Source organism: Giraffa tippelskirchi, chromosome 5 (assembly GCF_054371585.1).
Source record: "Giraffa tippelskirchi isolate mGirTip1 chromosome 5, T2T-mGirTip1v1.2.pri, whole genome shotgun sequence".
NCBI classification, from domain to species: Eukaryota; Metazoa; Chordata; class Mammalia; order Artiodactyla; family Giraffidae; genus Giraffa; species Giraffa tippelskirchi.
In genome coordinates, this window is record NC_137279.1 from 192,949,269 (window position 1) to 193,010,216 (window position 60,948).

The 60,948-nt window shown below is 57.8% G+C and overlaps 1 long non-coding RNA gene across 2 annotated transcripts; it reads right to left on the reverse strand.

The window, feature by feature from the left end:
• Positions 1-33,086: 33,086 nt before the first annotated feature.
• Positions 33,087-39,985, reverse strand: LOC145506026 (uncharacterized). 2 transcript variants are annotated; one of them, XR_014053461.1, is made up of 3 exons: positions 39,487-39,985; positions 33,969-36,655; positions 33,087-33,175 (listed from the first exon to the last, which is right to left on the reverse strand). It is a non-coding gene; the product is annotated as an uncharacterized LOC145506026 (long non-coding RNA). The 2 variants fall into 2 exon arrangements; XR_014053460.1 differs by having other exon boundaries at positions 33,087-33,192.
• Between the last annotated feature and the right edge of the window lie 20,963 nt (positions 39,986-60,948).

Below are 60,948 nucleotides of genomic sequence, written 5' to 3' on the forward strand. Positions count from 1 at the left end.
CTGGTCACAGTGGGGGATGGTGGACAAGGCGCCAAAGTGGTCGTCACGGGCTCCCGGGACAGACTCCAGGGGCTGTTTTACAGACCACTGATGGACACTGTCCCCAGGGACCACCTCTGGAGGGAGTGGGGGAAGTAGAATGGGCCAAGGGGGAGCTGAAGGGTGATGTTCGGGTTATGTCAGCCTTGGCCAATCGCCAGGGAGCTCGGACCTGTGTCCACCATCCAGCAGATTCCCAAACTGAGGCCAGGGTCTGGACCACTGCATGCACTGGTCATTGGATGGGAGCTTCCCCAGGGAGGGCCCAAAGCTGGGGGAGGCGGCTCCTTTGGGCAAAGGAGATTCCGGGGAGGGACCTAGCTCCCTGACCTCACTGGGCCACCAGCGTCCATGCTGCCGGGCCCTGGGTCTGGGGGCAGCGGGCAGGGAGCCACACCACCTGCTACAGCCCCCTCCTCATCGCAGAGACCTGCGCGGTCATACACTGTCTGCCCCGTGTGGGGGGCGCTTATCCACGGCCCTGGTTGGTCTCTTCCCGGGACTCTGCCAGCAGGAAGGGAGCGGGACCAGAACAGCTGCAGGCGCCAAGCCCCGCCCCCCCCGGGCCCCACACCTACTTCCCACCTCCCTTGGTCGTGCCCCTATGGGCAGGTGCCTCCCCTGGAGAGTTCCCCCAGGCCCTCGCCCTGAAAGGTCCGTACCCCACTAACCCTGCCTCCCCTAAAGCACCCCGAGGCCCCGCCTCCCGCAGACGACCAGTGCCCTGCCGGCAGGGTCGCTCTCTCCCTGGCCTGCCGGTCTCTTGGCTTGAGAAAGCTGAAGGGACCAGACAACAGCGGGGAGTCCTGCCGTGTCCCCAGGGGAAGGGAAACCCCTCTGAGAACTGGCCCGTGTAGACCACAAAGCGCACAGTTGAGGGGACAAGGGGCCCCAGTGCACAGAAGCCAGTGGTTGGGGAGGAAGGGGGGGGGGCCCAGGGTCTGTGTCCTATGCCCTGGGGACACAGCATCCCACGGGGCCACTGATCAGCGGGGGTTCTGTGTGCTGGGTGGAGCGGCCGGCCTCGTGGGGTGCAGGGAGGCTCCTGGCAACACCCAGGGGCTGGGCCAGTAAAGTGGAGGCCAGTTCTGCGGACCTGAGACAGGCAGAGATGCCAGGATGACGTGGGGCGGGGGGTGGGGTCTGATGCTGTAACCATGCTGGGAGGTGAGCCTGCCTGGCTCTGCTGGGGAGGGCGCCCCGGAATGCCCTCTGCGAGAAGGCTCCTCCAGGCTCGTGATGGAGTCACACGATGCCCGCTAGGTGCTGTCTTCATAAGACAGGCTGCTCTTAGAACCTCTCTCAACCAGCAAATCCATGCCCCCATCAGCCTGACCTCCCACACCTCCTTCCCCCCAACCTCCCCACCCCGGAAGACTCCGCATCACCTGCCCTTTGGCAGCGTCTGCGCTGGTCACGGGGCCCTGAGAGCGGCCGAGTGCTCGGTCCTCCCTGCTCAGGGCGGCGAGGACGAATTCTCCCCGGGTCCAGCCTCCCACCTCGGGCCCAGGGCTGCAGGACCAGCAGGTGACATGGTCAGACAGAGCTCCGGCCATGTGCGAGGGGTGGACCCACGAGGAGTAACCCAAACCCTGGTGCTGGGAACAGAGGGGCAAGTGGGGTGCTGTGGGGCTCACATCCATGGGGTGTGCAGGTCCCTACATACCCCCACTGTCTTCCACACTCTTTGCACACCCAGGCTGGACCCAGACTGGTGGAGACCCAATGTGCCTGGGAGACAGGCTGCCTGAGCCAGGAAGAGACAGAATCGGAAAGGTGAAAAGGATTTCTGCAAGGCCAGTGTGCACCAGAGCGGCACAATGTCTGTCTGTGCACACGAGTGGGGATTGATCGACCCCCACCAGGTCCTCTCAGCACCCCCTCACCCCGTGGAGTCGGGCAGTGACCCCTCACCCACCATCTCCCTCCCCTATTCCAGCAGCAGCAGCCACGGCAGCCACGGCAGGCCACACTCTCTAAACCTGGCCTGTGTCCACACCTCTGAAGTCATCTGACATCCCCGCTCGCTTTCAGAGCATTTCGGTGAAAGCTGGTGTGGAAGGAAAGCCCCCGCAGGTCTGTAGTTCTGCACCACGGAGCTTCGGGCGGGGGTTCCTCAAGTGGCGAAGCCCCCCGCAGGCAGACACCATGGCGAGAGCTATGGACCGGGGCGGCCGGAGGGCGGGGGCCCCTCGCAGAATGAATCCACGTCCCGGGAGGATTCTGCCGCACTGAAGCATCCTCATTCTCTGATGTCGATCTTAAGGATATGACATTTCTGTGCCTAGTTCATGAGATGAAAGCGACGGTTTGGGTATAAATGAAACACTTGAAAGTCTAGTAACATGAATGCAGGTGGAAAAGGGGCAGGGAGAGGGCGGATATTCAACAAAATAATTAGCTGGGAGTTTGGGTGAAGGGAAAGACAACTCAGCCCCCCTGTCATGGAACTTTCATCAGCCTGACAGTGAAAGGAGAGAAAACCAAGCTGGTAGCCAGTGTTAAATTCTGCTTTTTTCATTTAAAAGTAACAGGGATTGGCTTTTTCTTTTTTTATTATTTGAAAAGATCTCGTGCTCTTTACCAAAGAAAATCAAACAACATATATCGGCCAAGAGAACAATCTTTGTCCTCTGGCAAGCCCACCTGCCCCTGCAGTTGTTAGAGGGGCGTCCCTACGGAGAGGAGGGGAACGAAGCGGGTAATAATCACCCCCCACTGTCTGCAAAGTTCTGCAGCAGAGCTGCTATCAAAGTAGAAATTTTAAGGAAAATGATGACTTTCCTCATTTTAACATTTTCTTGCTATTTTTCTAACACCTTCTCTGTCTTCAGAACAGAGCTGATGCTGACTCGGAGTACTCATCTCCCAGGGCCACCACAGCGAAAGGCCACAAGGTGGGTGGCTGACCACGACAGAAATGTATCCTGTTGCAGTCTAGAGCTTCCCCCCAGAGGCAGGGCCACCCCGGCTGGGGTCCCTGCAGGAGCCCCCCCCAGGCTGCCCGGCGCCTTCCCAAGGCCACTCTTCACAGCCTCCTTGCGTCCTGAATCTGCTCAATGGGTTTCTTGGTTCCATCCAAATCACTTGGTCCTTCCTGTCCTGGGAAGCCTCTGCTCGTGACGTCATGACTTTGCTAATTAGTTGTCCGGTTCTGTGGTGACAGGAGGCAGACAGGACAAACCGGCGGTCTGTGGCTGATGGACCAGGGAGCTAGACTCCCAGGCTTGGCCCAGCGCTGGTACCTGAGATGCAAGTTTTCCGGGAGTGGCTGTTTGGAGCACTATTGTTCCCGGGGACTTGGTCCCCCCTGGGGAGGTGGGAGGATCCACCCGGCCGGGCTCCCTGAACCCCTGCAAGCAGTCCTGCCAGGCCCTGGCGGCACTGCGTCTTCTTCCTGTGTTGCTCTAGTCACCTGGCCCCCGTCACCTGCAGAAGAGAATGTGAGAGGTGAATGCAGAAGGAAAGCCCGCCGTCCTCCCGACTTCACAGCCTCCACTAGCTCTTTCCGCTGGACTCAGCTTGGGGGCAGTTCTGCCAGACCAGGACCAGGGGCAGCGGGGTCCACCTCAAAGGACAGTGAGGGGCCAGGCGGCACAAACAGGCCGCCTCACAAGCACGTCTCCTTGCCCGTCGTCATGGCAACCCTGGGAGGTTGAGCATCACTGTCCACAGGTCCCCGGGGAGGTTGAACGTCCTGCTCATCCACAACAGTGAGGGAAGGAAACTTCCGGAAACTCTCAGAGGCACTAGGTCACATAACAAGAACAAAGATCAGCCTACAGCAAAGAGCTCATCCGCACCCCGATTTGGGAAGACTCAGGAGTAACCCCTGCCTCGGGCTGAGGAAGGTCTTTCTGAACCCACCACAGGACAGACGTCTCACAGGCAGCATCGACAAGCCGGTCCTGAAGGTCAGCTGTTTCACCAGGAAATGCTGCTTGGGACAGTTTTCCACCATTTTAAAAGAGACAATTATATGTATTACACATCAACCCTAAATCCCCACTCAACGCTTAACAAAACACAAGAGACCCCTGTGTAGTGGCAGGTTCTGTTTGTGTAGGAAGTGTTAGCACCACATCCTGCTGGGAAACAGCCTGGCTCTGAGGCACAATTGCCGGGAAAACCAGGAAGCGTCCGTCCGAGGGGCAGTGACCTCCAAGTCTTGTGCTCCTTTGCCGACATTTGACACCCCACCTGTTTGACAGTCATCTGCTTTTGACAATTACCTGCATGGAGGGTAATTCAAGGCATAGTTTCACTTAAAATATTGCATTGCATTTTGAGGCTAGTAACGCAAATTTTTCCCTATATAATCAAACACCAACTTTGTATTGAGAGATACATACTTTCTACCAATTGTTATTAAAATCCAAGAGGCATTTACCAGGAAAACACTAACCAGGGAGAGGCTGGGAGGTTGCCTTTATATAGCAATCAATCAATCAATCGATCAGTCAATCAATCGAGCAGTAGACTTGAATGGAGAATAAAGACGTGCACACGAGTTCTCAGAGAGTGTTCTTCACAGATTCTTTTTTAAAAGGAAATCACACAGAGATGTGGGCTTGTTTAATTAGTATTGACATACAATTTACATTTTATAAAATCCTGTTCCAACATGTCCTAGTCAGTGGCTATTAGTACATTCATGCAACCACGTCCATTTACCAGCTGAGCCGCCAGGGAAACCCAAGAATACCGGAGTGGGTAGCCTAGCCTTTCTCCAAGGAATCTTCCTAACCCAGGAATCAAACCGGGGTCTCCTGCATTGCAGGCGGATTCTTTACCACTAATCTAATTTCTGTTTCTAAGAATTGTCCTATTCTGGACATTTCCAATAAATGGAAATATACACACAATATGTAGCCTTTATATATATCTTGTTTTTAGTTTGCATAGTGTTTTTAAGCTTCATCCACATTGTAGACTGTACACGGACACAGCAGGGAATGTCATCCGTGGTGACTGGAGTGAAGGTGGGCCCTGGAAGAACCGAGCGCAGCTGGGACTTCCCCGCAGGCCCAGCGGTTAGGACTTGGCGCCTTCACTGCTGGGACCTGGGGTTTGATCCCTGGTGGGGAAACTAAGATTCCTGCAAGCCTCGCAGTGCAGCCAAAGAAGAAACCTGAGCCCCCAAATTCTGCACCAGCAGCCTCACGGGAAGACAGCAGGGCCCAGCAGAAGCGCCTCGGTGCGAGGGCGTCGCACAGGGTGAGCGCCTCGGTGCGAGGGCGTCGCACAGGGTGAGCGCCTCGGTGCGAGGGCGTCGCACAGGGTGAGTGCCTCGGTGCGAGGGCGTCGCACAGGGTGAGTGCCTCGTTTCCAGATGCAGCATACCAGAATGCAGACGTCATAGCAGACAGACAAAAACCAGGCGTTCAGAGTGAAAAGCTGTCCTCGTGGGAGCAAGGCGAGGGCACTTGTAAACCAGAGCCTGCTTCAATGTGCCCGTCAACACATCTTAACAGTGTGAACATCCTGATTTCAGAGGGAAGCAGATGCTTTTTGCAACACTAGGACTTTAATAGAAAACATGGACAAACAAGACAGAAAACAATAAAAGAAACGCTTATGGGAGATAGTTCTAAAATCTATTTAAATTCAATGCTAATCAACGGAATACAAACAAATGAGCATATTTTGTCTATCAACATTGCCAAGACTTTGAGAAACGATAGTGTTGGTGAGCTTAGGGTGAGAGATAAACCAATATTTGAGAACTAAAGGGAGAATCAATACAGTATTTCTAGAAAGCTAGTTGGCAAATGTGTAGAAAGACATTTAAGCTGTTTACATACCTTGTCCCAGAAATTCCATTTACAGAAATTAAGTTAAACAAATAACAAGAAATTCAAACACATATATACAAAGATAATCTCCACCTCTTTGTGTGAAACAACACAGACTCTATTGCGATCTTTGTGTCCATCAACAGGGTGGCTTGGACAAAACATGACTTATCTGGGCACTCGAGTGTCCTCAGGCCACTAAAAATGATTCAAGAACTTGGGCAATGCGGGAAAGGCTCTGAAGTCAGTTAACTGGGAAAAAGCACAATTCTGAACAGCCTACAGTGCATACTCTCAACTCTACACACACATGCACTGGCAGAAATACGCATACAGTGGACTTCTTACACCAGCATTGAGCAGCTGGGTGAGGTCTGGGCAGCCCCTGACACCCAGACCCCAGTGGCTTGCTCAGCCGGAGCCCCCGTGCTTCACGCCAGGGCCCACCAGGGTCAGTGGGGAGGCTGGTCCGCGTCACCCTCCTTGGCAGCCGCCCGGGAAGCTGCCTCCATGGGAAACATGGCCAGTCTTGGCAGAGCAGAGGGACGGGGCCGCTGGCTCTTGAACACCTCTCAGAAGTGACCACGATTCTCCTGCTCGTGTTTGTTGGCCAAAGACAGCACGCGGCAGCCTCAGGGTGGACAGCCCAGGATGTACGGTCCTTCCACGGTGAGGGCCTGTCTTGCAGACAGATGGACAGTAAGACAGTCACTTCCTGAGTCTTCACACTGCCTCCTCCAGCTGGGGAAGGGGGGCCTGGGTGCGGCTGAGACCACTGGCCGCGCCCAACACGTTCCTCCTCCTCCCACCCCGGTGACCAGCATCCGTCGCGGGCACTGGCTTTCCCGGCGTCCCTATCACTGCTGAGGTGGGCATGTGACTCTGTTCTGTCCCAGGGGTGTGAGCAGAAGTGCACGTGGATGGTCCAGAGTGTGCCCTCTGAGAGAAGGGCCCTGCCCACCAGGGCCATCCAGCCGGAGCCAACCCGGCGTGTGCAGGGCGGGCGTGAGTGGCCTCAGACCATGCAGGCAGAAGCAGCGCCCAGGAAGCAGGGGCAGAACTCGACCAGCTCCCCCCGCACCGTCCCCAAGGAGCCGCGGTGTCCCGGGGCCGCCCATGAGACAGGCCGCTGCGTTGTCTGAATCCCTGAGATTCGGTGACGTTGTTAAGGCCACCACACTTAACCTGGAGCATCTTACGGGCGGTGCGTAAGAGGTGAGCGTGACTCCCGGGCGTCTCACCCGCGGCTCAGGATGCACCAAGGACTCTGCTGATCCCACGGAGGCTTGAGTCACCCTGAGGAGAGCCTTTAGGGCCACCCTGGTTATTTTAGAACAAGCACACTGACTGTGGGTGTGAGCAGGGCTGACCAAGAGGCCCTGAGGTTGGCAGAACCCCGCCCGTCGGTCTGCTGCCCTCCCACACCTGGACCAGTGCTGAGCACAGCGGGGATCACGCCGTGTTCTGAGTCACCGAGATTACAGGGCGGTAGATAGATACACACTTTCTTCTGTTGTTTCCTTAGTTCTGAAAGCGGTGCTGGTTTCCTGAGGTTTCCAGGCCTGCTCCCCGCCTCCCGCCTGTCGGTGGCTGCCTGCTTAGGCCGCCTCCACTTCCCGTGGTCTCTCCCCGTGTGGGACCCACCCAGAGGGCAGGTCCCAGGAGCTCCCCAACACCCCGTGTCCTCCAGCCCTGCCATGGACAGCTGGCCCCGTCTCAAAGCTCTGGCTACATGCTTGTCTGCAGGATGCGGGTGGGAGGGCCTTACGGCAGAGAGGTCAGAGGGGGTCCCCAGCCCCACCTCCCACCGCCCACGGGGACAGGCAGCTAGGGCCTTGCCTTCAGCTTGCATGGGTGGTGATTGAAGTGGGTTGAACTGTGGATCCTCGCCACCGGAAACGGGGAGTGTGACCTTACAGACGTGGTTAACATAAGGCTCCTGAGCCAAGATCATCCTGGATTAGGTGGGACCTCAACCCAAGCACTGTCAAGAGTGGGGCCATAAGAACGCAGAGTGCAGAAGAATTGATGCTTTCGAACTTGGTGCTGGAGACTCTGAGAGCCCCTTGGACTGCAAGGAGATCCAACCAGTCCATCCTAAAGGAGATCAGCCCTGAATCTACATTGGAAGGATGGATGCTGAAGCTGAAGCTCCAATACTTTGACCACCTGATGCGAAGAACTGACTCATTAGAAAAGACCCTGATGCTGGGAAAGATTGAAGGCAAGAGGAGAAGGGGACGACAGAGGATGAGATGGTTGGATGGCATCACCAACTCAGTGGACATCAGCTTGGGCAAACTCCAGGAGATGGAAAACTGGCATGCTGCAGTCCATTGGGTTGCAAAGAGTCAGACACGACTTGGCAAGTGAACAGCAGCAGCAACCCAAGCACGGGTGTCATTACCTGAGAAGGAAGAGGAAGTTCAGGACTCCAGCCCCTGGGGGAAGAAGCCACGTGGAGGCAGAGGCAGAGACCAGAGGGACGTGACCACAAGCCAGGGGCACCTGGGGCCTCGCGGGGCCCCCAGAAGTAGAAAGGAGCCTCCAGAGGGAGCTCAGGCCTGGGCCAGCTTGGCCTCTTCCGCGGCCAGAGCCTCAAGAGGACGAAGTGTCAGGGAAGGCCCCCGCCTGTGCTCCTGTGTGCTGGCTCCCCCGGACGCTGACGCAGGGTGAGCTCGGCCTGCTCCCCAGGGCCCCGACAGGAAGCCCGGACTCGGCTGCTGAGGGGACCCGAAACCGCCTGGCCCTCAGATGGACTCATGATACAGGCAGCCGGTCCCCATCAGGGTCCTGGTCCAGCATATGGTCCAGGCCCCTCCCTACAGGAGGCCTCGAAGTCCTGCAGGGGCTACAGCTACAGGGGGTGCAGGGGGTGGAGGCCACTGGAGGAAGGGTGTGCAGGAACCCCTCTAGTCTAACACCTGTGGGAGTTGCTGGATCAGGGCCATTGTGGCCTGAGAGCTGATTCTAAAGTCAGATGAGGAGGTTTATTGGCTGAGAAAAACGAAGCTTCAGATGATGCCTGGGAGAAGCTCAAAGTTCTTCCCATCATGGGCCAGCCCAGCTCCCGCCAGGGCCACACGGACTCGGGATGGGGGTGGCGGTAGGGGCTGCTCTCCAGGACCAGGGCCCAGCCCAGCTCCCGCCCAGGTCACATGGACACAGGGTAGCAGTGGGGGCTACTCTGCAGACCAGGGCTCACCTCTGCTTCATGTCTCAGGCCATCTTGGCGCCCTTCCCTCCCCTGACCTGCTGGGACCCAGGCCCACACAGCAAACACCATTTGAGAGAGTTAATTCTTAGGGAGGTTTATAAGGAGTCCAGGGCCCTCAAGGAGGAGAAAGGGACAGACTTTTTTTCCTACATTCTTTCATCTTAGTCACATAAGACATGTTTCTTTAAGCCCAGAGCTAATGATTAAACAACAGGACAACCCCTCTTGCTCAAGGGTATGTTCTTCCTTAAGCTCTGTACTAGTCACTGCGCAACAGCCATGCATCCTGCTCAAGGACACGTGTCTCCTTCTCAACAGGAACCTTCTGACTAATCCTGTTATCTCAAGACAGATGTGTGGGAGTGGGTCTGCTAAGACCTTTCTATTGTTCTTAACCAACTGAGAAAGTACACAAGGCCTTGGTAAGACCAGCCAGTGGGGCACTCTCTGCCCCCTTCTGATGTCTAGGTCAGAAGCTTTCTGTGCCACTTTTTCACTATAATAAAACTCCCGCCACTGGAAGCTCTGAGGGCCTGAAGCCCTGTCTCTGGTCCCAAAGTGAAATTCTTTCCTTCAGCGCTCACAAACCTGACACTGTTCACTGGAGGCTATTGCATTCAGCGGTGACCGTGGTCTCGGACATGGAGTCTGGCAAGGCACTGCCTGGCTCAACACCTCCAGCTCTTGGCCTCGGACCCCCAGTCTTGGATGGGGGTGCTGTCCAGGTGCCACCTCCCTTGAACCAAGTGCCAGCCCCTGCCAGGGGCATGAGCAGGGCTCAGACACTCGGCCTCCCCGCCCGTCGGTCCCACCTTCCCTGGGGGGGCCAGTGCTGCTTCTGGGCGGGGCCGTCAGACACGGCGAGGGGCTGGCCGCTGGCCCTCCCCACAAGGCTTCTTCCCTCTGGCCCACGCAGCTGCAGATTCCAGAGGCAGGGCCACTGAGGGCGCTTGGGAGGGTCGCACGCTGGTCCCTGGCAGCATCTGCCCAGCCGTGTCTGCTTAAAGGGGCCTTGTCGTCGCTGCCTGCCCGGAGCGAGGCTGGGCGGTGTGGTCAGATGGCCCTCCCGGGGCGGGTGCGCAGGATGAATGGGACTCTGTGTGAGCAGGGAGGGGACAGCGGGCGGCCCTGCGGCTGTAGCAGGACGAGCCTCCTCCCACCCCACTTTCCACGCTCCGAGGCGAATGTGACCTTTCAGGGCTCTCTGACCCCAGGAGGTAGATTTTCCCGCAGGGTGAGGCCCCCCCCAGGGCCACACTGGGGCAATGTTTGCAGCTGTCTCCACCCCAGGCCTCCCAGCGACACGCGGGCGGGGACCTGGGACCTGGGACCTGGTGGGGAGGCCCCCTGCTGTGGCCCCTCCCACCCACTGTGGGGTCTGGTTTTCAAGGGTGAGTGAGAAGCCCTTGGCCTGCCAGCCCCAGGAGAAGGGAGCTTCCTGCCTGGCGGGACAGGGTGGGTCCCCACCCCAGGTCAGTGCCCAGCCCCTCTCAGGCTCTGAGCACTGGGCATTTCAGGGCAGGACACCTCCAGATTCCCACCAAGAGAAGGGGTCCCCATCCTCCACCAGAGAGAAGGCAGGCCCAGCGGGCACCAGAAGAGGAGCCTGGCTGCAGGGCCCCAGGGAGGGCTGTCCTCTGTGCCCTGGTTTCTGACTTCCTGAAAGCCCTTTGCTCCACCCCAGGAAGGGGGACAGGCCCCCAGTCCCGACACTGCACCACCCCCCGTGGCCCATGAGATCCACACTGGGTCCCTGAGCTGTCACTGCCCGCGTGACAGGGACACAGCGTGGGACAGAGTAGGAGCCCGCACCACGGCCAGGGCCCACCCACCCCCATCATCTTCCCTCCAGTCATGGCTCAAATGTCTAATTATTAAAATGACTCTGAGGACAAGTTTTAAAATTCGCTTCCCAGACACCCCTTGCACGGGCATCTCTGGGAGCCAGGCTGGTGGTGCCCGCCTCGGGAGCGGGTCCCCGTCCCGGTTCCTACTGAGAACTGGATGCGAGTCCAGCCCAGGAGTCCTGGGAGGCAGGAGAGGACAGTGATGGGGTGCAGACACAGCCCCTCTGCCTCCTTGGCGGCTCCTATTTCCACGCCCACCAGGCCGCCTGCCCATCGGCGGGACCCTCCAGGCCCGCCTCCCCAGACCCTCCTTCCAGGAGCCACCGAGGGGCTGGATGACACGAGCCCCTCGGCCCGGCTGCCCAGGCTGGAGGTGCTCTGATGCCAACACCCCTCCTGGACCCTTGCTTTGTGAACACTCGTCAAGGCTCTGCTGCTGGGCCCCCGGGCGTGCGGGGCTTGGAGACCTGGGAGCCCCGCCCAGCACCGTGGTGGTGGTCATGCTCCTCCCAGCCCCAGGAGATCGGGGTCCCTGGAGGCTGGGGGAGGGCTTGGGGCTGTTTCCCTCCTTCGGGGGAGGGTGTGTGGGGATGAGCTAACCAGGAGGGCTCTGTGGAGCCGGAGGCGGCTGCTGGCCACCTCTGCCTACTGGGCAGCCCCGCGGATGCAAGGGGCACGTGGAGGGTCCTCCCGTCTGGGAATGCTTCCACCCCCACTTGTGCCCCCATCAGTAGAGGGAGGATGGGGACAGAGGGTCAGCACCCCCAGTGGTAAGCCCCTCCTCCAGCCAGCAAAGAGGCTGAAGACCCCTAACCAGGTTAGGACTCGGGCTACCGAGCCCCGCCCTCGCCAGTGAGGATGCCGGTCTGGTGGGGACGGTGGGGACGGCGGTGACGGGGGTGGCAGCAAGTCCTCTGGGGACTCCTCACCTCAAGGGAGGGCCGGGGAAGCTGGAAACCACCTTCTACCACAAACCCAGGAGGCCAGAGGCTGCCACAGGCCAGGGCTGAGTCCAAGGCAGTGCTCGGTTTCAGGGGACCCTGAAGTGACCCTGATGTGAGAGCTGGACTATAAAGAAAGCTGAGCACCGAAGAATTAATGCATTTGAACTGTGGTGTTGGAGAAGACTCTTGAGAGTCCCTTGGACTGCAAGGAGATCCAACCAGTCCATCCTAAAGGAATCAGTCCTGGGTGTTCATTGGAAGGACTGATGCTGAAGATGAAACTCCAATACTTTGGCCACCTGATGCGAAGAGCTGACTCACTGGAAAAGATCCTGATGCTGGAAAAGATTGAAGGCGGGAGGAGAAGGGGACGACAGAGGATGAGATGGTTGGATGGCATAACCAACTCGATGGACATGAGTTTGAGTAAGCTCCGGGAGTTGGTGATGGACCGGGAGGCCTGGCGTGCTGCAGTCCATGGAGTCACAAAGAGTTGGACACGACTGAGCAACTGAACTGAACTGACTGAAGACTCCAGTCCAGGGGAAGCTCAGCCTCCCATCCTGGGCTGTGGCCTCGCAGTCTCCCTTCCTCCTGGACAGACTCTGTCCCACGTCCCAGCCCCACCACGTCACCACCACGCCCCAGCCCTGCTGTCCCGGGTCAGGTCTGCCCCACCCTGTCCAGACTCACTAACTGCCCCGCTCACTCTCAGTCAAGCAGCCCAGCCCGTCTCACCTCCAGGAGCCCACAGCGGGGCACTTTCAGGAAAAACAGGGAGCATGTTCGTCCGGACTGCAGGACCATGCGCCCCAGGCCTCTGAAGACTGACCGCAAAGCCCTAGAGGCCTCCTCCCCACACCCTCCCCCCGGGAACAGCAGCGTCAGCCCTGGGATTGGCTGCAGCACCTGTGCACCTGTCTCAAGGGGAGAGACACAGTAAAATGAAAAAACCTGGTCAGAACTTTACAGAATGTATATGCCCGATGATACTAAGAAGCTAACCATTAAGAGCTTAGGGGGAGGGCTGAGGAGGAATCCTAGTGAAGCAGGTGACTTGAGCGTCTCCAGGGTCTGCCCAGAGCCCCAGGGTCAGAGGCAAAAGTGCTGTGCCTGGTTATCACAGCTCAAGCCTCAGGGCCTCATTTGCAGAGAGCCCTCACAAAGCCCCTTACCTGATCTGTACGTGCAATCTTTCTTTTCTCTGAAAGAAGCGGGGGCTCCCCAAATTAGCCTGAGACCCCCCAAAAGCCAGTGGGACCCCATCAAAGGGGTGACCTTCTCAGTCAAGGGACCCTGGTTGACAGCCAGGCTTCTGGGTGCGGCACTGAAAATGCAGCTCCAATGGGCTGAAGCAACCAGAAAATGACTCGTGTTGCTGAAGAGTCCAGGAGCGGAGTGGCCTTCAGGTCAGGATTGCACAGGGCCTGTTCTCAGTCTCTCTGCCGTCCTTTCTGCTTTGCTCCCCCCGGGGTGATGTTCCCGGGGGCGTGAGGTCAGCCTCATCTTTCCCCCTTGCCCTGGAACCTGCACCATCTGATGCTACAATGAGCCTTGTCAATTGAACTTGAGATGTGTGGGAAATAGAGTCCGCGCCTGATGTTGAAGATGTAGTAAAAAGATGTAAAGCATCTTAGTCATAATTTTTAAATTGATTGCTTTTTGAAATAATAATTTTTAGGATTCAATTCAGTCACTCAGTCATGTCTGACTCTTTGCGACCCCATAGACGGCAGCACGCCAGGCCTCCCTGTCCATCACCAGCTCCCGGAGTTTACGCAAACTCATGCCCATTGAGTCGGTGATGCCATCCAATCATCTCATCCTCTGTCACCCCCTTCTTCTCCCGCCTTCAATCTTTCCCAGCATTAGGGTCTTTTCCAAGGATTTAGCACTTTGCATCAGGTGGCCAAAGAGTTGGAGTTTCAGCTTCAGCATCAGTCCTTCCAATGAATATTCAGGACTGATTTCCTTTAGGATGCACTGGTTGGATCTCCTTGCGGTCCAAGGGACTCTCAAGAGTCTTCTCCAACACCACAGTTTAAATAAAACATTAATTTTGTCTATTGCTTTTTCCTTATTTTAATGTGACAACTAGAAAACTGTAAATCACCCCTGTGGCTCTCATTCTGTTTCTGGGGCTGCCCTGGCCTGAAGCAAGAGGAAGAGAGTGTCACCTGTCCAGGCAGAAACACCAACAGGCCACGCCCTCCACATTCTAACTCAACCACTTATCAGGGCTGGAGGAACTGTCCATTCCCCCAGTGATGGTAGTGGGCTGAAGCCTGTGTCCAGCACACATCCAGAGCTGGAGGTGGGACCCCACCAACCCATGTGAGTGCTGCACGATGGGGCAAGGGCTGGACCCTGACGTGTGCTGGGGGGCGGAGCGGATTCCAGCCAACTGCTCCTTCTCTGAGGCTGTCCCGTGGAATCAGAGCCGCCATCATGACCTGCGTGCCTGAGAGCAGGCACCAGGAGAGACGTCCTGGGACGTGCAGGCTTACACCTTCCACCAGGACTCTTTCAGCCCACCTACCCAGAAAGATGGGGGGGCCTGTGTGGATGCTTTGTCGGTAGACTCTGGGGAGCTCAGCCTTCCGATCCAGACAAGGCACCAGGCGTGCAGTTGATAATCCTGGATGTATGGGCCCAGCTGAGCCTGCAGACGCCTCCAGCTCCCACCACTGGGAACACGACCACATGAGAAGACCCCACGGGGGCCTGAACCACACAAATCCACAGAACCATGAGAGATAATAATCCAGTGTTGTTTTCAGTTCAGTTCAGTCACTCAGTCGTGTACAACTCTTTGCAACCCCATGAATCACAGCACGCCAGACCTCCCTATCCATCACCAACTCCCAGAGTCCACCCAAATCCATGTCCATTGAGTCGGTGATGCCATCCAGCCATCTCATCCTCTGTCGTTCCCTTCTCCTCCTGCCCCCAATCCTTCCCAGCATTAGGGTCTTTTCCAATGAGTCAACTCTTCGCATGAGGTGGCCAAAGTATTGGAGTTTCAGCTTCAACATCAGTCCTTCCAATGAACACCCAGAACTGATCTCCTTTAGGATGGACTGGTTGGATCTCCTTGCAGTCCAAGGGACTCTCAAGAGTCTTCTCCAACACCACAGTTCAAAAGCATCAATTCTGCAGCACTCAGCTTTCTTCACCGTCCAACTCTCACATCCATACATGACCACTGGAAAAACCACAGCCTTGACTAGACGGACCTTTGTTGGCAAAGTAATGTGTCTGCTTTTAAATATGCTATCTAGGTTGGTCATAACTTTCCTTCCAAGGAGTAAGTATCTTTTAATTTCATGGCTGCAATCACCATCAGCAGTGATTTTGGAGCCCAAAAAATAAAGTCTGACACTGTTTCCAGTATTTCCCCATCTATTTCCCATGAAGTGATGGGACCAGATGCCATGATCTTAGTTTTCTGAACGTGGAGCTTTAAGCCAACTTTTTCACTCTCCTCTTTCACTTTCATCAAGAGGCTCTTTAGTTCTTCTTCACTTTCTGCCATAAGGGTGGTGTCCTCTGCATATCTGAGGTTATTGATATTTCTCTTGGCAATCTTGATTCCAGCTTGTGCTTCATCCAGCCCAGCGTTTCTCATGATGTACTCTGCATATAAGTTAAATAAGCAGGGTGACAATATACAGCCTTGACGTATTCCTTTTCCTATTTGGAACCACTCTGTTGTTCCATGTCCAGTTCTAACTGTTGCTTCCTGACCTGCATACAGGTTTCTCAGGAGGCAGGTCAGGTGGTTTGGTATTGCCATCTCTTTCAGAATTTTCCACAGTTTATTGTGATCCACACAGTCAAAGGCTTTGGCATAGTCAATAAAGCAGAAATAGATGTTTTTCTGAAACTCTCTTGCTTTTTTGATGATCCAGCGGATATTTGCAATTTGATCTCTGGTTCCTCTGCCTTTTCTAAAACCAGCTTGAACATCTGAAAGTTCACGGTTCACGTATTGCTGAAGCCTGGCTTGGAGAATTTTGAGCATTACTTTACTAGCGTGTGAGGTGAGTGCAATTGTGCGGTAGTTTGAGCATTCTTTGGCATTGCCTTTCTTTGGGATTGGAATGAAAACTGACCTTTTCCAGTCCTGTGGCCACTGCTGAGTTTTCCAGATTTGCTGGCATATTGAGTGCAGCACTTTCACAGCATCATCTTTGAGGATTTGAAATAGCTCAACTGGAATTCCATCACTTCCACTAGCTTTTTTCGTAGTGATGCTTTCTAAGGCCCACTTGACTTCACATTCCAGGATGTCTGGCTCTAGGTGAGTGATCACACCATCGTGATTATCTGGGTCGTGAAGATCTTTTTTGTACAGTTCTTCTGTGTATTCTTGCCACCTCTTCTTAATATCTTCTGCTTCTGTTAGGTCCATACCATTTCTGTCCTTTATCAAGCCCATCTTTGCATGAAATGTTCATGCATGAAGTGTTGTTTTAAGCAACCAAATTTTCTTTTCTTTTTTTTTTCTTTTATTGTGATAAAATATATATGACACAATTCAGCCTCATAGTCCTTTTTAGGGCTTCCCTGGAGGCTCAGACAGTAAAGAATCTGCCCACAATGCGAGGGACCTGGGTTCAGTCCCTGGGTCGAGAAGATCCCCTGGAGAAGGGATAGGCTACCCACTCCAGTATTCTTGCCTGGAGAATTCCACGGACAGAGGAGCCTGGTGGGTTCCACGGAGGTGCAAAGAGTCAGACACGACTGAGCAGCTAACACTTTCACTTTTTAAGTGCACAGTCCTGTGGCATATTAGGGCTTCCTTTGTGGCTCAGCTGGTAAAGAATCCGTCTGCAATGCAGGAGACCTGGGTTCGATCCCTGGGTTGGGAAGACCCCCTGGAGAAGGGAAAGGCTACCCACTCCAGTATTCTGGCCTGGAGAATTCCGTGGACTAAGTCCATGGGGTCTCAAAGAGTCAGACATGATTGAGCGACTTTCACATTCTGTGGCATTAAGCGCAGTCATTCTGCTGTAGAGCCATCACCACCATCACCTCCAGAGCTCTTTTCATCTTGTAAAACTGAAACCTCACGCCCGTTAAATAAGAGCTCCCCGCCCCGCAGCCCCCAGCAGCCACCCTCCCACGCTCCTTTGGGGTTTGGTCTCTGTGCCTCGAGTATGGGCTCAGACCGTGTTGGTCTCTGGGATGGCTGATTTCACTCAGGTCAGCCCTGCAGAAGCCTGTGTCACAGTTTCCTTACTTCTAAGGCTGAATAAGGCTCCACTGTGTTATAGACCACGTTTTGCTTCTCCATCCAGTTGTCAGGGGACACTTGGGATGCTTCCATGTTTTAGCTATTGTGAATAATGCTATTTTGACCAAGGGTGTACAAATATCTCTCTGAATCCCTGCTTTCAATTCTTTTGGCCCTTTCCCAGAAGTGGAATGGCTGAATCATATGTTAATTCTATTTTTAACTTTTTCAGGACCCACCGTACTATTTTCTACAACAGATGTACCATTTTACGTTCCCACCAACAGCACACACGTATTCCAGTTCCTCCCTGTCCTATCTTTGTGACAGTAGCCATTTCAATGGCTGTGAGGTGCTATCTAACTGCAGTTTTTACTTAAATCCGTAATGGTCAGCGAGGCCGAGCATCTTTTCACGTGCTTATTGGCCACTTGAGCATCTTCTTTGGAGAAATGACTGTTCAATTCCCTTGTCCATTTTTTAGATTGGGTTGTTTGTTTTGTTGCTGCTGTTGAGTTTTAGGGGTTCTGCATATTGACCCTTTATCACATATACGATTTGCAAATTTTTTCTCCCATTCCGCGGGTTACCTTTTTGCTCTGTTCATATTACATTTTGATGCACAATTTTTTTAAATTTTCATGAAATCCAGTTCGTCTGTTAATATCTTTGTTTTATTGCCCGCGCTCTTCATGTGACGTCTCATCACCGAATCCCGGGTCAGAAGCTTCTGCACGACGATTTCTTCAAAGGTTTTTATAGTTTTAGGTCTTGCATTTAGGTCTCTGATCCATTTTGAGTTAATTTTTGTGTATAGTGTTAGGTAAGAGTCCTATGTCATTCTTTTGTGAATATTCAGTATTCCTCACATCATTTGTTGAAAAGAGCATCTATTACCGATTAAACGGCCTTGACATTCTTATCAAAATGTATTTGACCATGTATATGGATGTGAGAGTTGGACCATAAAGACGACTGAGTGCCAAAGAATTGATGCTTTTGAACTGTGGTGTTGGAGAAGACTCTTGAGAGTCCCTTGGACTGCAAGGAGATCTAACCAGTCCGTCCTAAAGGAAATCAACCCTGAGTATTCATTGGAAGGACTGATGCTGAAGCTGAAACTCCAATCCTTTGGCCACCTGATGCAAAGAGCTGACTCACTGGAAAAGACCCTGATGCTGGGAAAGATTCAGGGCAGGAGGAGAAGGGGACAACAGAGGATGAGATGGTTGGATGGCATCACCGACTCAATGGACATGAGTTTGAGCAAGCTCCAGGAGTTGGTGATGGGCAGGGAGGCCTGGCATGCTGCGGTGCATGGGGTCGCAAAGAGTCGGACACAATTGAGTGACTGAACTGAACTGAACTGAGTGGTCTGAACTAGAGGGCCGGGCAGGAGACCCTCCGGATGCAAGTGGAGGGGCCGCCCGCCTGGCCCTCCTGCCTGAGGCCTCACGGGGCACCCGCGGAGCAGCCCCCGGGGGCCTCTGTGATGGGGCTGGCCTGGCCTGGCCCTCGGAGAACCGTCCTCTTGCCCCAGCCCCTCAACGCCCCACGGGAGCACTGGCCCTAGGCCCTGAGCCTCCCCATCTGCCTCCCCTGGGCCCCAGGCGATGCCAGCCCTCCGCCAGTGGTGCCCCTGTGCCCTGAGCCTCCCCTGGGCCCCAGGTGATGCCAGCCCTCCGCCAGTGGTGCCCCTGTGCCCTGAGCCTCCCCACCTGCCTCCCTGGGGCCCCAGGCGAAGCCAGCCCTCCGCCCGCGGTGCCCCTTCAAGGCTGTGGTTCTGTGCGTGTTTCTATGCTCCTGCCTGTCGTGAAAGAGACTCAGACGCGGCTCCAGACAGAAGGCAGAGAGGAAAACCAGCAGCTTGGCGGGGGCAGGCCTGACGTTTCGGGGTATTCACTGCCGGTACTCCGCCCTGCCCGGCATCCTTTACTCTGCCCCATGGGTGACAGGGGACCAGTGCAGCTCCGAGGGCCCCTCCCTCTGCCTCGGTGGACAGGGCCCAGGACCCACGAGGGGCCGGCTGGTCACACCCTGCTTTTAGCCACTCCCAGGTAGCTGGGGCTTCAGGGAGTGAATGTGGACTGCGGGGTTGGAATCCTCCAAGTGGTTCAAGATGTCAGGAGGCTTAGGGAGGGACAGGCGGCATTTCCTGTGCTCGCTTTGAAGACGTGGGAACAAAGGCGGGACCGTGGGCGAGGGTAGAGGGACCCAGGCCTGTTTGGCCTCTGAGCCTGGATGGGCAGGGCTGGGGGGCTGCTGGGGACCCACAGGGGCACCGCCGGGCTGCGGGGCCTGAGGGCAGGGGGCCCCAGACAGGACCCCGCTCCCTCCTGGCAGGCTGGGGGCCCTGCTGCAGTGATCACCGCCTTCGGGGCGCCCTCCTGGGGCTGTGGGGTCCACGTTGACTCCGCAGACCTTCCAACCGTGCCCAGGTCTCCCCTGGAGCCTGTCAGTTACTGCAGCTCCCCTCCCCTCCCCCAGGGAGGGTGCTGACCCCCGGTCATGTGCTGAACCCTTCACGGGCGCCTGATCGGCCGCTTTCCCAGATGCCCGGGGCGGGGAGGGGCTGCCAGCAGAGGGGCCCCTGGAAGTCCTTCCAGCAGCTGACCTCATGCTGCCCGGTTCCGCAGACTTGCTTCGTGCCAGGCGCTGTTAGCATCACACACGTGGCCCCGTCTTCTCTGAGCTATTGCGGTCACGCAGGTGGGGTCCCTCCCCGTGGGACCCTGGCCTGTGTGCTCACTTGGCAGGAAGATGCCATCGAAAGTAGAGACAGTGCTGTGGGCCAGGAGCAGAGAAAAGAGGAAAAGTCGATTTCCTAATGACGTCTGTCCACCAGCCTGTGCCCCAGCCCCCGCCTGCCTGCAGGAAGTCGGGGAGCACTGCTGGCCGTTGGGGGGGTGGGTCACCTTGGGATGAGCTGCCCGGGGTGGGTGTCTGGTTCTGGAAGTGGGGTGGCCCCGGGGCAGGGGCGGCCGGCCTGGACCTCAGCACTGCCTCCTGGGGCCGGGCCCTGAGCGTCTGCACTCTGGGAGCCCTGCTCCTAGAAGGAGCGAGGGCAGAGCTGCAGAGTGGTGCTGCCCGCCGGGGCCGGGCCGTGTGTCCTGGGGTGCCGGGACCCACTCCCCTCTCCCTTGAGGCCCCCTGAGCCCTGCTGTCATGCAGAAGGGCTAGGGGTGCCTCACTGCTTCCCCAGGGTCTGCTCAAGCATGAGCGCCTCGATCCCCAGGACCGAGGGGGCAGGTCTGAGGACCCCAGGTCCTGGCTGCCTCTTGGAGCTGATGTCCAGGGGCTGGGGGCAGTGTGGGCCGTCTCTGGTCACGTTTTTGCCCCGCATATGGTGGTCGGACCCCGTTCGGGAGCCCTGCATGCCCTGTGTTAATTCAGGGTGCCCCAACCCCACCTGATGCTGGGAAAAATTGAGGGCAGGAGGAGAACGGGGTGACAGAGGATGAGATGGCTGGATGGCATCACTGACTCAATGAACATGAGTCTGAACAAACTCTGGGAGATGGGGAAGGACAGGAAAGCCTGGCATGCTGCCGTCCAGGGGGTCTCAAAGAGTTGGACATGACTTAGTGACTAAATGGGGCTTCCCTCGTGGCTCAGATGCTAAAGAATGTGCCTGCAATGCAGGAGACCCAGGTTTGATCTCTGGGTTGGGAAGATCCCCTGGAGAAGGGACTGGCAATCCTCTCTAGTATTCTTGCCTGGAGAATCCCATGGATGGAGGAGCCTGGCGGGCCACAGTTCATGGGGTTGCAAAGAGTCTGACACGACTGAGCCATTAACACTCGCTTTCAGTGACTGAACAGCAGCGTGACGGTTTGTTCTGGGCTCTCTACCCTGTTGCGCTGGTCTATACGCTGTCTTTGTGCTAACACTGCACTAGTTTGATCACTGTAGCTTTATAGTAAGTTTTGAAAACAGGAATTGTTTAAGTCCCTTCAGTTCAGTTTAGTCGCTCAGTCGTGTCCGACTCTTTGCAACCCCATGCACCGCAGCACGTCAGGCCTCCCTGTCCATCACCAACTCCCCTAAACTCATGTCCATTGAGTCGGTGATGCCATCCAACCATGTGTATTCTTTTTCAAGATTGTTTTGGCTCTCCTAGGTTCCTTGAGATTTCACGTGAATTTTAGCCTGGGTTTTTCTTATTTCTGTAAAGAAGTCATTGGAATATTGATAGGGAAAATCTGTAAGTTGCTTTGAGTAATATTGCCATCTCAATAATTTTAAGCTTTCCACTCAATGAATATAGGATATGTTTTTGCTTGTTTAAGTCATCTTAGACTTCTTTCAGCAATATTTTGTAACTTAAATTGTACAAGTCTTCCACTTCTTTGGTTAAGTTTACTCCTAAGTATTTTAGAGAAATGCAACCGGTTTTTTGTGTGTTGACTTGTGTTCTGATACTGTGCAGAATTCATTTATAAACTCTAACAGGTTTTTTGTGGAATATTTGGGATTTTCTACATATAAAATCATATCTTCTGTGAAGAGTTATTATTTTACTTTTTCTTTTTCAGTTTAGATAACTTTTATTTCCTTATTTGCCTAATAGCTCTAAAACTTGCAGTACTATGTTGAATAGAAGTGGCAAAAATGAACATACTTATGTTGTTCCCAATCTTAGTGGAAAAGCTTTCAATCTGTCACCACTGAGTATGATGTTCGCTGTGGGCTTCTCATATATGGCTTTTATTACATTTAGGTAGTTTTCTTCTATTCCTAGTTTGTTGAGTGTTTTGTCATGAAAGAGGCTGAATTTTGTCAAATGCTTTGTCTGCATCAATTAGTATAGACATGTGGTCTTCCTCGCTTTATTCTGTTATTGTGGTGTATTACACTGATCGATTTTGGTACCTTGAACTATCCTTGCATTCCAGAAATACACCCACTTGGTCATGGTGTATAATCCTTCTAACACGCTGCTTAATTCCATTTGCTAGTCTTTTTTGAGGACTTTCGCATCAGTGTTTATAAAGGATACTGGTCAGTAGCTTTCTTATAGTGTCTTTGTCTGGTTTTGGAGCCAGGGTAATGCTTGTCTCACAGAATGAGTTAGAGAATATTCCCTCTTCTCCTTATTTTGAGAAACTTTGAGAAGGATTGGTATCTGCTCTTCTATGTTTGGTAGCATTCAAGTTAGCCATCAGGTTCAGGACTTTTCTTTGCAAGGCAATGTTTGATTACAGGTATACCTTGCTTTTTTGCACTTGACGTCACTGTACTTCACAGATTGTGCAGTTTTTACAGATTGAATATTTGTGGCCACCCTGCATTGAGCAAGTTTATCAGCACCATTTTTCCAACAGCATTTGCATATTTTGTGTCTCCGCGCCACATTTTGGTAACTCTTACAATATTTCGAAGTTCTCCATTCTTACTGTATTTGCTATGGTGATCTGTGATCTGTCATCTTCGATGTTACTATCGGAGCTGCAGATGTGGTGGGAACAGCCAGAGAACTAGTATTATAAGTGGAGCCTGAAATGTGGCTGACTTGCTTCAATCTCATGAGAACAACTTGAACAAATGAGGAGCAGCTTCTTACAGATAAACAAAGGAAGTGATTTCTTGAAAAGGAATCTATTCCCAGTGAAGATGCTGTGAAAATTGTTTAAATGACAGCGAAGGACTTAAAATAATGACATAAACTTTGTTGACAAAGCAACAGCGGGGTTTGAGAAGACTGACTCCAATTCTGAAAGAAGTTCACCAGTGGGCAAAACGCTGTCAAACAGCACTGCATGCTACAGAGCAATCTCTCATGAAAGGAGGAGTCGATCAACGTGGCAAATTTCATTGCTTTCTTATTTTAAGAAATTGTCACCGCCACCCCCAACCTTCAGCAACCACCATGCTGGTCAGTCAGCAGCCACCAACACAGAGGCAAGACGCTCCTCCCACAGCAAGGTGACAACTTGCTGGAACCTCGCCCACAATATCGCTGAGGCCTGCCAGTACCGATTCAACGCCCTGTTAGTTGCAGCTCTGTTCAGTTCAGTTCCGTTCAGTCGCTCAGTCGTGTCCGACTCTTTGCGGCCCCGTGGACTGCAGCGTGCCAGGCCTCCCTGTCCATCATCAGCTCCCGGAGTTTACTCAGGTCTGTTCAGATTCTCTATTTCTTTGTGATTTAGTCTTACTAGGTTTTGAGTTTCTAAGAATCTTTGCATTTCATCGAGGTTGTCCAATTTGTTGCTGTTCCTAGTACTCTGTTATAATCCCTTTTATTTCTATAGAATCAGTAGTAATGTCTCCATTTTCATTTTTTATTTTTGTAATTTGAGTCTTCCCTCTGTTTCCATTCATCCAGCTAGCTAAAACTTGCCTATATTTTAAGTTCTGAAAGGAATCAGCCTTTACTTTTATTACTTTCCTCTACATTTTTCTGTCCGTGATCTCACTGGTCTCTGCTGGAATCTCTGTTCTCATCTTACTGCTATTAGCTTTGGTTTGGCTTATTTTTCCCTGAGTTCCTCACATTGTAAAGGTAGATTTTTGATTTGAGGTCTTTCTTGTTTTTTTCCCAATTGAATTGGGATGTTACTGGCATAAACATTGTGTTAGTTTAAGGTGTACAACTGGACATGGAACAACAGACTGTTTCCAAATAGGAAAAGGAGTACGTCGAGGCTGTATGCTGTCACCCTGCTTATTTAACTTATATGCAGAGTACATCATGAGAAATGCTGGGCTGGATGAAGCACCAGCTGGAATCAAGATTGCTGGGAGAAATATCAATAACCTCAGATATGCAGAGGACACCACCCTTATGGCAGAAAGTGAAGAAGAACTTAAGAGCCTCTTGATGAAAGTGAAACAGGAGAGTGAAAAAAGTTGGCTTAAAGCTCAACATTCAGAAAACTAAGATCATGGCATCTGGTCCCATCACTTCATGGCAGATAGATGGGGAAACAGTGCAAACAGTGGCTGACTTTATTTTTTGGGCTCCAAAATCACTGCAGATGGTGAGTGCAGCCATGAAATTAAAAGACGCTTACTCCTTGGAAGGAAAGTTATGACCAACCTAGACAGCATATTAAAAAGCAGAGACCTTACTTTGTCAACAAAGGTCTGTCTAGTCAAAGCTATGGTTTTTCCAGTGGTCATGTATGGATGTGAGAGTTGGACTATAAAGAAAGCTGAGCCCCGAAGAATTGATGCTTTTGAACTGTGGTGTTGGAGAAGACTCTTGAGAGTCCCTTGGACTGCAAGGAGATCCAACCAGTCCATCCTAAAGGAGATCAGTCCTGGGTGTTCATTGGAAGGACTGATGCTGAAGCTGAAACTCCAACAATACTTTGGCCACCTGATGTGAAGAGCTGACCCATTGGAAAAGACCCTGATGCTGGGAAAGATTGAAGGTGGGAGGGAAGGGGATGACAGACGATGAGATGGTTGGATGGCATCACCAACTCAATGGACATGAGTTTGGGTGGACTCCAGGAGTTGGTGATGGACAGGGAGGCCTGATGTGCTGCCATCCACAAGGTTGCAAAGAGTTGGACATGACTGAGTGACTGAACTGAACTGAAAGTGTGCGACATAATGATTTGACATATACAAGTAATGAGGAATGATTGTCGCACATTTAGTTCACATCCTCCACCTCACATAGTTACAATTTTCATCACAAGAAGTGATGAGAACTTTTTCATATCTACTGTCCTGTGTGCTCAGTTGCTTCCGTCGTGTCCGACTCTTTGCAACCCATGGACTGTAGCCCACCAGGCTCCTCTGTCCATGGGATTTTCCTGGCAAGAATACTGGTGTGGGTTGCCATTTCCATCTCCAGGGGATCTTCCCAACCCAGGGATTGCGCCCAGGTCTCCCACATTGCAGGCAAATTTTTAACTACTGAGCCCCCCGGGAAGCCCTTCTGCAGTCTTGGTGCCTTTCAAATATACACTGTGGTCGTGTTAGCTACGATCACTGTGCAGTCCCCGACACTTCCAGGGCTTGTTTATCTTGTAGCTGGAAGTTTGTGCTTTGGGACCATCTTCGTCATGCTCTCCAGCTCCTACCTCAGACCTTTGGCAGCCACCAGTCTGCTCCTTGTGTCTAGGAGTTCAGATTTATTTTAGATTCCATACATAAATGAGCTCATACAGTGTTCATCTCTCTCTGTCTGATGTATGTCACTTAGCATAACTCCCTCACAGTCCATCCAAAGTATTGCATGTGGCAGTATTTCCTTCTTTATGGCTGTATAATACTCATGTGTATACATTTTTGTCCATTCATCCATTGGACGGACACCTGGGTTGTCTCCATGTCTTGGCCATTATAACTAATGCTGCAATAAACATGGCGGGTACAGATATCTTCAGTGTAGTAACTTTGTTTCCTTTGGATATATAGCAGAAGTGGAACTGCTGGATCATATGGTAGTTCTATTTTTAATTTTGGGGGAAACCTCCATACTGTTTTCCATAGTGGCAACACCAATTTATATTCCCATCAACAATGTGTAAGGATTCCTTTTTCTCTACATCCTTGCCAGCTCTTACCTCCTCTCTTGCTTGTGATAACCATTCTAAGTGTGAGGTGATAGCTCATTACATTTGATTTGCATTTATCTGATGATCAGTGACGCTGAGATCTGTCTTTTAATGCAAGCATTTATGACTATAAATTTCCCCTTTAGCCCTGCTTTTGCTGCGTCCTGTAAGTTTTTGCATGCTAAGCTTTCATTTTCTTTCATCTTTGAGTATTTTCTCATTTCACTTGTGATTTCCTTTTATGATCTACTTGTTGTTTAAGTGTGTGTTGCTTAATTCCCACAATTTGTGAATGTTCCAGTTAACCTTCTGTTATTGATTTCTAGCTTCATCCCATCGTGGTCAGAGACAATGGTTTGTATAATGTCTATCTTTTTTTTTTTTTTTTTAATGTCTATCTTTTAAAATCTATTGATTCTTAATTTGTGGCCTGACAGATGGTTAATCCTGGAAAACGCCCCATGAGCACTTGAGAAGAACCTGTACGCCGCTGTTGTTGGGTGGAGTGTTCTGTGTATGTCTGCTGGACCTGCTTAGTTAATCGTTAAGTCCTCTATTTCCTTACGTATCTTCTATCCAGCTGTTCTATCCATTATTGAGAGTGAGATTTTGAAGTCTCCAGCTACTATTGTATAACTGTCTATTTCTTCCTTCAGTTCCGACAGTTTTTGCATCTTAGGTTTTATGGTCTGTCAGGAGCATCAATGTTTATAATTGTTAAATCTTCTTTCTTTGTTGAGCTTTTATTAATATATAATGTCCTTCTTTGTGTCTCGTAATCTTGTTTGATTTAGAGTTTATTCTGACTGATACTAGCATAGCCACCCCGGCCCTCTTTCGGTTACTACTTGCACAGAATATCTTTTTCCATCCTTTCAATTCTGTTCATATTTGTGTCATTAGATCTCAAGGAGTCTCCTGTAGACAGCTATAGTCACATCATGTGTTTGTATTCATTCTTCCAGTCTCTGTGTTTTGATTGGAGAGTTTAACCCACTTGCATGTAAAGCAATTACTGATAAAGACTGACTTTCTTTGCTGTTTTGCCATTTGTTTCTATCTGCCTTAGCGCTTTTTGTTGCTGTTGTTCCTCTTTTCCTGCATCACTGTGTGTGGTTGTTTTTTGTACTGAAACATTTCCGTTGCTCCCTCATTTGTGAACGTTGCATTCTCGGCTCTGCCTTTGGCAGAACGTCATCCTTGAAAGGAGCTCGGTGGGCAGGCGCACGCGGGTCACAGAGAGCGAGCTGTGTGCTCTCTGAGTCACACCCAGGGTCCGGGAGACTCCACTAAGGCCGCCGCATCAATGGTGGCTTCGTGGCCACATGAACGCATGGACGTGTTGCATGATCAGGGAGTCTCATAGCCCCAAAGTGCACACGCCAGCCCCACAGCCGCAGAGCCCACTGAGCGCACCACCCCTTCCTGTCACGACTGGCAGAATAATGCCTCCCACCACGGTGTGCCCGCCCCAGCCCCCAGAACCCATGACCTGGCAGATGTGACCCAAGGGAAGGATCAGGAGATCTGGATGATGAGGGCGGTTGTCTCCAGGATCTTTCCAAGGGAAAGTGGGAAGTGGGGGTGGGAGTCAGAAACGGAAGCAGGGGTGAGAAGGGGAGGTGACGGAGCCACCCCAGTGGATTTGAAGACGCCGGACGTGGCCACAAGCCGAGGAACGCCGGCGCCTCCAGAAGCCGGAAAAGGCAAAGGAGCGACCTCTCCCTTGGCACCTCCAGGAGGAGGGCAGCGCTGAAGACACCTTGGTGTGAGGACTTCTGACTTGAGAACTGCAAGGCGAGACACTTGCGTTGTGCAGGTCACTGCGCTGTGATCATCGGTCACAGCAGCCCCGGGAAACCTCTACATGAGGGGTGTCCTGCAGGTCACCTGACGGAGTTGGTGGTGGTGCCGAAGGAAAGCCGGAGCCCTGAAGACCTCGAAAACTCTGCCGGCAGTGGAACCGCGGTGTCCCTTGCTGCGTTTCACGTGCTGCTGCTGCTGCTGCTAAGTCGCGTCAGTCGTGTCCGACTCTGTGCAACCCCATAGACGGCAGCCCACCAGGCTCCCCCGTCCCTGGGATTCTCCAGGCAAGAGTACTGGAGTGGGTTGCCATTTCCTTCTCCAGGGCATGAAAGTGAAAAGTGAAAGTGGAGTCGCTCAGTCGTGAGCACACAGTAATAAGAACTAGGCGGCGCTGGAATCTTCCGCATCCACTGAGCCTCCATATCTGAGTGTGCAAGCTTCCTGTCCCTGGTGCAGGCACATCTGTGCTGAATTACTTTTGTGAAAAAAAAAAAAAGGCATGTGGGGACTGTGGCATGTTAATAGTAGCTTACAGTTGAGATCGTCTTAGACCGTGTGCCATTCTGGAAAAAATGAATTGCAGCAGCACAAGCTCGGCTCTGGGGGATCGTCCACGCACATGGGCTCCCCTGAGCCGTCTGCAGGCAGGCCAGTCCTCACTAGCAGCCGTTGTCATGTCAAGTGCCTCCCACCGATGGTCGTGTGCAAATTGTTTGCATCTTGTTAGAATCCGATCCTGCTTGGATTTCTTTCTGCAAAGCCCTCGATGAAGACAAACTGCGTCTGTTTCGTGTCAGCTGCTGTCTCTGCTGAAATCTGCTCCTCTGGGCTGTGTGTCTCTCCCCCCGAAGTGTCTGCTCCTTTGTGGCTGAGCACACGCGGATGGCTGAGCTCTGGACTGGGAGGCCAGAGACAGGTGGGGGGCCATCCCCACTGGGCGCATGAGGCTTATGTGCTGAGCAGGAGCTCTGGGGGTGCTCAGGGCCTGGGGGTGCTCAAAGCCTCAGGGTGAACAGAGCAAAGAGGATTCACACTGAGATGGGATTTGAGGGGTGTCACTCCCCTGCCTGTGGTCAAGGCGTGCTTTCCAAGGGCTAAATTCTAAATACCCTACTGCCAGTAAAAGGCCTGCTTTGGGGATTAGTAATCAGGAGCTCCCGGCTCTTTAGAATAGGCTTTTTTCATATCCCAAGGCTTCCCCCTCCCCCAACCCCACTGGTATGCATTTAAGAAGAGCATGTGAAGACTGCTGGCAGCTGGCGTCCAGATGACTCTGCTGGACCCACCAGTGGCCCTGAGGAGCGACTGTGGGAGGCTCCTATATAAACGCATCCTTTGTGAAGTAGTGAGCCTGCCATCAAGGGAGGCATGCAAGCAAAGGTGGGACACCCACACAGAACTGGCAGAGGGAGCCTCAGGGGTGGTGGGCCAGAGACTCTGCCCACGTTCGGGTGACATGCATGGCCCTGTCCTGGCCTCTTGCTGGCAGGCAGCCTTCTCCACCTGAGCACCATCATCCAGCTTCATGTTGCAAGTGGCTGGTGCAAGCGTGTAACCAGGTCGCTGCGAGCCCAGCATCTTAATTCAGCATGACTCGAAGCCAGACTCTCCCCTTCCTGACGAGACTCAGAAATCACCCTGAGAAGGGTTAATGTTTGTCCTCTCAGCCAAATTCATGCCCTTGCTTTACGACGGCTTGGATAATTTGTGACTGCTCCTTTCTGCTCTCAAGACAAGAAGGTTTGTTTTCTTCGCATTGATCACAGGGCCCGTACCTGGGTCGCTACGCATCGCCTCTGAAACCACATGGGTCACCACGTGAGTCGGGGCCACAGTTACAAGTTCCAGCTAACCTGAAAGCAGATCCCGGAGCAGGGCCACCAGCGTCCTGCGCCCTGGGCTCACACACGTGTGCAGGAGCCTCCCAGAGCCCGAAGAGGAAGAAGAGACCAAAGGCCAGAGAGGTCCCGGGGTTGGCTGTGCCCAGTGGGAGGCTGGCCTCCGAGGATGGTCTCCGGGGGCACTGGCCTCTTGGGGGGCGTCCCAGAGGCCTCAGCACAGACGGCGGTGCTGCAGGGACCAGCCACAGACGGGACAGGGTCCAGGTGTCCCGGCAGAGCATCCCTGGGGCAGACGGGTCTGCCAGCTTCCCCTGCGGGCCGTGCCTGCACTGTGCATCCTGCCGACCTGGAGAGCACGTGATAACCATGCTCACTCTGAGAGGGAGTGGGAGGCCGGCTCTGACCTCGGGCAGCCCGCTCGGTGAGTTACTAGCTGGGGGACTTTGGGGAGCCCCCGGGGGTCCCCAACCTCAGTTTCCCCAGGTGACGCCCACTCTCCAAGGATGCGAAGCTCCCCGGCGGCTGTGAGCTGTCAGCGCTGAAGCCAGCACTGTCCCTGCCTTATGCCCGGCAAGCGTAACCACACGCCAGGGGCCAGGGGGCAGCGGGCTAGGCCTTCGGCGGCCAGCCTCAGCCAGCGCGAGCATAGCGCTGCCCAGGTTAGAGCCGCCTGGGTGGATTCTCTGAATGAGGCGGCGGGGGGGGGGGGGGGGGGGGCGGACCCCAGGCGATGGAGAGGAGGCTCCCCCTCCCCCGCTCCTCCCAGCCCCTCCTCCCCGTCCTCCCAGCCCTGGGCCTGGCGGCTTTGCTGGAGCGTTAGGCACAGACCCTGACTTTCTCAAGCCCAGGTCAACAGCACAGCCCTCTGCCTAAACCCAGACTCCTGTCACGTGTGGAGCCATGACGCTGCTGCCCCCAGTCCAGGTCAGCAGTGACCCCCAGAGGTCCAGCCCTCCCAGGACACCTCCTCCTCCACGGGGGTCCCCATGCACAGCCCTGGGCCACAGTCAGCCTCTGCTGTGGTCTGGTTGGTGCTGTGAGAGATCCCTTATTCCAGGAAAACTGGGGTCCCCCAAGGGCAAGCCCAGAGCACCCCCATGTTCCTTCCTCCCAGGGGTCCCTCAAGGCCTCGGCACAGGTCAGAGGTCACTGGGATCCCCCCATGGCCCTGTGGGAACCTTCCCATCCCTGAACTCTGCGGCTGGTCAGAGCCTCTCTCCCGAGAAAGTTGGGAATTGGGGCCGGGAGGGGCGGGGGTGTGGTGTGAATCCCCCAGGAATGCTGGAGTCCTGATCTGAGTCCGACCTGTGACTCGGCACCCCACCCCACGCCCCGGGTCAGATCCAAACCGGGAACTGTCCATGCTGACTCAGAGGTCAAAGGGGAGAGGCTCTGCAAGGCCTGGGAGGGTGAGCGCAGCTGGCCGGCGCTGAGGACGGAGGAGAGACGCCCCAAACTGCCAGGGACTGTGTGTGAGCCCTACAGAGCCCTCCGAGGCTCCCCTCCCCGGAGCGTGGGGTGGCTTTTGGAGACGGTCGCGGTGCCGGCAGACTGAGCGCCTGGAAGTGGCCGCTGCGGGCTGGCCTCCAGCCCTGGCCAGCGTCTGCAGGCACCCCTCCATCTGCCGACGCCCCGTCCCCCGCCACCCACCCCTGGGGCCTCAGCCCGCCTGCAGCGACAGGGGCCTGCGGCTCTGACCATGACCTGAGGTGCAGGCTGGTGGAACCTGGGGAGCCGCCAGCGCCCTCCCCGGGGTGACCGCCATAAACCTGAGTGCAAGTCCTGTGTCCAAGTGCGGGAGGGGCTGAGCAGGAGCAGGTGCCGGCATCCCAGGAGAGGGGAGCCCACGCAGCTGAGGGAGACGAAGGCAGAGCCGCCGCCTGAGCCCCGGGCACAGGGCAGCCCAGGTGGGCGAGGGGCCAGGGAGCCAGCAACTCAGCCCCCTCACCTCCCTCCGCCCCCACCCCGGGCAGCAGCCGCTCTACCCTCCCCGCCCCCATGGGGTCCACCCCACCCCCGCCCCGGGAACATAAACACACTGGGCAAACGGTGCAACAAAAAAGCACAGCCTCGCCGGGCAACCAGAACCTATGGGCGGCTTCGGAAACACCATCCACGAGCCGGGGAGGCCCCGGGCACCCACGGCAGGAATCTGACCCGAGGGAGGCCTGGGCCAGGAAGTGATCCCCGAGCCAGTAACTCAGAGAACGCGCTCCTGAGACGGGAGAGCAGGTCGAGCAAGGCACCGAGGACACCAGGAAAGGCCAAGATTAGAGTGGACCCAGGGGAAGGTTCAGAGACGAAACTAGACACGCAGGAGTCAGGGTCGAGATCTGGGCCCCGAGGCAGAGGCAGGGCAGGGACGCCAGGGGAGCACGTTTCAGGAGTCAGATAAGGAGAATGCCTTCTTGCCAGGAAGATAAGCGGCCTCCGGTTGGAAGGGTAAACAGACGAGGCACACATGAACATTACAAAGAGAAAGATAAAATTGTAGATGGTCTCAGAAAAGCTGTTAACCTTTGAGAGAGCTGCTATCAGATTATCCAATGGCCCAGCGAAACTCTGAAAACACTCTGAAAACCAGTGTTTTCAGAGATCTGAAGGAAAGTAAATCTGAACCTAGAATTTTAAGCTCAGCTAAACCAGCACCCAAAAGTGAGGTGGGGAGCCTGCGGGTGACCCCAATGTCTGCCTTGAAAACAGTGTCCCAGAAACACTGAAGAAAGGGGGAAGGAACTTGGGTGGACCGCAGGCACCCAGGTGTGTACACAGGGCCCTGATACCAGAGGACCACAGAGACGGGCACGGCCGTGACCTTAGGGAGAACTGATAAGACCACAGTGTTGGGGGGTGGGGGAGCTGCCACCGCCCTGATTCCAAGGGAAGGTGCTTGAAGGGAAACTGCCCAGACAGAGGCAGCAAAGGAAGTGAGAAATTTCTAGAAGGATGTTCCCTTGCTAGGACTTTCACAAATTGAATCAAAGCCACACGAAATGTCCTCCGACTCCTGTCAGTGGGAAAATGAGAAGGCAAGGATGACCACGGCCTTAGTGGGGGCGGGGGGTCCGGGGCACTTTCACGCCGGGGCCTGAGGTTTGATCCTGCTCTGGGGGCGCAGGGGGCGGGGCTTTGGCAGGAAATGTTACAGGTCTTTGTAGGTTGAATGCCCTTTGCCCCATACATTCCAGTTTTAGGAATTTCTCGTAAGCAGACCACACAGGAATTGTGCAAAGAGGGTGTCTAAGAGTGTCCTCCGTCTCCGAGCGCCTGGTGGGCAGCTCCCAGAAACGGGCCCAGCCACGGGCGACCACCTGCAGATGCTGCTTGGGCACCGACAGGGCAGTGGCTGTGGGCACAGTGACACAGAAAGACCCCCAGGCACCACGCTGGTGAAACGTTAGGCCAGGAAACAGCGCGTGCAATCCCATCCCGCTTTCTCTTGTGTTTATCTGGATGTTGGGAGCAGGGAAAGGCCAGGAGGGCAATGTGCCAGGAGCCACGGTGACAGGACCAGGAGGTGCCAAGATCAGGGCGGCATCAGCTCACATGTCTCTGTATTCTCTGCCTTGTTTAAAACAAGCAAATGTTTCTTTTGTAAAATGGAGAGAAATTCTTCCTATTAAAAACTATTTTAGTGGCCTGGAGGGTGTCCTTGGCAATTTTGGCAGAGGCCTTGGCCAGATCATACTCCAAATCACTCAAGTCTGGACTCCTGGCCACAAAGTAGCCCCCACGGGGGTCCAGAAGGGACCCTGAGCTGTTATCACCATCACCCAACAGCGGGGAAGTGGGGTCAGGAGCACGAGACCCCTCCCAACAGCCACGTAAACTCAAGGACAAAGCTCAGCGTCCTCACTCCCAGGGAGACAAAGCCATTTTATTAGGTGAAGGAGTTTGGGGGCAACACTCTAGCTCTCCTCGGTCGTGTCCGACTCTTTGCGACCCCATTGACTATAGGACGCCAGGCCTCCCTGTCCATCACCAACTCCCGGAGTTTACTCAAACTCATGTCCATTGAGTCGGTGATGCCATCCAACCATCTCATCTTCTGTCTTCAATCCATCCTGCCTTCAGTTTTCCCAGCATCAGGATCTTTTCCAATGAGTCAGCACTTCACATCAGATGGCCAAAGTATTGGAGCTTCAGCTTCAGCTTCAGCATCAGTCCTTCCAATCAATATTCAGGACTGATTTCCTTTAGGATGGACTGGTTTAATCTCCTTGCAGTCCAAGGGACTCTCAAGAGTCTTCTCCAACACCACAGTTCAAAAGCATCAATTCTTCGGCGCTCAGCTTTCTTTATAGTCCCAACTCTCACATCCATACATGACTACTGGGAAAACCATAGCTTTGACTCTACGATCAAGGCTATGGTTTTGAACTGTGGTGTTGGAGAAGACTCTTGAGAGTCCCTTGGGCTCAAGGAGATCCAACCAGTTCATCCTAAAGGAGAGCAGTCCTGGGTGTTCATTGGAAGGACTGGTGTTGAAGCTGAAACTCCAATACTTTGGCCACCTGATGCGAAGAGCTGACTCACTGGAAAAGACCCTGATGCTGGGAAAGATTGAGGGCAGGAGGAGAAGGGCACGACATAGGATGAGATGGCTGGATGGCATCACCGACTCGATGGACACGGGTTTGGGTGGACTCAGGGAGTTGGTGATGGACAGGGAGGCCTGGCGTGCTGCGGTTCATGGGGTCGCAAAGAGTCGGACATGACTGAGCGACTGAACTGAACCGAACTGACTCAACAAACCTTTGTCGGCAAAGTGAAGTCTCTGCGTGAATTCAAAGACTTGCATCCAAAAATCAACCCCAAATATCTGTTGAGCCCCCGGGCCCTGTGCAGGGAAGTCGGCTGGAGGGAAGGCAGAGATAGGAGAGCGTCCTTGGGTCCTGCCCCTCCCCCAGAAGCTGGGCCACAGAGGCCGGACCCGTCAGGCGGCTCCACGGGAGTCAGGCTCCTCTTGCTGGACCATCTTCAAAGAACCAGAAGCTTTCCTACGCAGCAGTGAGGCCTTCAGAGACTGCTCACCCCACACCCCCTTTTCTGGTGGGGGAGATGCAGGCTGACTATACACCTGCTTCCCTGGCCTGTGGGGACCTTCTGTGCCACCAGCAAGAGCTGAAATGCTGCCCTGGAGCACCCAGAACTAAGTCTCTTCAGTTACTCAGCAGCGGGGCCCTGCTGGAGAACATCTGGGGCCCCCACAAATAATGAGAAGTCAGGAGTCAGGCGGGTCTAGAGAACATCTCCCCAGGATCCGGTGGGGTGAGGGTGGGGTCCCGTCTGTCTGTCCTCCTGCAAGGGCCAGGGCTCCGGCTCAGGCCTGTGGCTCTGGGTTAAATGCCTGAGTGAGCAAAGCCACCCTGCCTGGCCCCCCAAAGGGTCACAGAGGCCTGGGCAGTCTTGGGGACAAAAGCCCACCTTCCCAGCTCCCGCAGCTGGTTGTCTGTCCCGGCCACAGCGAGGCCACAGCCCGGCTACCCTGGGACTGTCCTCAAGGGCTGTGCTCTCCTCTCGGGGCAGGACCCTCATCCAGGCCCCCGCCCGACAGACCAGAACATGAGCCCGAGGGGCACACGGGTCCCTGGGTGGCACAGGGCCAGCTGGGGGTCTTCGGGTGAAGCCCTGCCAGGAGTGGGCAGCGCTGTTCCCTAGGGCTGTCCGTGCAGCCGGGGGCGCCCTGGGGACCCCAACACCGCAGGGTCCCCAAGGAGAGCCCGGGACCTGCCACTGGACGTGCCCCTCCAGGGGAAGCCCGGAAGGTGGTCCTGGCATCCGTCCTGGGGAGCAGGATGTTTGCAGGAGCTTCCAACCACACTCAAGGAACCGCAGGTGAAATAACTCATAATTTTTAGGTGCCAACTAGCACGTGTGTGAAGACCCCCTGGAGGGGCTGCTAGGAAGTGTACAGAGGAGGGCAGGCTGTGACCTTCCAGGCCCTTCCCACTGTCCCAGGGGCGCCTGCTTGGGCTGTGCGTGTGGGACGGTGGGCTTTGTCACCAAACGGCTGCCTGAGCCCCCGTCACTCTTGTGTCTCATGGACGCTTCTGGAAAATGAGACCTTACGCTGCCCCCTCCTCAGGGGCAGCCTGGGGTGTGCCCTTCGAGGCCCCTTTCTCATGCCCATTCAGCTGGGGTCCCGCCTGGTACACCTAGGCCTCCCAGCCACGGCGGCGGGATCACCTAGGTCTGCAGAGCGGCCACTGCAGGAAGCAGGCTGCTTCTCCCCAAGTATGCGTTTGGGGCGGGGGCCTGGGGGTCTGCCCTGGGCTCCCTCCTCCCTCCATTCACTCATCCACTCCCTCACGCTTCCTGAGGCCTGTCTGCAGCTGGCCTGGGGCCGAGTGTGCTTCTGCAGCACGTGGCAGGTGCCCCAGCAGTGCCCAGAGACAGCAGACTGCGCGCAGGAGCTTATTCTAACCAACACTGGCACGGTGGCTGCGTGAGGAGTAGCTGGTGCCCGGCGGGACAGGGAGATGTGAGCGAGGGGCCCGCACCTGCCTGGGACTCCGGGCCCAGCTCAGCCCCCAGGAAGGGGGCTCCGAGGAGAAAGAGAAACAGCAAGGCTCTCGGCCCGCATGGGAGGCTGGTCTGGCAGAGGGGACTTGAAGGGCCTCAAGCATCTGGCTGCCCAACAAACGTGGCTGATTTCCGAGGCCGACAAAACGGTGTTTTCCCAAAAGCCAAGCCCGTTTGGAGCTCAGACGTGTCCGGAAGTCATGCTACTGCCCCTGCCAGTGGCCAGGCCCTGCTGAGCCTGACTGCCCACCGCGGGGGGCTGGGTTTGAGGGCAGCAGAGGCCACGAGCCACTCAGCGGGCCTCCCCCTCACCAAGGCTGGACGTCCACCACACGCTAAATGAGGCAGCGGAGGACGGGACCGCGGCGACCAGCTGTCATCCAGCCCCGACGTCTGGTGGGCAGGAGGGGAGGGCCCTGACCACGGTCCCCGGGGCGGGACGCAGGGCTGAGCCCAGGAGAAGCTGCCTGCGTCTCCCCCGTGAGGCCAACCCCGAGCTGGTCTTTCTGTGTAAGCGTGGGGCTTCAGCATAATTGGAAATTGATTTTCTTTTACTCTGCGGCCCTTAGATTTCGAAAGGTCTCTTTTCAGAGGCTGGCTGGACCGCCCCGCATCCTGTCAGCCCCCACACTCGGCCGGCACGCGGGGTGTCCTCGCCAGCACCGAGCTAATTGGGGTCCCGGACCCTGAGTCCACCGTGAACCCTCATCACGGAAGATGTCCCCGCCTGGCCCTGCTGCTTTCTGAAGAGAGACGGTCCCTCCGGTAGAGCAGGGGCGGCCTGGACGGGTGGGGAGTCTGGGGGAGAACAGATGCGTGTCCACGTACGGCTGAGCCGCTCCGCGGTGCGCCTGAGACTGCCGCGACGTTGGTGGTCGGCCGTACTCCACTACAAAATAAAAACATGGCTTTTTAAAAAAAAGAAGAGATGGTGATCACTAGGCAGGAATCTGCAGGGCAGCCCCACCCGGTCCACACCCGCGTGTCCAGTTTAAAAGCTCTGGCCGACGGCCAGCGCGGTGGTGGGCAGGGAGCTGGCGGCCTTCGTGGCCGCTCGCCCGTGAGTGGCTGGGTGCTGCGTCTCAGTTCTCCTCCCTCCCTGCGCCCCAGCCAAATGCTCGATGCTCCCCGGACACCTTCGTACCTGCCACCTTCCGCCTCCACCAGACCCAGCTCTGAGCCCTCTCCTCCCGCCTGGTGATGTCCCTCTGTTCTCCCGGCCCGGCTGAGACCAGCCCCGGGGAGCAGATCACGGAGACCCTGCCCCATCCCCGGAGGCAGGGACGCCCCCCTTTGCAAGGGGGAAGTGGACTCAGAGAGGCTGAGTGACACTGGAAGGTTTGCCCAGCTGGTGGGCGAGGGGAGCTTCCGGCACGCTGTTCCTAGGGGCTTTGCTGATCACCTCGACTGGACGTGCGTGTCCAGCCACAGCCATTCTCGGCCACGCCAGCCCAGCTCTGAACCCTCAAACCGCCCAGCACCCCAAGAGCATGTGCCCCCGCCTCCCGTGCTCCTGGCTCACTGGGGCCAGGGTGCAGGGGCGTGCATCTGGGGACATGGGTGATGGGCCCACAGGAGGGGGTTGACCTTCACTCCCGAGCCGCCCTGTGCCAGCCCTGGCCACCCCGCGGTCCCCTCCCGCCAGATCACAGCAAAGCCAGGCTCCCCAGCAAGCCGGCCTGCGGTCAGAACAGGACGGCTGGAGCCGCTCCCAAGGCTCCGGGGCTCGTCAGGCAGTAACTGGAGCGGACGTGGCTCGCCCGCAGGGCTGAGCGCAAGTCCCCAGGCCAGGGAGCCAGAGGCGGGGGCGGCCGTGTTGCCAGGGGCCGTGGTGGGCCACGCTGCAGGCTCTGCCACCCCTCTGTCAGAACCAGCAGGAACTCCAGGCCCCCTTTGCACCCCAGCCCCCTAAAGCCCCAAGACCACCGACTTGGGCCTCCCGCCTCCCGGGAAGCAGGGAGAGAGGGGCCCGGCCCTCCTGCTGGCGGCCTCTGTCTGTGCAGGGACGGGGCAGAGGGGTGCCAGTTGGGGTCCCCCGGGTTCTGCCTGTGTGCCTGGTTGGGGGTCCCAGCCTCGAGGGAACCTCAGTGCCTTGCCGTATCCCTCCCCAACCCTGCGCCTCCACACGGCTCTCAGGACATCCTGGGGGGCGGGCGGGCAGCCCCCTCCTCACCTTCCTGACCACACACGGATGTCTGGGAGGCAGGGGGCTTTCGGGGAGCCAGGTAGGAGGCCCCCCGAGCCGCAGTGTCTGGGCCGCGCCTGCAGGACCTGGGGTGCAGCCCACAGCCTGGCTTCACTACTTCGCGTCTGCGGGCTCGGCTTGGCCGGAGCACAAAGGAGACCTTCTCGCTGTGCCCTGGCTCCTGCTGTTCTCCCCCCCACCCTGCGGCTTGGACGCCCGAGACGCGCGTGGCTCCAGGGCAGCCGTCACCCGGCTCCCCTGCCTACCGAGCCATGGAGGGCGTGGGGGCCCCCCAGGGTTTGGAGAAAAGGCCTTGCCGGCAGCTCCTCCCATGGCAGCCCCTGCCCTCCTTCCGAGCACTGAGTGCTGCTGGAAACTGTCTCCATTGGAGACTCCTGAGGGTTTATTCCCCAGCCAGGACCCCCGCAGGCACTGGGACCCTCTCCTCCAAGACACACCACCCTCTGCAAGACCCAGCAGTGCTGACTCCAGGCCCGCGGACACGCCCGCGGGCACTGACCACTGCTGGCAGCCCAGACCTTGGACCAGCCTGCCCCCCCTGAGCTCCTGTGTCCCCTCTCGTGGCCGTCCGAACCCAGAGCCCTCCCCACCCTGAGCTGGCCACACGGCCAGAGTCTGGACCCTCCACCCCAGCCCCATAGGGAGGTCAGGCACCGCCAGGGCAGCCAGGCTGTCCACCTCCCCCTCTTCACCGGCACGTCCCGCTGGGCAGACACGGCCCTCCCGGCTGCCACGGCCCTTGGAGGACATCCAGGGCCCTTCTGCCTGAGCGCGGGCCTCCCGCAGCTGAAAACAAACCGCTCTAGAAACCGCGCCCCACAGAGCCCCCTCCGCCCTCTCTGGGGCCTGCAGAGACGAGCAAACCCAGACGGTCCTCGATGGGGAGGGCCCGGGGGGAGGCCTTGGCCTGAGGGGACACGGGTCTGTGTGAAAGATGCTCCTCCTGTCTGGGGGGGAGCTGCTTCCTCCTGGGCTTCCCCAAGGCCACGGGGTGCCGGGGGCCCTAAGAGTCCCTCGTGGACACGGAGCTCCTGTCAGAAGCCTCTGTCCGCCAGGCCGGCCCAGAGTGGAGGGCGGTGCCCTGGGGGTCAGCCGTCTCTTCCCTGGGTGGCCCACAGAGCCCCCAGGGGCTGCAGGAGGCGGACAGGGCCGGCTGGACTCCCAGGGCAGAGGGCAGGCCTGGGAAGGAAGGAAAGGGAGGCGACCCTGCTCCCACCAAGGGGTCCTCATTGACAGGTAGTCTGGGGAGATCAGAAGGCCACAGCTGCCCGCTTGCCCAGCATGGCCCGACCCTGAGGGGCCTGAGAAGGGGGAGGGGAGGGGCGTCACAGGGCCAGAAACTCTCCCCAAGCCGCACACACATATGCACGTGTGCACACTCAGGCGTGCACACGCATATACACACGTACACAACACACAAACGTGCTCCAAGCTGCAGGGACCCGGCTCAGAAGTGCAAGAGGAAAGGAAGTGATAGAGGCTGTAGAGAGCTGAAAATAAAGCTTTAAAGTCACCTGGAGGCTGAGTCACCAGCAAGGTCCTAGAGCTGTTGCCCCTGCCCACGGCACCGAGCAGGCCAGGATGCGGGTTCCTAAGGCGTGGGGCGGGGGGTGGAGGGGAGGGGAGGGGCCCTCTGGCCAGCAGCCCTGAGTCTGGCCCCTGGGACCGACGGCTGACCTCACGGACCCCACACGACACGACAGGCGCTGAGACCTCGGGCACCCCCACCAGCTCCTGTCTGCTCTCAGCTGAGCCCTCCCCACGCTCCAGGGCCCCCTCCTGCAGGTGCTGGGTGCTCATCTGGCAGAAGACCCCCAGAGGAGCCCCACTGCTTCCCCGGGGACCCCCACCAACAACTGCCAGAGCCCTCCCCCGGCTGGACCTGGGGGCAGCTTCCTCAGAGGGACCCCAGGGCAGCCGGCTATGCCCAGGACACCTGCGGGCATAGGCAGCGGTGGAGGGCCAGGCTCCGGGGCCCGTCCCCAGTGTTCTGGGCTCCTCTCCAGGACCCCACCCCCAGGGGCCCGGGCCCGCCAGCTCCCCCCGGCCCTGGAGCTGGGCCCAGCCACCGTGTAGGCTGGGTCGCCCGGCTTTGGGCATTGTCTCTCGCTGCAAGGCCAGGGCAGCAAGCCAAGGCTCCTCGCGGCTGTGCCGGTTAGGGCCTGGACACAGGGCTGGAGAGGACACAGCTCCTCTCAACAGAGTGAAGGGGACACGGCCGGCTTTTCCGAGCCGTGGGCCTTGCTGACCCTGGCTGCTCCCCTAGGGACAGACCGAGGCCTCTGCAGAAGCCCCCAGGGTCATCTCTACTGGGGGGACGGGTTCCAGAGGCCCCGAGCCGCAGCTGGCCAGGGACACGGCTCATGGCAGCCCCGCCCCCACCGGGGGCCCAGCGCGGCCCACCCTGACCCCGGCTGGACCAGCTGTGTCCCGCAGGGGCTCTGGGGATGTGACAGAGGAGGGAGCGTCCCCTCCCTTGACCAGAGTCCCTGGAGCTCGGGGGATGGGAGCACCGAGGCCAGGGTCTGAGCTTGAGCTCCCAGAATAGCCGGGGCGCGGCCGCCAGCCGAGACCAGGCAGCTGACTTCACGCCACAGGCATCCCGGGAAGGGCCAGCTGTCTGCGGCCGCACCTGCGGGGCCGGAGCTGGAACACGGCCCTCAGCGTCGGCCCTCATGGCCAGGGCAGCGGCCACGCAGAGACCAGCCCTGCTCCAGGTCCCAGAAAGGGCCTGTGGCATCTGGGGGGCTGACTCAGACCAGGGAGGGGCCCAAAGGAGGTGCCGCCCTGGCAGAGAGTAGGAGGCGACAGAGTGAACACGTGCCAGGGACGGTGCCCCGACAGTGGAGTGGTGGTGCAAAGGCCCTGGGGCCACCTCCTGCTGAACAGCAGACAGGTCTGCACGGACACCGCTGAGGGCCGGGCAAGGCAGGGCACAGAGCATGTGGGGGATTTTGCACCATTCTCTTAATGGTAAACCTGGGGCAGTTGCCGAGGGTCCATCATGCCCAGGACGTGCCTCTAAGACAAAGCAGGCAGGCGTGCTGAGGGCCTGGCAGTTGGGTAGAGCAGGAGGGCTGAGCCCAGACACAGACTCAGAGCTTCCTGAGACGGAGCAGGTGATATGACGCTGGAGCCTTGTCTGACCAGGGAGCTGGCCTGGGTCCCCCAGGGGCTGCCGAGGGCCCCACTGGCCCCGACCTCTGGGGCTGGCCTCTGCCCGTCTGTGCTGGTTTCCTACTGAGGCTGTCCATACCTCTCTGGGCTTTCAGCGACTGGTGGCCACAGAAGCTTCTGGAACCTGGTACAGCAGCCCCCACTGCAGGAATAAAAGGGTCTTCTCTGCTTCTCGCCGCCATGGACACTGGCCCAGGGGAAGCCTCAGGGTCCTGGGCAGGCTAGGCTCCCAGAACTGGGTGAGGCCAGGAACTGATACTGGAGGGGGAGTCCCCTGGCTGGTGACCCCGAGGATTTCCTGCAGACTGCTGTGTGCAGAGGGGCGCGCAGGGCCTGGGGCAGGGAGACAGGGGGGCTCTGTGCTCCAGACCCGGGCAGTGGGTGGGCCCCCTTCAGGCCTTCGAAGTCCTGGGCTCACCCGCCCTGAGGCCTGAGGTGGCACAGATCCCAAGCGGAACTCTTGGAGAGGTTTCCTGCCCCTGGGGAGGGCAGCAGGGGGCGGGAGATGAGAGAATCAGGAAGAGGGGGGTTCAGGTGTGGGGGATGGGGGAAGGAGGAGGGCTGTAGAGTCCCCAGAGTGGCCCTCGGCTCGCAAACCCCAGGGCAGCGGACTCTGAGGCTTCCTCTTGGAAGGACCTCTCCAGTTCTCTTGACTTGAGTCCTCTAGGCCAGGGTGGGTCTCCTGACCCTCAGGTCCCAGGGGGCTGGGAACTAGGATCGAAGGGGCCATAACCTGGTCTGGGAAGCCTGCTCCAGGAAGCCTCTAGGGCTGGCTCCAGGCCAGAATCACCCACTCCGGCCCTGCTCCCACATCAGCTCTGATCAGACCAAGGCCACAGCACTGCACCGTCCAGCCAGCATCCAGAGACGACCAGCCCCAGTAACAAGACGTGGAAGATGCACGCACAGCCCAGCAATGCCGGCTTAGCCATCTGTGTGAAGCAGCTGTATGCCCCTGCCCAGTGCCAGGCCCCAAGGAGGAGGGAGACAAGGCCTGGCCCCGGGGCTCCTCTGATGCCAGCCGGGCAGTGGGGTCTGGACGCAGAGGCTCGGTCACATTCCTGAGGGATGACGCAGGCTCCTGGTTATCACAGGCGGCCCCTGGGGAAGCCCACCCTGGGGCTCCTGGCCATGACACGGGCATTCACGCAACACACCTGCCCTCGGACACTCACAGGCCCTGCACGGGCCCTTGGAGGCCTGGAGCAGAGAGCCGGGGTCCCAGGGGAGGAGGCCCTGGGCTCCTAGATAGTGGCCAGTGACGAGGGTCTGGTGGTGGCCATCAGGGTCAGGAGTGTCCAGCCCCAGGCCTGGCTCAGTGGCCTCAGGCTACGACTGTATCCCCCCCAGGGACCCCTAGACTCCCGAGAGCCCCAGCTTTCTAGGCATATCCTTGTCGATTCTCAGCCCTGCCCCTGAGAGGAAGCCTCTGTCACTTTAAAGGGAGATGCAAGTCCTACTGCTTCCAAGGTTGACTTAAATCACATTTATTGTACTATTCAAACACATTTTAAAGTAAAATGATGTTTGAAAGCTAACCGTGAACAACCGCAGGAACGCTGATGGCCGCAGGGGGTGATGCTGTTGGGTTGAGCTCACTTTCCTGGACCTTTGGAGTCCCGTGCTCTCACTGCCTTGGAAGGAAGCCTTGGTTTCCCAGCTCTTCAAGAGCCCGGAGAAGCCGCAGAGCACCCCCCACCCCAGGACAGCGGCTCCGAGAGCGGAGGGAGGGGCCCGCACCCGCCACCTGGGCACCTGGGGCCGTGGCTGTGGCCACAGCCGGTCTCCTCCACGCGTCGGCACCTGTGCCTCGCATTTCTGATTGCACCCTGACGGCCATCTGGTCCTGTCCAGTTCCCGGCGCTCAGGAGCAAGGCCAGCATGACCACTTACGCCTCCTGTCTTGGTGCCACTACCTACGCCTCGACGGCTCTGGGTGCGCGGGGGTGGGGGTGGACTCCACGTTGTTAGAATGCCTCCCAGAGAGGCCCCCCAGTTTGCACTCAGGGTCTGCAAGCTCCCTTCCCCCCGCCGCAGGCTTCGTCTGCGAGGACTCTTTGCCCACCTAGCCGCTGCGTCTGGATTCACTGTGGCTCACACACACCTCCCTGTGTGCTCTGAGACCAAGCATGTTTCTGTGAGGGTCACGGCCGTTTGGCGTCCTCTTTGTGAACTGCCGGCCGGGGCTCTGCCCGCTTTTCTGGTCTGTTGCCTGCTGTTTTGTAATTGCTTGGCCAGTGCCCTTTACATATTCTGGACCCAAAGCCCCCTCTGTTACATATGCTACAAACACCTTCTTCCATCCTGTGCCTTGTCTTCTTCGGGATCTGGGGACCTTCCTTCCCTTTTCACTTAATCAGTGCTGCCCAGACGTTTGGGGTCTGATGCTAAGTGGGAGGGAGCAGTCCTGCCCCCCAGGACACTGCCAAGTGGAGGTGATGCTGCACAGAGCCGAGCCGGTGCGGTGGGGAGGGGTCACCTCGGGGGTGGGTCTTGAGGATGGAGAGCATCAGACAGACAAGGGGCCGAGACTTTTACCCGCGAGCGGTTAGCAAGCGGTGTGCCCTCGGGGGGCCCTTGGAGCTGCAGCTCCCACCTGGCCTGGCTTCTGGGCAGGAGCGAGAAGACATGGCTGTCTGTCTTTGTGACTTGTCCACAGGGTATGGCCAGGGCTCAGAAGCACACATCCTTTTGGGAAGCACCCACTGGATGCCAGGTCCTTGGCTGCCCCCCACCTCACTCCCAGGAAGCTGACCCAGCTAGCAGCCAACCAGGGGGACAGTGATGCCAGGAAAGGTAGGAAGACAGTTTCAGGTGCAGAGGGGTGGCGCTGGGCACCCGAGAGCTCAACCAGCTGCTCACACAGGAGGCAAAGGGAGTCCTCTCTGCAGCCAGGGCGGGGGCCCTGGACACACACGGTCCAGGCCACTCTGCCCTCAGGAGTGCAGAGAGCCTCTCGCCTCACGATTGCAGTGTCTCAATTACCACGCCAGGCACCAGGGCTGTGGGGCATGAGGCCACCTCCTGGCTGCCTCTCCTGGGGTGCCTGGCCCTCCTCGAAGGCCAGAGCACAGGCTCTCCACCATGAGAGCCCCACACCGACTTCGCTCACCCCAACACCCCTGAGCGCCGCCCAGCCCTGTCTCCCCGCCCCCAGCCCCCCGACAACCACGGCTCTTCCTACTGTCTCCACAGTTGCGCCTTCCCAGAATGCCATCGCGATGGAAAAAGCCCAGAGGGAGCCTTTCCAAGCTGGCTTCTCCTCTCACTCAGCCACATGCATTCAGGGCTTCTCCGTGTCTTTTCACAGCTTGAAGGCTCATTTCTTTTTAGTGCTGAGTAATATTCCACTGCCTGGATGTGTCATGGTTTATTTATCCAGCAGTGAAGGACATCTTGGTTGCTTCCAGTCTTGGCAATTATGAATAAAGCTGCTATAAACATCTGTGTGCAGGGACAGCTCATTTTTTAAATGGGCAAAAGACTCAAAAAGACACTCACAGAGCAGCAAGTAAACACGTGGAGAAAAGTGCTCCGTATCCTTAGTCATCACGGAAATGCAAATTCAACCACAGTGATCACCAGGATGACTCAGACTAAAAGAACTGACAAAACCAAGGGTTCTCATGGATGCTGAGCAAGGGCAGTGCTCATATGCTTTGCCCGAAGTGTGAATTGGTGCTTTAAGTTAGGAAACTGTTTGATGGTATTTCCCAAAGTTGGAAATGCTGTGTCCCGGCGATCCCTTTCCCAGAAATGCTTGCATATGTGCACAAAAGGACACTGGCGTGGAGGCAGAGCAAGGGCACTCACCGTGGCCCCAAGCTCGCAACAAACCGTCCACTGGCAGTGCTGCGAAGAGCTACTTTCAATTACATAGTCATCCGGTGGGACAGCAATGAAGAAAGGATAGGTTACTGCCTGTCATAACCTGGAGGAGCTTCACAAATACAATTGGAGCAAAAGAAACCACACACAAAAGAGCTGGCACTGTATAAGTTCATTTACGTAAAATACAAACCCAGACAAAACCCACTGATGCTGACGGAAGTCAGAGAGCGGTAGCCTCTGGGGGGGGCTACCAGGAGGAGGAAGGGGCACCAAGGGCTCTGGGAGTCTGTTCGGTGGCTTCATCCGGGGGTGGTTCCATGGGTGTGCTCACTTCTCAGATGCATCAGGCTGCATGTTGATAATCTGTGACCTTGTCTGCATGCATGTTATTCTTCAGGGAAAAGCTTACTAAAAAACCCTGCCCATGAAAATGTATGTGTAGCCTTTGAGGTTCAGGGATAATCTGCTCGCTGCAGACGTCGCTGCGGTCCACAGCAAAGACGGCAACCCCTGAGCCCAGAAACGACGAGCAGCCAGCAGAGACGGCTGCGCCAAGCCCCCCGGAGGAGCCCGTCGGCCCAGGAGCTGCGAGTCTGCATCCTGCGTTTACCGGCGCGTCTTCACCAGGTCCTCAGAGACAAGGGAGTAGGAAGGCCTGGGAGACTTTCCACACGCCATTCTTGCTTTACCACTCAGTCGCTCCCGCCAGGACGTCAGCTCCGGAACGCAAACCTTGCCGTCCAAGGGTGAAGCCGTCTTTCGGCTCCACGCTCTCATGAACCTGGGGGCAGAATCACTGCTCAAGATCAGAGCATCCTCTGTGTGGCCTGCAGCCGATTCTAGGAGACCTGGTGCTGGAAGGGCCCAGGGGCCAGCCCCAAGTGGGGTGAGCGGGCCTGAGGGCACCTGAGCAGAAGCAGAGCGGCCGGGCCGAGGGGGCAGAGGTACAGGGTGGGGGGCATAGACGGGCACATCTACACACCAGGCTGCCCTGGGGGCCACGTCCTTCACAGCCTCTCACCCCCCGCCATGGCCAGGCACCCCGGAGGCCGGCCCCAGCCTCTGGCCTGCAGTGGGTCAGCCTCGGACACCCCCAGCCTGCCGGTCACTGCCCGGCCCTTCTCGTGGCCAACCCCTGCCTGCCGTCAGGAAACGGAGGCCCCCTGGACACGTCTGGCTTCCTCCCTGTCCCCTCAGCTCAGACTCAAGTCCCTCAGTGCTCCTCCCACCCCCATCTCCAGAAAGCGCGTGCTCACAGCTGGACCTGGGGACGTGGGGCTGCTGGGTCAGCGGCGTCGCGGAGAGACTTGGACGCCAGGAACGGGACTCATCAGAGGGAGTCATCAAGGAGCCCTGAAGGCCACCAGGAGCGCCCACCGCCCCGGGAGGAGGCCTCTGTGTCCCAGCCTGGACGCTCGGCCCCGGCAGGCTGCCCTGGACGCGCTGTCTCATCGTCCTTTCCCTTCTCTCTCCTGTCCGGGTCTCTCGGCTCACCGTGGGTCCCTGAGGATGGAGCCTGTCCGGCCGCCCGGGCCTGCCGTCAGAGCGCGGCACTCGCCAGGGTGTCCGGGGGAGTGAAGGAGGGGCTGAAGTGCAGGCCCAGCTCCTGGCTCAGGCCGGCTTGCATGGGGTCCTTGCAGGCCGCCCTGTGAGGAGCAGCGTGCAGAGCCCCGCTGGACACCACCAACACCTGCGTCTGGTGGCCTCTCCCCACCACCATGCCCCCCCGCAGGCTGCCCTGCCGGGTGGTCCCAGGTGGGCCTTGGGGTCTCCTGGGCCGGTGGTCCCGGGTGGGCCTTGGGGTCTCCTGGGCCGGTGGTCCCGGGTGGGCCTTGGGGTCTCCTGGGCCGGTGGTCCCGGGTGGGCCTTGGGGTCTCCTGGGCCGGTGGTCCCGGGTGGGCCTTGGGGTCTCCTGGGCCGGTGGTCCCGGGTGGGCCTTGGGGTCTCCTGGGCCGGTGGTCCCGGGTGGGCCTTGGGGTCTCCTGGGCCGGTGGTCCCGGGTGGGCCTTGGGGTCTCCTGGGCCGGTGGTCCCGGGTGGGCCTTGGGGTCTCCGGGGCCTGGGAGGCCGCTGCTCCCTGTGCTCCGGCCCCAGCATGGGGAACGGCCCTCAACGGGCGCGGGACCAGGTCTGGAGCGGACGCCCGGTCCTCAGGGCTCAGGACACAGCTTGCAGCAGGTCCAGGGTCAGGCCCACCCAGGGGCGCTCCCAGCACCCACAGGGGAAGGAGCCACGTGAGGACTGGGGCAGGCACTGTTCTGGGGGGAACACCGAGTGCACCCTGATTCTCAGTACGTCAGTTGTGAACACGCCCCTCACAGCCGGCCCAGAGGTGGGAGGAGACACGCTGGGTGCTCACCATGAGGACAGGAGGTGGGGGCGTGGGTGCTCACCATGAGGACAGGGGATGGGGGGCTTCCCACAAGACCCCACAGCCTGCTTCACAAACCCCCCGCAGCCCCTGCACGCCGGTCCTGGGCCCCCTCGGGGCAGGCCCTCAGCGGCACAGCCCGGCCAGGCCCCTTGGCTCCGCCTCGGCCCCACGTGGGTTCCGCGATGGCCCGGCTCCAACCCGCACAGTGCGTCCTGCTGTAAGAGAGCAGGGCTGGACCGGGCTGTGAACGCTGCCCGGCTGGGAAGGCTCAAGGGGCCAGGCCGGCTCAGAGGACACCTGTCAGCCGCCCCTCTGCCCTCCCTTAGCACTTGGGCTGCGGGAGGCCTGGAGAAGCAGGTGGCTACGGGGGTGAAGAGGGCTGGGCTCAGAGGGCCTCAAGGTGCCCGCAAGGGTCGCCCACCAGCAGGACGCCGCCACGAGGGTCTGCGGCCCTTCCGTGGGGAGGCACCAGAGCGCGATGACCCCGGGTGGCCCCGCAAGGGCTGCAGGGGACAAGTCCAGCTTGGGGACAAGGGGGCAGGAAGGAGACCCCAGTCCTGAAGGGAGGGCCAACAGAGGGGCTCTTGGAAGATCTTTGAAAACTCAGGGGAAGCGGGCAGCCCTGAAGGCCAGGTCAACACAAAATGTCCAGGACAGCACCGCGTGCAGAGACGGACAGCGGAGTGGTGGTGGACGGGGTGGGGGAGGGGCCGCCCCCGGCCGTGGGGGCTCCTTCCGGGGGTGATGGAGGTGCTCAGGAATTGGATGGTGGTGAACATTGCACGACTGGGTGAACACACTTAAAAGCCACTGAAATGCACAGTGTATGTGGGTGAGTTACATGGCGAGTGACTCATTTCTCAAGGAAGCTGTTATGAAAACAACAGGGCAAACGCTTTCCCTGTTCCAGACTTGAACACGGCCATTTCACCAAAAAGCTCTGGGGGTTCCCGTCCGTGGGGTGCTGTCCAGACCCATGTGTGGGCACGTGTGCTCAGGCCGTCAGCTGTCTCGGCTTCCTGCCTTTTCTGGGCGGTGAGCTGGGAAACACACGTGCTTCAGAAAAAAATTAGGATGAATTCGTCCTGACACAACTCAAGTGTGACGGTCAGGATTTTAACCAACTTCTCTTCCACTGTGTCTCTTGTCTTTTTCACTAAAAACCTTGGCTCCTAATCACTGAACTACTGCTCCTTTGCATTCTTGTACAACAGATATAAATCCGGGAGAAGGAAATGTCAACCCACCCCAGTGTTCTTGCCTGGAGAATCCCATGCACAGAGGAGTCTGCTGGGCTACAGTCCATGGGGTCGCAAGAGTTGGACACGACTGAACACACACACACAAACACACAACAGATATAAAAACACGCACACACATGGTAAGCATTCACATAGGACTTCCAACAATTAAACTAAGATTTCTTTATAGCTCTGACATCCTAGAACAGTCAAATAACTTGAAATCACAGATAAACGTAATCTTGGCATTTCAATCAGGATATTCACGTTTCAATCGTATCTGAATACTGTGAATAAAGGAGCCTTAATATCCACCAACGCATTTCAAGACTGATGAATCACAGAACTTTAAAACAGTAAAGTCATGCGATCACAGATGGCCGAACTATAAACCTGACAGCTCCTGAGTCATCTTCAACTGCCGAGTCACCACGTCCCCATCCCCCAGATCCTCAGGGTTGGAAGGGGCCCCAGAAGTCGTCCCCACTGGAGAAAGCCTGTCCGGTGGCCTGTGGCCGAGGCAGCCCCCACGCTCCCGCTGGCCGTGGCCCGGCCAGAGGGAGGCAGCGGGAGAGGGCGGGAAGGGGCGGCCCAGAGCAGGAGCCCTGAGAAGCAGCTCCTGACACGCCGCCAGCCAGGACCCTCTGCGGCCGCTGGGGGCCCGGGCACTGTGCCCACTCAGAACACACAAGAGGAGGCTTGCTCAGGCTCAGGGAGAGAGGGGGAGGCCATCGGCCCTGCCAGGTCAGGAGCACCTGTTCCTCCCGTGGAAGGTGGGCCCCACCCGGCAAGGCCTGCAGGCCCTTTCTCCTCCTGCCCTCAGTCTTTCCCAGCCCCAGGGTCTTTTCCAATCAGGGCTGCCCAGGAGAGGGGTCCCCGAGTGTGTCCCAGAGGTCAGGCCTGGCTGCCTGCTGGCCGCAGATAGCAGGGCTACAGAGACCTCCATGTTAGCCGGGCAGAAGGCTTAGGAACAACCATCCTGCGCTTCAGGGACACAGAGCCCCCTGCTTCCTTGGAGGTGCCCATCGGAGCCTCCCAGCCCCCCAGTTGCATTCCTGCAAAGGCAGGAGTGTGGAGAGCAGACAGGCTCATCTTCTAAGATCAAAGGGGACACGTGGAGTGACCTGGCCAGTTCACTGATGGAATCACGTCCCCCACCCACCACCCCAGCACCCCAGGGACCCGGGGGCACACAGCCTGCTGTGTCCACGAGATGGTGACCCTGCAGCAGGGCGGTGAGGCCTCTGTAGTGGACTCTGCATGCGCTGCCCAGACACCCCTGCAGGACCGGGGGTGGCGAGGGGGAAAGGACTCACCCTGCACCTCAAACAGGCCCCGGGGCCCACCTGAGGCCACTGGGGGCTCAGCAGGCGGTCCCTCCCAGCGGGAGGTCTCCTTGGAGGAGGCTCCTCCCCGGCCAGGGCCCCGACCGACCCAAGGGGCTTGGCCACCGTGGGTGGGGCAGGAGAATGGCTGCATCTCATCCCAAGGGTGTGAGGTGCGGGTGCTGAGCTGTGTCCGTGGAAAGGACACAAGAGCTCCCGGCCGCCTCCAGACCTCAGCCTCATCGCCCACGTCCCAGAGGCAGACCTCGGACCCTGGTTGCACAGGAGGGCCTTAGAGGAGAATACTGGACTCAGGTGTCCAGGGGAGGTGAGATCTGGCTTCCCTCTGACCTGGGCGAGTCAGGGCTCTCCCGGCCGCCTTGGTTCCGCCCCAAACTGCCCTGTGGCCACACACGGGGCCGAGTGTGGGCTCACGGTCAGCTCTCCATCCCTGAGCTGCTCTGAGACCTCGTCTTCCAGCAAGATCACTGGTCCGGCCAAGTGGGGGCCAGACCCGCACAGACGGGCTCACAGACGCAGGATGTTGGGACAGGGGCCCGGCCAGGCCCCCCGCCCCCAGCGAGGTGGGGTTCCTTGGAACCAGCCCCGGAGGTGTGAGGCTAGGGTGGCTGCTGTGACCCACAGAGGGATCTTGTTTACAAAGGTGGGGGTGGGGCGCCCTGAATTAACAGGGCGTGCAGGGCTCCCGAACGGGGTCCAACCACCATATGCGGGGCAGAAACGTGATCAGAGACGGCCCACACCACCCCCAGCCCCTGGACATCAGCTCCAAGAGGCAGCCAGGACCTGGGGTCCTCAGACCTGCCCCCTCGGTCCTGGGGATCGAGGCGCTCATGCTTGAGCAGACCCTGGGGAAGCAGTGAGGCACCCCCAGCCCTTCTGCATGACAGCAGGGCTCAGGGGGCCTCAAGGGAGAGGGGAGTGGGTCCCGGCACCCCAGGACACACGGCCCGGCCCCGGCGGGCAGCACCACTCTGCAGCTCTGCCCTCGCTCCTTCTAGGAGCAGGGCTCCCAGAGGGCAGAGGCTCAGGGCCCGGCCCCAGGAGGTAGTGCTGAGGTCCAGGCCAGCCGCCCCTGCTCCGGGGGCCACCCCCACTTCCAGAACCAGACACCCACCCCGGGCAGCTCATCCCAAGGTGACCCACCCCCTCAATGGCCAGCAGTGCTCTCCGACTTCCTGCAGGCAGGCGGGGGCTGGGGCACAGGCTGGTGGACAGACGTCATTAGGAAATCGACTTTTCCTCTTTTCTCTGCTCCTGGCCCACAGCACTGTCTCTACTTTCGATGGCACCTTCCTGCCAAGTGAGCTCACAGGCCAGGGTCCCACGGGGAGGGACCCCACCTGCGTGACCGCAATAGCTCAGAGAAGACGGGGCCACGTGTGTGATGCTAACAGCGCCTGGCACGAAGCAAGTCTGCGGAACCGGGCAGCATGAGGTCAGCTGCTGGAAGGACTTCCAGGGGCCCCTCTGCTGGCAGCCCCTCCCTGCCCCGGACATCTGGGAAAGCGGCCGATCAGGCGCCCGTGAAGGGTTCAGCACGTGACCTAGGGTCAGCGCTCTCCCTGGGGGAGGGGAGGGGAGCTGCAGTAACTGACAGGCTCCAGGGGAGACCTGGGCACGGTTGGAAGGTCTGCGGAGTCAATGTGGACCCCACAGCCCCAGGAGGGCGCCCCGAAGGCGGTGATCACTGCAGCAGGGCCCCCAGCCTGCCAGGAGGGAGCGGGGTCCTGTCTGGGGCCACCTGCACCCAGGGCCCGCAGCCCGGCGGTGCCCCTGTGGGTCCCCAGCAGCCCCCCAGCCCTGCCCATCCATGCTCAGAGGCCAGAAAGGCCTGGGTCCCTCTACCCACGCCCATGGTCCCGCCTTTGTTCCCACGTCTTCAAAGCGAGCACAGGAAATGCCGCCCGTCCCTCCCTAAGCCTGCTGACATCTTGAACCACTTGGAGGATTCCAGCCCCGCAGTCCACGGTCACTCCCTGAAGCCCCAGCTCCCTGGGAGTGGCTAAAAGCAGGGTGTGACCAGCCGGCCCCTCGTGGGTCCTGGGCCCTGTCCACTGAGGCAGAGGGAGGGGGCCTCGAAGCTGCGCTGCTCCCGTCACCCACGGGGCTGAGTAAAGGATGTTGGGCAGGGCTGAGGGCAGGCAGTGAATACCTCGAAACGTCAGGCCTGCCCCCACCAAGCTGCTGGTTTTCCTCTCTGCCTTCTGTCTGGAGCCGCGTCTGAGTCTCTTTCATGACAGGCAGGAGCATAGAAACACACACAGAGCCACAGCCTTGAAGTGGCACCGCGGGCGGAGGGCTGGCATCACCTGGGGCTCAGGGCACAGGGGCACTGCAGGCGGAGGGCTGACATTGCCTGGGGCCCAGGGGAGGCCGGTGAGGAGACTCAGGGCACAGGGGCACCGCGGGCGGAGGGCTGGCATCACCTGGGGCCCAGGGGAGGCTCAGGGCGCAGGGGCACCACGGGCAGAGGGCTGGCATTGCCTGGGGCCCAGGGGAGGTTCAGGGCACAGGGGCACTGCGGGCGGAGGGCTGGCATCACCTAGGGCCCAGGGGAGGCTCAGGGTGCAGGGGCACCGCAAGCGGAGGGCTGGCATCGCCCGGGGCCCAGGGGAGGCAGGTGGGGAGGCTCAGGGCCTAGGGCCAGTGCTCCCGTGGGGCGTTGAGGGGCTGGGGCAAGAGGACAGTTCTCCGAGGGCCAGGCCAGGCCAGCCCCGTCACGGAGCCCCCGAGGGCTGCTCCGCGGGTGTCTCATGAGGCCTCTGGCAGGAGGGCCAGGCGGGCGGCCCCTCCACTTGCATCCGGAGGGTCTCCTGCCCGGCCCTCTAGTTCAGGCCACTCAGTTCAGTTCAGTTGCTCAGTCGTGTCCGACTCTGCGACCCCATGGACCGCAGTGTGCCAAGCTTCCCTGTCCATCACTAGCTCCCGGAGCTTGCTCAAACTCATGTCCGTCGAGTCGGTGATGCCATCCAACCATCTCATCCTCTGTCATCCCCTTCTCCTCCCGCCATCAATCTTTCCTAGCATCAGGGTCTTTTCCAATGAGTGAGCTCTTCACATCCAGTGGCCAAACTATTGGAGTTTCAGCTTCAACATCAGTCCTTCCAATGAATATTCAGAACTGATCTCCTTTAGGATGAACTGGTTGGATCTCCTTGCAGTCCAAGGGACTCTCAAGAGTCTTCTCCACACCACAGTTCAAAAGCATCGATTCTTACATGCTCAGCCTTCTTTATGGTCCACTTCTCACATCCACTCAGGCCACTCAGGCCTCCGCAGACCCCGAGGAGACCCAGACGCTGTTCTGCACCCACCTCCACTCAGCCTCCGGGAGCCTGGAGCTCCGGCAGGGACCTGCCCCATGGGGGGTCATCCCCCCGACCCAGGAGAGGAGACAACAGTGAGTGGGGTCCCACGTGCACCCTCCCCCGACACCCACCCCTCAGGGGCAGGGCAGGGCCCCGTGCCCCAGCCCTGCCTGGAGCCCAGCCGGGGGGCAGCTCCCCCCGGGTCCCCTCCACGACTGCGGAGGGCAGGCACAGCCAGGTGGGGAGGCTGTGGTCATGGTCAGCTGGGGGCAGGGTGAGACCCAGAAGCGGTGTCAGGCCTGCTGCAGTGACACCAGCCCATCGCTTACCGGGCGGGCCACTCAGGCCGGCAGCCGGACCTCTGAATCTCGTCTGCAGGATGATGCCCGCCGGCCCTCGGGATCCGGTGAGGACTAAAGGAGCCGCTGTGTGAAAGCCCCGCTCCCAGCCCCCACCGCCCAGCACGGTGCGTGGCCACTGCCGTGACCACTGGCCTGCAGACCAGGCATCCTGTCCCCCAGATGAAGCCGGGAGCCAGAGGAGGCCCCCGCCCCAGGCCCTCTGCCCACCCCCCACAAGAAGCTCGCCTTCTCTGAGGACAGAGGGAGGTGGGCGGAGGGACCTGAGATTCCAGGAGAGCAGGGTCTGAACTGGGAGGGGCAGGCCCAGCCCGGGCCCTGCCCCTGCTGCCCGCCACCCCCCCTCCCCCACAGAGGTGGGGCCGGCATGCTTGCCCAGACAGGGCCCGGCCCAGCGGGACCTGGGACGCAGACATCAAAGGCGCCAGGCTGTACCTCGCAGAGAGAGGCAGGCTGGAACGCGGAGGGCCGCCTCCCTGCCTGGCGAGGAGCCGGTCTGCGCCTCACCTGTAGACGAGACCTGAGGCTGCCAGGGTCCCTGGCCGGGCAAGTCGCCTGTCTGACCGCCCAGAGCAGGGCCGTCACTGACGATCCAGACACCCTGCCTGGTGCCCAGCAGGCGGGCCGGAGACTCCCCTGGGGGGTATGGGCGCCTGGGAGGGAGGGGCCACCAGGAGGGGCTGCAGGAGGTCTGAGCGCCACTGTCCCAGCCCCCAGCCCCCCGGGGGCCCGGGCAGGAAGCTGATCCAGCCATTCTAACCCCCCAGGTGCCCCCGGCAGTTAGCGGCCCGTGGTCTCCACACCTGGGCGAGACTGCGCTGGGAGCAGCCCCCAGGGACAGCAGAACCCAGCCCCCCAGACATCCCCATCTTGAGACCCAGAAACCACGACCGTGTTCCCCTGGAGAGAGGACACTGCAGGCAGGACTATGTGGAGACCCCCGAGGTTCCACTGTCCCCGCGTGGGGCCTTGTAAGAGGAAGGCCAGCCGGCCAGAGAAGGAATCAGACGCGGGGTGACAGGCACGGGGCTCAGGCTCCTCCCGGAGCTGGAGGAGGCCAGGGAGGGACCCCGCGGCCCCCAGGGGCCCCAGAGGACCCAGTCCTGCAGACCCGGCAGTTGTGGAGTCTGACCTCTGACCTGGAGAGAACGCAAGTGCTGCCTTAGCCACTGATCTGGGGGACCCGCCCCCAGGGGAGGGAGGTGGGGGCTGTGCCCTTTGCTTCCCCCCCACCCCGTAAGTGTGGGCAGGGGCAGGAGCACCCACCCCCGGGGCCAGGGTGTGTCACCCGGGGAGCCAGCGGGTCTGGGAGGGCTCAGCTTTGTGGTCTGAGTGTGTCCCGGTGGTGAAAACTCAGCCACCAGACACGTTGATTTCACACTTCAGGAAAATCAGGGGTGAGACGGAGGCCAGCGACGGCCGGGGGGAGGCGGACAGGCAGGACGAGGGGGCTGGCCACGCACCTGGAGTCCGCGCACACCTCCGCTCCGCGCGGGCACCTGCTGTGGACAGGCCCCGGCTCCCACTCTGCGCCCACCGCCAGCCCCCCGCGGCCCCCTGGACCACGAGCGCCCAGCCCCGCCCGCAGTCAGCGCCCCCGAGGCTCGCAGCACAGCCATGGCGGGGAGCCGCTCTGATCCGAGGCCGCCCCAGGCCCAGGCGCTCAGTCAGAGCCTGGGGTGGGGGACAAGCCCTCAGACCAGCCCCAAGGGCTCCGCAGAGGCGACACTCTGCCCCTCACACCCCAGGGACCCTCCGTGGGCAGGCCCCACTCACTCGCGTCTCCTTTCCAGGAAGGCTTCACCCAAAGCTCGGTTTCCAGCCCGGCACCCCCCAGGGCCCAGCTTCACCCCCCCTTTCCTCCTCCTCCCCGCTGCCTCCCCACGGGGCTCTCCCCATCCCCTCCACCTCCCCCATCTCCACACCCAGGTCCCCATGCACCCGCCCTGGAAGGCATGCCTGGCCCTGGAGTAGGGGGGCACCCCAGCCTCCGCCAGCCCTCTCGCCCCAGCTCCCAGGCAACGGGGCGACGTGAGTGCTGAACGCTCGCTCTGCTCAGTGTGGGCAGCCCTAGAGGGAGGGCAGCGTGGACGCAGCACCAGGAGCCCCCGCGCGCACGGCCGTGGCCGGGACGCGACACGTCGCAGATACGGCCGTGGAGGAAGATGGGTCCTTTCACGATCTCCTTCACTCTGCTATCAACTCCTTTCCAAAGCGTGGAGCCCTCACATGAAAGTGCACCCTTGGCAGTGAGGAGCCGTGCGCTGCACTAGAATTTCTCTGTTCAGGGAAGACTAGAGAGACAGCTGTCTCCGAAACACACAGAGTCACAGTCACCCTGAGTGATTACAGCGTCCGAGACGCGGGAAACAATTCCACGTATCAAAGACTGAAAAGACCAAGAGCGAGATTTGTCTTAACGCCCAGTGGGATCCTTTGCTATAAGACTGTCCTTTTATGTCGGACACAGTGCTTTACTTCCTGAATAAATCAATCACAATTCAGACTGGCTACCTACCGCTAGCCAACTCATCAGAAAAGACCCTGATGCTGGGAGGGATTGAGGGAGGGAGGAGAAGGGGACGACAGAGGATGAGATGGTTGGGTGGGATCACCGACTCGATGGACATGAGTTTGAGTAGACTCAGGGAGATGGTGAAGGACAGGGAGGCCTGGCATGCTGCAGTCCATGGGGTTGCAAAGAATCGGACACAACTGAACAACAACAACCCAGTTGCCCAGAGTGTCCAGCTGTCCTGCACGCCTCCACATGCTGGGAACTGTGACCAGCTCTTCCTCGAGGTCTCTACGGAAAGATGTCCAAAGTTAAAACATGCGGACCATTGACCCTGCTTTTCTGAGGATTGTTTTTAAGAAGATAATTGTGCAAAGATATGTATGGCAGGAACCTTTGCTACAATGATGAAAAACTAGCAAAGAAGCCACTAGAACTCTGCTGGTGGAGGGAATAAATGCTCCCCACGGGTTGGGGTAGGCTCACTGTGCCGTGGCCGGGAAAGCTGCCCCCGGGCTCCAGATGGCACAGCAAGACCTCGGTTGTGTCAGGACAGAGCGGCAGTTCTCAGCCAGGGACGGGTTCCCACACCCCCCCAACCCCCGGGGACATGGCCATGTCCGGAGACGCTGTGGGTGTCACGACACCGTGACACTAGTGGGTGGACGGCACCCTCCCACGAAGCCCGGGACGGTCCCCCACAGAGAACGTCCACAGAGTCAAGGCTGAGAGAGCCCAGAACACAGCCTTCGGGGAGTCGGAAAGTCTGCCGGCCATGCCGTTAACAATGTCAGAATCCGAGCTACAGGGATGAGAGTGGAGGGCTCTGATGGGACGGACTCTCTACACATTGTTCGAATTTTCAATAAACTACTGTTTCACGTGACAGGAGATTCGTCTCCAAACACCGCTGTGTGTCCATCCCCCTCAAGGTTCCTACTCAGGCCCAACGCACTGTCTCACGTGACCCCTGGCCCCTCCTTCCGAGGCTCGTCTCCGCCCGTGGGGATGAGAAGGCCGTGTGCTGAGGCCATCTCCTTTCCCCCATTCCAACGGCCTTGTTGAGCTATGATTCCCATAACCGTGAAGTCCACTCACCTAAAGCGCACAGTTGATGGTTTTCACGCCTTCACAGAGCCGTGCAGCCATCGCCACCGTCTCACTTGAGAACATTCTCATCGTCCCCAAAAGAAGCTTCGTTCCACACTCTCCCCAGCCCTGGGCGACCACAAACCTGCGCTGTATCTTTCGATCCGTCTCCTCTGGATATTTCGTAAATGGAATCATACGACGTGTGTCCTCGTGGGACTGGCTTCTTAGACCTAGATAACGCGTGCTGGGCGCACTCATGTTATAACTCGGATCGGAACTGCAGTCCTTTTTGTGGCCGAATAATATTCCACTGTATGGATGGATAGACCACACTGTGCTTATCCACTCGTCCACCACTGGACGTCTGCTGCTGGGCCGTGTCCGCCTGTCAGCCACGGTGAAGGCGCTGCTGTAATCGCCCTCGTACAAGTCTCCTCAGGAACATGTGTTTTCATTTCTCGTGAGCACACACGCCAGCCGAGCGGCACTGCGGGTCACGAGGCAGCGCCGTGTTTAACCTTCCGGTGAACCGTGGGACTGTTTTCCAAAGCAGCTGCGCTAGCAATGCATGGCATCCCCATTTCTCTGCCTCAGACGCATCCTTCTGCCCTTAAACGGGACCCTTCCAGGACTGCGGGCACTTGACAACAGCTGCCCCACAGACCCTGCGAGGAGAAAGTGCTGGCCACCTTGTCAAACTCTATGCAAATAAATGTGGAAAAACTGGATAAAATGGGCACTCTCCTAGGAAACATAATTTACCAAATCCAACAAGAGTGGGGCGGAGATCTAAACAGAATAACCAGAAGAAAGATAGAGAAATTCGTCAAGCAGCGATGTTCCAAAACGTACGAGACCCAGGCAACATAGCTCAGGAAATCTGCCCAAGCCCCGCCCCCCCAGAAAAGGATCATTCCAGCGTCATTCAAAGTCTCAGAGTACGTGGAAAAGTTCTGACCGTGTCCAAAGTAACGATACCAATGTCAAAACCCAACCTCTGCTGTACGTAAAGGTGGATCTCTTCTATGAAAATCCACGCAAAAATCCCAAATAAAACACAAGCAAGCAGGTTCTAACCTGTCTGCCCGTTTGAAACACCACACTCCATAAGAAGCAGGGCTTACTTCAGGGGCAGTTACTGGCATCGCTCATGGATTTGATGAAGACATTTGATGAAATGTAACTTTCATTCTCATTTAAAGTTTAAAAAGGTAATGGAACAGAAATAGATGGAAACCTCTGTCACGTGATAAAGACCCGACTTCAGCCCCACACCAGCATCGTGCTTAAAGGGGAAAACGTTCCTTTGTCCCCAAGACCTAAGCCAGACAAAGCCACCATCTGCGCTATGTTTGCTGAGAGAAGAAAGCATGCGTGCGTGCATGCTCTGTCCTGTCCAACTCTTTGCGACCCCATGGACTGTAGTTCACCAGGCTCCTCTGTCCATGGGATTCTCCAGGCAAGAATACTAGAGTGGGTTGTCATTTCCTTCTCCCAGGGGATCTTCCTGACGGGATCAAACCCCTGTCTCTTGCATCTCCTACACAGGCAGGCAGATTCATTACCACTGGGAAGCCTGAGAAAAAAACAGGGGCATTCAAATTGAAAAGAGAAAGATATACCTAGTACTATTTTCAGATTATATGATTGCATACTTGGAGAAATAAATAAAATCAACTAAATATTGTTATAAACCAAAGGAGAATTTTACATGATGACCAAGTCCAAAAATTCTGTATAGGAATCTGTAGCTTTCATCAATACCCCAATAAAGAATTGTAGAAGATAAAATAGAAGATCCCACTTGAAATATAAGCAACAGAAACTGATAAAATCCCAAGGAATAAACTTATGAGACACGTACAAATTCTACATGAAGAAAATGTTTAAATACGTCTGGGAGACACAGATGCATTTTGAACAAATAAAAAGTCAGCCTGTGCCCTTGTGTAGACATGTTCAACATCATAAAGATGTCTGTTTTCCACGCCTTCATCTAAAACATTAACGTGATTCCAACAAAAACATCAATAAAACATTTGGAACAAAAAAGGAAAAGTTTAAACTAAAACGTGTTGCGAGGCATCACTCGAAGATCAGGTCGTCCGTCCCATGTGTAAGCAGGTAGGTGCTGGACGACGCAGCCTTGGGACCAACCTCAAACACGCGTGACCACGTCATGTATGCAGAGACGGGCTGCTCGGCATGACAGGGCGTGCTGGGACAGATGGAGCCAGCTGGGGGACGGCCGAGATACGGATCTCGCATTTGACACCAGAGAAGTCACAGACATTAATACAACGAAAGCATGAACATTCAAAGGACCCGTGGGAGAATATTACATTTCCTCATCTCAGGTTGAGGAAGGCCTTTCTGCACAAGGCAAAGTCTGAAGCCACAAAAAATGTGGTACAAAGTAACTGCCTAGGGGGACTTTTCTCATTCAGGGTGGAAGAGGTGATGGGAGCATCGCTCCCACCACGATGTGAATAAGCCTTCGGCATCATCGTTGTGGGGTCCTTGGGAGCAGAGGTGGAGGACAGCCTAGTGAATCCAGAGGACAAGACCCCCTTTGGCAGAGCAGCCAAGCTGGGAACAGAAAATGACTCGCGTTTCAACAAGTTCTGAGGACCCCACGGGGGCTGGCATCTGTTTGGAAGCCCCAGGAGTGCAGACCCAAGGGCGCGTGCGCTAGCGGCCATGCTTGCTTAGGTCCTGGGGGCCGCCCAGGGCCTGGAGAGCTGCCCCGCGGGACAGGGCAGGGGGTGTCCAGCCATCCGGGGTGGGGGGTCAGGAGGACCAGGCTGCGTCTGCTGGCGGGCGGACAGGCATCCTCTGAGGCAGGGGACAGGGACCCTCCTGCCTTTGGGAGCGGGATGGGGTTCAGGTAAACCCTGCCATGGGTACCAAGGGGTGGGGAGACGGGCAGAGAGAGCCCTGGAGGCCCAGCACGTTCCGTCTAGGGGAGCAGGTCCTGCGTCTGTCGTTTAGGTAGGGGACCTCGAGGGCTGAGTGTCAGTGTGGACAGACGGACTGTCCTGGCAGCGCATCAGCTCCGGGCGTATCGCGCGAACAGTCTCCGGGAACTCTGCAGTGAGTCAGCGACCACGGGAAGACAAGCTGAAGAAACACCAGCACCGAGGGGCAGCTCCCCCGCTGTTTCCCTCTTGTGGCCTCCAACCAGTGCAGCAGAAAAGGCAGCTGGTGGGAAAGAACCCGCCCGCCAAGGCAGGAGACACAGGAGACGCGGGTTCGATCCCTGGATCGGGAAGAACCCCTGGAGAAGGAAATGGCAACCCACTCTAATGGTATTCCTGCCTGGAGAATCCCGTGGACAGAGAAGCCTGGCGGCTACAGTCCAGGGGGTCACAGGGTTGGACACGCCTGAGCGCTGCTCGCCTGGGGACAGGCTGCTCTCCCCGCCTGCTGACCCTCTGGCGCTTGGGCACTAGCCCCCACGACCGCCAACCTTGCCCCCACCCCGCTGCCTCCAAGTCCACAGCTGCATTTCGAGCCCCCTCTCTGTGGTCCTCGCCCCCCCGCCTCAGGTCAACCAAGACCTTCTCTGCAGACCCCAAAGCTGTACAGGACGTGCCCAGCTGGAAAAGAAGAGGGGGTCCTTCCGGGGAGAGGACGGGTAGGTCAGACACGGAGCGCCCTGGGGCCTGCAGGCTCCGTGAGACCACAGCAGGACCGTGGTGCCCCGAGCCTCCCCGCGGTCGCGTGTCCCC